This window comes from Humulus lupulus, chromosome 6 (genome assembly GCF_963169125.1).
Source record: "Humulus lupulus chromosome 6, drHumLupu1.1, whole genome shotgun sequence".
NCBI lineage: Eukaryota > Viridiplantae > Streptophyta > Magnoliopsida > Rosales > Cannabaceae > Humulus > Humulus lupulus.
The window spans coordinates 52,604,366-52,676,454 of NC_084798.1; the positions used below are offsets into that span (position 1 = coordinate 52,604,366).

At 40.0% G+C, this 72,089-nt stretch overlaps 2 protein-coding genes across 3 annotated transcripts; both read left to right on the forward strand.

Annotated features, from left to right (window-relative positions):
* Positions 1-14,496: 14,496 nt before the first annotated feature.
* LOC133782168 (pumilio homolog 6, chloroplastic-like) lies at positions 14,497-22,984 on the forward strand. 2 transcript variants are annotated; one of them, XM_062221378.1, is made up of 10 exons: positions 14,497-14,652; positions 15,704-16,408; positions 16,684-18,038; positions 18,129-18,270; positions 18,379-18,486; positions 20,736-20,948; positions 21,062-21,172; positions 21,752-21,946; positions 22,252-22,423; positions 22,609-22,984. In XM_062221378.1, the coding sequence occupies exons 2-10, from the start codon at positions 15,767-15,769 to the stop codon at positions 22,629-22,631; spliced, it is 2,961 nt and encodes a 986-aa protein (XP_062077362.1). In that variant the 5' UTR covers positions 14,497-14,652; positions 15,704-15,766; the 3' UTR covers positions 22,632-22,984. The 2 variants fall into 2 exon arrangements, with proteins under 2 accessions (XP_062077362.1, XP_062077363.1); XM_062221379.1 differs by lacking the exon at positions 14,497-14,652 and adding an exon at positions 14,659-14,840.
* Positions 22,985-30,481: 7,497 nt separating this feature from the next.
* On the forward strand, positions 30,482-30,823 carry LOC133785088 (uncharacterized). Its single transcript, XM_062224347.1, has one exon. It carries the CDS (start codon positions 30,482-30,484, stop codon positions 30,821-30,823), a length of 342 nt encoding a protein of 113 aa, XP_062080331.1.
* Positions 30,824-72,089: the final 41,266 nt, after the last annotated feature.

Below are 72,089 nucleotides of genomic sequence, written 5' to 3' on the forward strand. Positions count from 1 at the left end.
TCAGCACCGTGAACGAATTCCTAAATAGAGCCCAGGGATGGATAAACCTGGAGGAGGTGCGAGCATCGACCGTAGGAACCATCCAAGCCCCTGAACAGCCCGCTGGAGTGGGAACGGATGTCATGACAGCGACCCAAACCGTTACATAGAATAACCAGTTGGGTGGAGGCAAGAGAAAAGGAAGCGGCGAAAGCGGCCAGCACAGCCCGAAGAAGAACAAGTCTGTAGAAAAGTTTAAGCCAATCTACGCGACTTACACCGAGCTCACCAACACTAGGGAGAACATTTTCCTAGCAAACTCTGCTCGCCTCCCCTGGAAGAAGTCGGAGCCTTTGAAGCACCAGAAGGCTAAGCGGGACCCCTCCAAGTTTTGTCAATTCCACAACGACATTGGCCACAACACTGACGATTGTAGGCATCTGAAGGATGAGATTGAGACTCTCATCAGAGCCGGACCCTTGGCTCAGTATGCGCAGAATAGAGTTCTCATCGGTAAACCAGCTCCAGAAGCTCCGATAGGTCAGCCCGGGTCTCGGATAAGTCAGGACACCCCTCCTCCTGTGATAGGAGGAGAGATCTCCACGATCTCCGGAGGCCCCCATCTGGCCGACATGAGCAGAGGTGCCTAGAAGAGATATGTCAACGAATTGAAAGCTCATAATGGAGTGGAGTTCGTCCCAGAGCAGCATCTACCCAAACAACAACGATTGGAGAGGCAACCAATCATATTCACCGAGGAAGATGCCAGTCACGTCCAGTTCCCTCATAACGACCCTCTGGTCATAGCTGCCTAGCTCGCCAACCGAAGAGTTAGAAGGATACTGGTCGATAATGGGAGCTCGGTGAACTTGCTGTTCCGGTCTACGCTGGAAAAGATGGGTTTATCTGTCGCCGAGTTGAAAGCCACCTCCATGATGCTATATGGATTTTCTGGAGAAGGGTTGGCAACATTAAGAACAATCGAGCTAGTGATCACCTTGGGAGAGGACCCCTAGACTGTCTCAAAACTCCTCGAGTTTGTGGTCATTGATTGTCCCGCCGCGTACAATGCTATTTTGGGCCGACCTACGTTGATAGCATTTGAAGCCATAACCTCCATCCACCACCTCGTGCTAAAATTCCCCTCTTCCACAGGGATATGCACGGTCCGAGGTGATCAGCTCGCTGCCAGGGAATGCTATAGCATTTCTATGAAGCGAAAATCAAAACCCGGGTAGCAGACGATGACCATCCAGGGTGGGAGTGAGGAATCTCAGGAAATTGTGCCTAGTCCTGAGATTGAAAAACCTCATAATGCCAAAGGGAAGGATATCATCTCAAATAATGATATTGACCCCAGAATAGGTGATGATAGATCCAACTCCAGGCCATCGAAGAGCTCGAGGAGGTAAATATCGACCCATAAGACCCCTCGAAGGTGGTAAAGCTCGAGAAAAATTTATGTAGCAAGAGGAAGGTGGAGTTGATTAGGTTTCTGCAAGAAAATCTAGATGTGTTCGCCTGGTCCCATGGAGACATGATAGGGATCAACCCGAGCATCATCATGCACACCCTCCACTTGGATAAAAGCGTGCCTACAAAATCCCATAAACAAAGGCACCTAGGAACAACCCGAGCTGAGGCCCTAGAGGAAGAAGTAGCTCGACTCTTAAAGTGCGGCTTTATCCGCGAAGCAAAGTTCCCGATCTGGGTCGCCAATCCTGTCCTAGTCCCGAAGCCCAACGAGAAATGGCGGACCTGCATCGATTTTTCCGACCTGAACAAAGCCTGGCCAAAAGATTGCTTTCCCTTACCAAGGATCGACCAACTGGTAGATGCCACGACGGGGCACGAGCTCATGTCTTTTATGGATGCATACTCGGGCTATAACCAGATCACCATGAATCCAGCAGATCATGAACACACTAGCTTCATGACCCCAACTAACGTTTATTGTTACAAGGTCATGCCCTTCGGGCTGAAAAACACCGGGGCTACGTACCAGAGGTTGGTAAATAGGATGTTTACCAGTCAGATCGGGAAAAATATGGAAGTGTATGTTGACAACATGTTGGTCAAGTCGAAAATTGCCGATAACCATGTCTCCGATCTGGAGGAATGCTTTAAGATACTGAGAGAATACGGCATGAGGCTAAACCCCCAAAAGTGTACTTTCGGGGTCGCGTCAGGAAAATTCCTGGGTTTCATTGTCAATACCAGAGGAATAGAAGCGAACCCCGATAAGATCAGGTCGCTACTCGAGATGCCCTCACCCTGGTCGCAAAAAGACGTTCAGAGTCTGACAGGAAGGGTGGCAGCCCTTAATCAGTTTATTTCTAAATCTATCGACAAGTGTTTTCCATTCTACAACTTGCTCCGGGGAAATAAAAAATTCGAGTGGATCGAGGACTGCGAACGCGCCTTCCTCAACCTAAAAGCACATTTGGCCGAGCCGCCCGTATTATCCAAACCAATAGCAGGGGAGCCTCTTTTCCTTTACCTAGCTGTCACGGAAGATGCAGCTAGCGCCGTATTAGTCCGAGAAGAAGACCAAACTCAAAAGCCAGTCTATTACATCAGTAAGAGGCTTCTCGGAGCTGAATCCCGATATCCATTGATGGAAAAGATGGATTTCTGCCTTATTATGACCTCCCGAAAGCTCAGGCTGTATTTCCAGTCCCACTCAATACACGTCATAACCGATCAGCCTTTAAGGCAGGTTTTGCATAAACCTGAAGCATCGGGGCGTCTGTTGAAGTGGGCTATCGAGCTCAGCCAATTTGAGATATTGTACATACCGCGAACTGCAATAAAAAGCCAGGCCCTGGCTGATTTTGTGGCAGAGTGTACAGGGTTCCGAGAAGATCCTGTAGAAGAGTCGGCTCAGGCCTCATGGAAGGTCTTCGTAGATGGCTCGTCTAACGAGAATGGCTCCGGGGTTGGAATCATATTGATATCCCCAGAGGGACATCGATTCCACTCGGCATTATGATTCGGATTTAAAGCTTCCAACAACGAGGCTGAATACGAAGCTTTACTGGCTGGGCTAAGGGTGGCCCAGGAGCTGAAGGCCAGCTCCGTCTAGTGTTACAGCGATTCCCAGCTCGTGGTAAACCAAGTGTTAGGGGAATACCAAGCATGGGGAACCAAGATGGCTGCTTACCTGGCCAAGGTAAAGAAAGAGCTATCCGCATTTGAGCACGGCTCAATCGAGCAGATACCTTGGGAGCAGAATGCCAACGCGGACGCCCTGGCAAAGCTCGCTACCTCTGTGGAGGCGGAGACTTTGGGGCTGGTGCCGGTAGAGTTCTTGGAAAGACCGAGCATAGAGGAAGTCGGGGTGGAGGTTGAGATGATTGACGCCAGACCGACTTGGATGACTCCCATCCTCGAGTATCTCACAGCAGGAAAGTTCCCTGAGGAGCGAAATGACGCAAGGCGGGTACTTTACCAAGCTCCAAGGTATACAGTAATAGATGGGATATTATATCGGCGTGGGCACTCTTTACCTCTCCTACGGTGTGTTCTGCCGAGAGAAGCGAAGACCGTTTTGCAGGAGGTGCACGAGGGTTTTTGCAGAGATCACACTGGGGGCAAAGCCTGTCCCTAAAGATACTAAGGCAAGGGTATTATTGGCCCACTTTGTCAAAGGACTCGATCTCCTACGTCAAAAAGTGTGACAAGTGCCAGTGATTTGCCACAATTTCCCGGGCTCCCCCGGTCGAGCTGAAGATGATCTCGTCCCCATGGCCATTCGCGATCTGGGGAATTGACCTGGTTGGTGCCCTCCCTACTGGAAAGGGAGGAGTTTGCTACGCGGTGGTGGCTATCGACTACTTCACCAAGTGGGCAGAAGCTGAGCCCCTGGCGACGATCACTTCAAAGAGATTCCTCGACTTTGTGGTCAAGAGTATTATCTGCCGGTTCGGGCTGCCAAAGAAGATTGTGTCGGATAATGGAACGCAGTTCGATAGCAACCTCTTCACCGAATTCTGCGAGAGGAACGACATTGTTAAAAGCTTCTCCTCCGTGGCCTATCCCCAGGCCAATGGGCAGGTCGAGGCTATCAATAAGACGCTAAAGGCAAGCCTTAAGAAAAGACTGGATGAAGCCAAAGGAGTCTGGTCCGAACAGCTCCCCCAGGTACTGTGGGCATACCGGACCTCACATCGAACGTCGACAGGTCATACTCCTTTCTCCCTAGCTTTCAGGAGTGAGGCAGTCCTTCCTGTCGAAGTAAAGGTAGCCTCGCATAGAGTCCAGGCATTAGACCAAGACCAGAATGACGGATTGCTCTGCGCATCCCTCGACCTAATTGACGAAAAATGAGAAGATTCACAGCTGCAGCTCGCGCATTATCAACAAAAGGTCACTCGCTATTTCAATTCAAAGGTCCATAAACGCGTCTTTAGCGTTGGCGACCTGGTACTTAGAAGAGTCTTCCTAGCCAGTAAGGATCCCAAGGACGGAGTGTTGGGACCAAACTGGGAAGGGCCCTATCAAATAACCGAGGTCGTGAAAGAAGGAACCTACAAGCTAGCTCGGCTTAACGGAGAAGCAGTCCCGCGGACTTGGAGCGCTATACACTTAAAGAAATATTATCAATAATATCTTTGTAAGGCTTAGTTAGAAAAGCCATCTTTTGTTTATTAAGTAATAAGAGTTAATCTTTTTGCATTATTGTATATGTTTGTGGATGTAACGTCAAGTAACCACGAAAGACCTTTTCCTGATTACTTGGGGGGCATATATCCTGGATATAACCAGGTCCGAAAACTTAGAAGTTAGTTCAAATTGATTGATCGATGTTTTTCTTAAAAAGCACGAGATATCGATAAAGGATTAACACGAACTAAGTTTTTAAAATTAATGTCCTGGATACAACCAGGTCCGAAAACTTAGAAGTTAGTTCAAATTGATTGATCAATGTTTTTCTTAAAAATCATGAGATATCGATAAAGGATTAACACGAACTAAGTTTTTAAAATTAATGTCCTGGATACAACCAGGTCCTAAAACTTAGAGGTTAGTTCAAATTGATTGATCGATGTTTTTCTTAAAAAGCACGAGATATCGATAACGGATTAACGTGAACTAAGTTTATAAAATTAACGTCCTGGATACAACCAGGTCCTAAAACTTAGAGGTTGATTTAAATTGATTGATCGATGTTTTTCTTAAAAAGCACGAGATATCGATAAAGGATTAACACGAACTAAGTTTTTTAAATTAATGTCCTGGATACAACCAGGTCCTAAGACTTAGAAGTTGGTTCAAATTGATTAACAGATGTCTTTTCCTAAAAAGCATAAGATGTAAATCATAACACCAACAAAAACTAAGTTCTCACCAAATGCGTTAAAGAGAAGCAACAATAAAGTTAAACCACAAATATATATATAAATAGATTAAAATAAATCTAAGGAAATCAATTGTCTCGAGGATAAAAAACCTCATAATATAAAGTTACAAATAAAATAAAGAGGAAAAGGAGCAGAAAATCCTAAGCCCTGCCAGGCCGCTCCGATGAAGTCACCCCCTCGGCATCCTGCTCGGTTGTAGTGGAAGTCTCCCCAGTCTTAGAGGGCGCCTCTTGTTGAAGGCGAGCTTTGAACTTCTCCAAGAAGGACTCCCACACCTCTGGCCCTAGGAAGGAAAAGTCACCATCCTGGTTGAAGGCCCAGTAATGGTATAGCATGGACTCCATGGAGGAGCTGGATGATGCCCTCTCCGCCACAAGGGCGGCCTTGGCCTCTTTAAGTTCAACCTTTGCGGCGTCCAAGGCGACCTTAGTAGCCTCGGCCTCCAGCAGCTTGGCCCAAGATGCCTCCAGGTTGGCTTTCGCAGCAACCGAGGCAGCCTGCGCGACCTTCTCGCTTTCCCGGGCAGTCGCCAAGGCAGCTTTGGCATCCTGCTCTTGTTGTCGAGTGGACGCGAGGGCAGCCTGGTGCTCGCCCCAGATCTCTTCAATCCTGGCCTTGGACCGAGATATGCTCCGGTGGAGAGCCAAAGCCGCCTACAAGACAAAAAGATAATAAGGCAAGTGCCATAGACAAAAAAACACAACAGAAAGAACCAGTGCTAAAGCAAACTTACCATGAGGGTCATCCCCAGTGAAGACTCTGTCACATGCTCGAGGCTCCTCGTCTCGATCTCCCGCAAGTCCCTCGAGGTGGCGTTATAGCAGTGGTCCACCATGTAGGTCGCGGTTTCATAAACCGTCCCCCTAAAGACCTCGGGGATTTTCTCCAAGGCCTGAGGGTTGACCAGGACGCGCACGCCGGGAGCTGGGGCTGACAAGGTCCTGGTTGGTACCTCCTGTTCCCGAGTAGGGACAGGAGGTCACGGGGGAGGTGGAGCCACCTTCTCTATAGCAGGAGGGGGTGGAGGCACCTTCTCCGTGGCGGGAGGACCCTGACTTTTCCCCTTGGCAGGGGACTTAGAGCTAGTCCTGGGGGGAGGAGTTTTCTTGGTCACCCGGAGCCTCTTCACCAAGGGTCCAGACGACCCGGAGGAGGGATTTCCCCCCTAGAACATAGACCGCAGAACATTGTCCCCGGGCTGCAACATCTCCTCGTCTGAAACAAAGACAACGAATCATTAGTATGCATGTAAAAATACTTTGATAACAAAAATCTAAAGTATGTATAGAAAAAGGTCCCCCCGAGCTAGAGGAGGAATCTATTGTCAGGACCTCCGGCCCCGGAGCTTCTACGGGGGAGTCTAAGATAATGACTTCACGAGTGAGAGGAGGCTCTGGTTCCGGATCCGCCTAAGGACTGGACTCCTCTACATACTGCCTAAGACCCGGAGCTACTACACCCTCCAGAAGGGAGGGCCACGACCTAAGGCTGATCCCATACTCCTCAAAGAAGACCGACCTAAAGGCCAGGGTATTATCTACTACTACTACTACTACAGTACCCCTAGGGCGGCCCATGTCATAATGCAGCACTAGCTGGTCAACACACTGGAGTAGAGTGATGTTGCGATCTGGGTCGTTTTGGTGGCGGTGAACGAGTTGGCTGGGGTTAAACCTAGCAAGCCGTAGGTCTGCAGCGGCCCTGTCTAAATCCCTAAATAAGTAAGGGTTACCTTGGCCGGAGGGGCCGACTGCTGCCCCGGACTGGGTCCGTTCTGCATTGACCTCCTGGGCGACCTCAAGAGCCCGCTTCCGACGCATGAGAGGCACCTCATCCTCCTCGTCCTCGTCCTCATCTGCGGCCTCCTCCTCGGGGATGGGCGCCATCTCACGAACTGCGGGGATGATCTGTGACCTCCTCAAGGCTAGAGTCTGGCCCGGAGAAATTAACTTACACGCCAGCATCGTCTCATCAGACACGAGCTGGCGGTAGTCTTTTTCAGTTGGGGGGAGGCCCGCCAAGGTTTCGTACTGACCCCCAAGGATCACCGACTTAGCCGTCCTCGCAAAAATAGATGCACGATAGTTTTCAAGTCAATAACGAATGGAAAGAAACTAATCAGCGATGATCTTGTGAGCTAAAGTTAGAAGGAACTTACGAGGACTATTGAAGTAATGGTATTCGCAGTTGCGGAACCCTGTTGACATGAAGAATTGATCCTTGAAGTCATTGGGGTGGCTGGGCAGCTCGATGACCACGGGCGAGTTGGGAAAACGGGTCAGGTAGTAGAACCCGTCACCTCACCCCCGCTGGTTTGGGCTGGCTTTGAGGCAAAAAAAGTAGAGGATGTCCGCCGGTGTGGGGACCTCCCATTCCTGCTTGAGGAACAGGTACCTCAACCCCGCTAACAGACGGTAAGAGTTAGGGGAAGCTGAAAGGGGGCCAGCTTCATGAAATTCAAGAAGTCCGCGAAGTACTGGTCCAGGGGGAGAAAGGCCCCAGCCTTGAGTTGTTCGTCGCTCCAGGCCGCGAACTCCTCGTCGAACGGTGCGCAGCTCCGCTCGCCCTCAAGGGGAGGGTGGGTGACCAGGGCGCCCTTCCCTATCTCGATATTGTGGGAAAGCATAATCTTATTAACTTTCCCATGGGTTGTAACCTTCGAGGCAATCCTTTCGGCCTCAAAGAAGGCTTTAGGTCCCACCTCGACCTCCTTCTCCACGGTGGGACCGAAGTGGGGAATGGGGGAGTCTGTTGCCACCTCTTTCCCCTTACTGGCCTGCTGGGATGACGAGCTGGCAGCACTCTTCTTGGGCATATTCTTCTTAGGTCCCATCTGGTCGCCTAACGAACAAAGATGAAGAAAGTTTAGAAAAGGCGACCTAAGCATAAGAAAGAATCTAGCATGAAGAATGGTTTCCTTTACACGGGTTGAGGTAATCTCAACCCGTGGCGAGTGAGGCCACGCGGTTCTATGAACACGCGCCTATGCTCCCAACGAGTCCCCGATTGCTCGGGATCCGTGTGTCAAGAGGGTCAGGATAAAGTTTGCCCTAGAGGGAAAGTTTCGAAAGGCAAAACCGCCTGTGAAGCGTGTCCCCTAAGCTACCCGGTTTTTGCACCCCAGAAACTTGTTGCCTTCGCCTCTCCAAATAGGCATTTAAAAAGATAACCCAGAAAAATCACCCCAGAATTTTTTCCTATGAATCATGTTCCTAAGCATTCTCTTTCCTACGGTCGATACCCCTAGGATAAAAACCTACACACAAAATACCAGTAAAGAAAAACAACCTACAGTATGCGGCTAAGAAGGAAGTTTACCTGAAGCAAAGAAAAATGGAAACATTTAAAACATACAACAGATAGAGGACTTACAGAAGTTTTTTTTGTGCTGCATAAAGACTGAAAAGAGCGTAGGAGTCGGAATCCTGGTGGAATCTTTGGAAACGGAGTCACGAAAGAACCCTCGCGTCTGAAACTCAGGAACGTCTGGAACAGTGATCGAAAGGAAAAAGGGTTTTGAAACTGAGAAGAGAGAGGAAAGGAGATGAGAAAAAATTTCAGATAAAAAGGTGGCTCATGAAAAAGGTGGCCAACCTTATATATACGTAAAAGGCAAAAGAATGAGGGCCGTTCGATCATCTTGATGTGGGATACGAGGATCACAACTCGAAAGATGAAATGACGGCCGAAGATAGGCTAGGCCATTTAATGTGGTTCTCGGAAGACGGACCGTCACCAACCACGATGCTCCACGTATCCGATACCAGCGTAATGGGCGGGACATGAAGAGTCGACAAGGAAGCCTAAAAGCCCCCACTGTGGCCACAGGTGACGTCATATGCCACGAGCAGGGGCTTGGGGGGCAAATGTACGCCCTAAATATCCACAGGTTATTAGCGAGCTGGAGAAGGGCATAATCCTATCGGCCACGTGGAAGCCACCTACCCGGAGCTGCTGTTACAAGTCTCTACCCCTTTAGCTCGAGGTAACCAAAGGTTTAATAAGAATACTCAAAGGCATCGGGTCAGCAGTGTGGACACCACGAGCTGAGACTACATCAAGTTCGAGGTACGACCTGGAGGCTGACACCTCCAATCCTTTATAAAGTCAACCACGCAATGTAAATGTGCGCATATCAGACATCACGTGTCTACTCCATTCCTGAATTCTCAGACACGCAGCATAAACGCGCGTGTTCAGGCACCCCACGAATGGTTTGGGCCATGTGGCCCATTATCCCCCTTTACCTATTGATTAGACCACACTTCATTGTCAGGTTTTGGGAATTAATCATGAATGTCACAAAAGTGACATGATGGGTCAGAAGGTCACGGGATGACCCCCTTCGCCAACACCCAGGTGTCCTCTCCCTATAAATGGAGACCCTGGGTGTTGCAAAGGGTTGGCTTCTAAATTGTAAAGAAACACCCCCTGTAAGGAATACCAGAGAAATATCAATAATATTGACTGGTGGACTAGAGGGATTTTAACCTTCAAACCACCTAAAAAGAGTAAACGAGTTATAACCTTCCTTTGAGATTATTCACATATTACGGTTCATCATTTAGCACTAATCCATCTCTTTATTCATATAATTATCTGTTGCCGAAGAACCGCGTCAACAGTTTGGTGCTTTCGTTGAGAGGATTGTAGATTGGTGCTATTGCAAAAACCCAACCATGGTGGTTACTCGCTCAAGGCATGGTAACGAAGCGGATCAACGTGATGGGTAGGAGGCCCACCATGCCGCCATATCCGATGAGCAAAACCCTGAGGTTCAGCAACGACCAGGAAAGCAGCCAATGGGCCAAGACGACACTGGAAGTTCGGCTCCCCGGCCGCCTAATCCAAACCCGAATTTCTACATGGTGATAGAAATGGAAAATGCACAGTTGAGGAGTCCACTTTTATTATATTCTACGTTAAAGCTTCTGAGCGCAATTTCACAGAACTCCTTAGTACAAATTTGTGCGTAAATCTTAAATGACTATGATCCATGCTATTTATTGACCTAGTTTACAATACTCTTCCCCTAATTTTAGGGAAGTTACAACACATCTGATTTGAATTTGAAAATACAACCAAATATCTTATAATACAATTAAATGTATTAATTTAAACTAAAATTCCATAAAAATAGGGCTATTTACACTTGATTTTAACTACACCCACATATATGGGGATATTTATAACAACACACATGCTGTTGCTCCACGCGTTTCGAGCTTGCATGATGTTTCGAGCTTAGTCATAACAATAATGTCACCTCCTCATCTATTAGACTTTTGAGTCTGTCCTTCGGAGAGGACATTTGTAATGACCCAAAATTGCTAATAAGGCTTAAGGGCCTTGACTAGTGTGCCGGGAGGACATAATTGGTATTTATGTGAATAAATGATTAAATGCATGATTATATGGCATGCATGATTAGATGAGTACATGGATATGATTAGATGCATGTTTATGAGTATTAAATATGCATGTGGGCCCTATTTTATGCATAAGGGCAAGTTTGTAATTATTTCCCGTTGAGGGAATAAATGTAATTGTATGAGATAAATTGTTGAGACCACATTATTATGTGGATATATATATATATTTGCAGCATGTGGCTCGAGACGGTCTTGTGAGCGGTTTGGCGAAATAGTCACAACGAGGATTTATACCCGGCTCAGGGGAGCTTGGGGGTATTTCTGGGAATTTGGGTAATATATTGGAGATGTTTAGACATTGGGAGAAATAATTGGTGATTAATTGGATGACAAGATTTGAGTGGTAAACGTTAGGGACACTCGAGGAATTAGCGGGAATTTGGAGAAAATGACCAAAATGCCCTTAGAGTGATTAATAGGCTTGGAATTAATTGGGAGGGCAAAATGGTCTTTTTCTTATTAAGGGAATAACTAATATGTTATACTCATTTAGATTATAGTGGAAGTTGTAGGAAGGGGCTTGAAGCTGAGAAAGGAAAGAAGGAAAAATAGAACACTCAATTCACCTCTTTCTCTCTCCCTCACGATTTGCTCTCTCTCACTCTGTCTTGAGGAATTTGAAGCTGAGAATTCAAGAGGAAGCTTGGGCTAGGTTTGGGACTTTGATCCCTGGAGTAACTAGATAATTCAGCTGGGACTAGTTCTAAATTAAGGTAAGGTTTAAGGTTATATTTGAGTTTTTCTGTGTTTTGTTGTGTATGGTTTCTGACTTTGGTTTTGGGATGGGAGTTTAAGGATTTAAATTTGGGAATTGGAGGGATCAAAGCTGGGGGGAAACAGTGAAGGCAACCTAGGATCAGATTCAGTATTCAAAGGTAACAATTTCTGACTTTCATTGTCTGGGTTTTTGGTTTTCAGAAGATGTTCTTGAGCTTCTGAGCTCAATTGTGATTTCTTTGTTTGATGATGATTTTGGCTAAGTTTTTAATGTTGTTGGGTTGTTTGGTTGAGCTATAGTGAATGGTTGGTTCAATTTTGAGTTTAGTTAAGGTTTGGAGTGGGTTTGTGGAGCTTTGGCTTGGGAGAAATCAAAGGAAGAAAACCCAGAATTTTTCAAGTCAAGTGTTAGCATTGTAGCGCTACAGCGCTAGCCTGCGTTTCTGGGAGGCTTAGGTCTCTGTTTGTAGCGCTGTAGCGCCCCTCTGGTAGTGCTGTAGCGCTACCCTGCCTCCAGAACTGGGTTTTTAGGTACTTTTTAGGGTTTTTCTTGGGGGCTCGGGGGGATGGTTTTACCATTTTGTTTAGTGGAATTAGAGGTCCCAAGAGCGTGAGTTTGGTCCCTAAATTGTCCTTTAGAATTTAAACTCATCAAAATACTATTTATGGATTGTGACTAGGTTTATCGCCAAGGCACAAAGCTAAGGACCATGCTCGGAATCAGTTTATCTTCTCCGCTTGAAATCAAAGGTAAGAAACTGCACTCGGTTATGTGGTTACGTTGGGACTAAGGGTTTCCTATACTTGTATGTGGTGTCATAAGATGGTATTATGCCATGGGAACACGTGATAAACGGCCTAAGAGTACCGGAATCAATATTTGCGCACAAGACGCGGCTCGACCACTAGTAGCTGAGGTTAATTAAATAATCACTGAGCTTGGCCTAAGCGAGCCAAAGTCAGTGGGTTGAACACTGGGATCGACCTAAGTGAGCCGAAGAAAGTGACTCATTTAGAGGGTGTGGCCTAAGGGTGTTGACCCTAGTTATTGAATGATATGTGTACTTTTGTTAACTTGATGGATATGGTATGCTGAATATATGGATGTTAGATTGTGGATTTATTGATTGTTATCACTGATTATGCGAATGCTATGGACTGCTGAATATTTGATTGTGCTTAATGAATTATTTGATTGCTAATATTGATCATGCTGTGATGTTATGATTTTCTTGCTGGGCCTCGGCTCACAGGTGCTACGTGGTGCAGGTAAAAGCAAGAGTTAGATGGGTCAACCATGGGTTGAAGAGCTCTGGGGGTGAGGTGTACATCGTCAGCTGCTCGGCGGCCACGGTCGAGGGTTTGTGAAGGGACGGAAACCTAAAACGTATATTTTGCCATTAGAGTGGCCTTGGCCATTTATAGTGTTTGGACATTTTGTAAATATGTCCTTTAAACCCTGTTTTGGGATCCCATGTACTAAACGTTCATTTTAATGAAAATAACATGTTTATGACCAAATTATTTTAATCCTAATCGGTTTATGACTTTAGATTCACAATTTTATTTAAATGACTTGATTAGTAAGTCTTGCACTATTTTAAACACACAGTGTAACTGTCTTAGTTATCCAGGGCATTACAACATTTGCCTTCGAGCTCAGACTGCATGCTCGAGTGCCTGTGACGTGGCGTCTCAAAGTGATTAACTATCTGCGTAAATAATCATGTTGAACACCCTTTGCATATTTGATATTCGTACTTGCGAGCTTACATTTCGAGGTTGATAAATATATCTTGAAATTTGAGGTGCAACAATATATATATCTATTTTTTACGTTTTGGCAAAATACGAGGTCAAAAAGTTAATTTTTTAAAATAAAAGGTCCAAATTGGTGATCAGTTAAAATAGAAGGTTCAAAATGGTGTAAACCATAACACAAAATATATATTATATATAATTTACTTTTTATAAAGAATTTTTAACCTTTTGAATACATACATGGTCAAAAAAATAAAATGTAAAAACAAGTAATCAATTGAGATAGAATGTTCAAATAATCGATCTATCTATTCCTATTTTTAATATTTTGACAAAACAATAGTTTTAAAAGTTAATTTTTATAAATAAAGAATAATCAACCAAAATAATAATTACAAAAGACTGCACAAATCGTGGTTATGTTTTCTAGTTTAAAATATAATTAAAATCCTATATTTTTTTTTCACCTTCCTATTATTTTTCAAAATAATAAAAAAATAGGTTTAAAAGTGTAATATTTTAAAATAATTAAAAAATATTTTTCATAAAATATAAGTTTTTTAAAAAAAGTGAAGGAAAAATATAAGTTTTTAAATCTTAAATGATTTTTTTTATTATTTTGAGAAAGTATAAGGAAGTAAAAGTAATTTAAAATATAATTAAAATCTTATATATATATTTTACTTTTTATTATTTTTTAAAATAAAAAAAATACGTGTACAAGTATAATATTTTAAAAATATTAAATATATTTACAATAAAATAAATTTGAGTATAAAAATATAATATTTTAAAAATATTTAATATATTTACGTCAAAAGAATAAATGTTTTAACGGAAATTTACTCTTAAACATAAGATATTTTAACGGAAATTTACTCTAAAACAAAAGGATTTTGTAATGGAAGTTGTACACGTGTTGACATTGGAGAAGGTCAACTACTTAAGTGTAGTATAAGAAAGGCTCTATAATTAGCCCAAATAAAAGTATTACTCTTTTGTCTTCTACCCACTTCAAGAATTATTTGATATTTGTGCATTCTTTGCGGCCACTTTTAACCATAGATATAATATATGTTTTTTATTGAATTTTAATTTTAAAAAGAAGAAAAAAGCAGCATAATTCAACCAAAATCAACGACTCAAAAAAGAGAGAAAATAAATAAATAAATATACATATATATATAAAACTGAAAACTTAGCAAAATAAAAAAATAGGAAAGAAATAACCTTATCTGGAAATAGCATTTTTTCTCCTAATACTCAACACAGCTTTAAATTTCCACTTGTTCCAACTTCCAGCCAAAACTATCATTTTTAGAATTAGACCACTCTCTCTCTCTAAAAGAATCTAGGGTTTGTTTTGGAACAGTGAACCTTCGCTTTTAGCTATACTCCTGGTAAGAGAAACCTCAGACCATTTTCTCCAACTTTCTTGTGATATTGAAAGTCTACCTAGGGTTTCGCGGAAACTGAAGTTGCTGTCTTTATTATCATTCTCTTTCATTATTTTTTTGGACCAAATTTGTTTACATGGAGGATTGAGACTTGTGTACTTGACGATTGTTGCTTTTGAAAAAAATGGAAGGTTGTTATCTTCGTGTTATTTTGTTTGTATTAAATTCAGTTCTTTGAATATTTGCGTAATTATGGTGGTGGGTAGCTTAGTTGCTATTTTGGGATGATATTTGTGTATCAGTTTAACTGTAGTTGATCCTTATGTAGTCTTTGTCTTTTCCCTTATCTGTTATTTGAGCTCTTTCCCAAAATTGAGGTACCTGAATGGAAGTGGATGTTGTTCTGGGTTGACTTATACAAATTTTATTTGGTCTGGTTTTTGCGGTAATCATAATTTTTTTCTTTTATTGATGACTGGTACTGAAAAAGAAAATTGTTTTGCTTTATTAATACTATTATTTTTTATTTCCTTTCAAGTAACGCATTTATGGGTTCTTTTGTTTAAAATGGGTGCTTCATTTTGTCATAATTCTGTGTAACTACGAAATTGGTTTATTTGCATGTACGGTTAATGAAAAATGTATAGCCTACTGTCTAAAACAAAGTTTGCATTATTATTGTTCTAGTACCCAATTCATAAATGAGTTTTTTTTGGTTACCTTTGATTTCCTTAATTTTTAAAATGTTCCGTATAAAATAGTGAAGTTCACGAAACATTTCATTCTTTAAGGTCAACTTAAATGAACGCATTGTTTCTTACCATAGAGTTTCAGTTAATTTTGGAATTCCATTTGCTTTTCCACTTTTAATATTGGAATTATATTTTTGGCATTTACTTTTTTCTTATTGAGTTTATTCCCTTGATTATGCATCAAATATATAATTCTCTTCAGAGTAAGTCCTCTCTTTAGGATGTTTACTTAGTATGTTGATCCTCACCACATATTGAGTGATTGAGTAGAAATGTGTTATACTTTCTCGCTGTTTTACCAGGTTACTATGTGATTTTCTTATTTACTACAAGAAGAACAAGAGAAACATCGATCTTATAATATTATGGCCACTGAGAGTCCAATAAGAATGTCTGAAACTAGTGGAAAGTGGGCCTCCCATAGAAGGGCCTCAACCTTTGCTCAGTCGTCTGCTGGTATGGCAGCAGAGGAGTTAAAGTTACTGCTGAAAGGCCACAGGTTTACAGGCAGTGGAAAAGATGTAGCTCCTAGTCGAAGTGGAAGTGCACCTCCAAGTATAGAGGGTTCATTTTTATCTGTCCATAATATTTTTTCCCAGCAGAACTCTCAAACAAGTGAAAACATGGCAAGTGTAAATATTGATATCGGAAATTATGAGTCTGAGGAACATTTACGTGCTGATCCTGCTTATTTTTCTTATTACTGCTCCAATGTAAACCTGAACCCTAGACTTCCTCCCCCACTTATTTCTTGGGAGAATCAGCGGCTAGTACGTCACATTGGTACTATTGGAAAAAATTGGGGATTAACTTCTGTAGATGATAGTGGGAATGTTTCCTTTCACTTGTCTCAAGGATCTCTTCCTACACACAAAGAAGAGCCAGAAGATGATCATTCACCCCAACAGCCTTCTAATAGTGGGGTTAATAGAGTGGGTGAAATGTGGTCCGGACAGGGTACTACTTCATTGGCGGACCAGCACAAAATTGCAGCCAATTTATCGCAGGTAAAATTATGCTAATTAGTAGTTCATTGAACTACATTAGTTCATGTTTTAACTTGTTTTATGGTTATACCATTATTGAATATAATTTATTCTTTACTCTTCTTCCAAACATCTTTCAAGGTGATTATCCTTTTACTATAATAGAAATTACAAATCATTATCGTGTGGATAAAATCTGTAGTTGATTTTTATTCGAGCTATAGCTTTGATGCTTCTGGCTCCCTTTAATAAAATTACTTGGCAATAAGTGCATAAATCATTTTTGGAAATTACAGGATGATTTCCGCAGTTCTTCATCGCCTGAATATGTTTCAAGCCGTGGAATAACTGAGGAATCAGCTGTTTGTGATGCTGGTTCTAGTTCCTTGTATGACTCTCCCATTAGAACACCCAATGTCAATGCGTCTAATCTGGGAACAGATGATGCGACTGATACTGACCGCTCCCTCGCTCCTGTTCCAAGTTCATCATCAGTTGACTCTACCAGAAGTGTAGGTGGTGATGAATCAGGTATTAACATCATCGGTTCTGAGATGAAGGCTCTTTCCATTTCTAATTTTCCCACTTCCAGTAATCAAGTAAACCGAGAACAGTGGCAGCAAAGCTGCCAGAATAATTTATGGCAACAGAAGATAAAACTGCAAAATAATTTATGTCTGCCCCAAAGTGCTAAATCTCAAATAACGACTCAAGGATTTAATTGCACCCATAATGGTGTGGATCAAAATCTCCGCAGTCCCAAGTTCTCAGCAGAGGTACAGCCTGTACTGCAGTCATCTGGGTTCACACCACCACTTTATGCATCTGCAGCTGCCTACATGGCTTCAACAAACCCATTTTACTCAAATCTGCAGGCATCTGGATTTTTCAATGCTCAATTTGTTGGTGGATATGCTGTGAACCCCAATGCTTTTCATTCATATGTTTCTGGATACCCTCCTGGGCATGTTCCGTTGGTTGTTGATGGAACTGCAGGTCCAAGCTTTAATACTAGGACAACTGGGGTTCCAACTGTTGGTGCCATTCCACCTGGTGCAGATGTTCCAAACTTAAATAAGTTTTATGGGCAGATTGGATTCCCAATGCAAACTTCTTTTGTTGATCCCATGTATATGCAATATCATCAACAGCCTTTTGGAGAACCATATGGTATTCCCGGTCCATTCGATCCGTTGGCAGCAAGATCTGGTGTTGTTGGAGGTCTGGTAAACACGCCTGATATGAAGAATGGGTTAGATAATGCTGTTTATATGGATGAGCACAAAATCCAACATCAGAGAGGTGCATCTCATGCTAATTTAAATCCACGAAGAGGAGGGCCAACGAGTCCACATTATTTTGGAAATACATCCAATGTTGGTGTTTTGATGCATTACCCAACCTCACCCCTTGCAAGTCCAGTTTTGCCTGGATCACCAGGAGGTGGAGCTGGTCTCCCTCGGGGGAGAGCAGAAATGAGATTTCCGCCAGGTATTGGTAGAAATGCAGGCATGTATTCTGGATGGCCTGGGCAAAGAGGCTTTGAGATTTTTGATGACCCCAAGATGTATAATTTCCTTGAAGAATTGAAATCTGGCAAGGGCCGCAGATTTGAGCTATCTGATATTACAGGACATATTGTTGAGTTCAGGTAGGTTCTGGTCTGCACTTGTTTGATTACTTTCTTTACATTAATATCTGTTTGAGAGGCGAGTAAATAATCATAAATCTCCAATTCCAGTTCTGATCAACATGGTAGCCGATTTATTCAGCAGAAGTTGGAGAATTGTAGTGTTGAAGAGAAGGCATCTGTGTTTAAAGAAGTTCTACCACATGCATCCAAGTTAATGACTGATGTTTTTGGCAATTATGTTATTCAGAAGGTATACTGTCAATTGTTTCCTTTCCTTTAGTTTTTTTTGTATGTTTGTAAATTTTCTATGGTGCACTGGTTTGTTTATTTATAATTTCCCTCAATTTCTATTCTGTAGTTTTTTGAGTATGGAAGTCATGATCAGAGGAAAGAACTTGCAAATCAACTCACAGGGCAGATACTGCCTTTAAGTCTGCAAATGTATGGATGTCGGGTAATTCAAAAGGTATGTTCGACTCCTTTGGTCCATTTGTCTTCCTCTTGAAGTATGTTTCTATGTTACTCTACAACATATCTTTTGAGTTGTACAAAGATGTTTCAACTTTTATGCTGTGTTATTTTGGTTTTAGCACCAAAAAATTAACATCTTGTATGTGTATTCCTTTATTTTATAGATGTTGACATTAAAATATATATATTTATATATATAAACATTGTGCAATGCACGTTTGCTTATTATATTTATTAAATTTGTAACATTGTCATATAAATTTCAAATAAATAAACAATATTATATATAAAACAATAATATAAACATATCAAATGAAAAATTAAACCAAAATACCGTTTATGATTTTTTAAAATATATATGTATATAATATGATAATTTTTTTTTAAACATAAATGATAGTTTTTTCAATAAAAATTAAGATTATGGTACTATATATTATTATTATAATGATATTTTATAATATTAAGTATCTAGTCTTGTATTAAATATTATTATAATAATAATATTTTATAATATTTGAATTCATATTAATATAATTAGTACAAAAGTAAGATTATATATTATTATCATAATAATATTTTATAATATTTAACTTTATATTGAAAGTTATTAAATATCTAGTCTTGTATTATATATTATTATAATAATGATATTTTATAACATTTAAATTTGAATTTATATTAATATAATTATTATATATATGTAATTTTATATTGAATATTATTATAATAATGATATTTTATAATATCTGAATTTATATTAATATAATTGATATATATCTATTTTTAAGTTAGTTTTAAAGGGATATTCTGTTAAATATTTAGAATATTCCGTTAAAGTTAACAAATCAAGTAGTTAAAACCAAGAATGCCCGTTATTTACACACTTTTTATATAGAAGAGATATTTATACACTTTATAATTTGTTCATTGAAGAAGTGATTCTTTTATAGATGCATCTGCCTTAAAATGGGATTTGGACTGGAACTTGGAAGTAAAAGATGTTTCATGTTATGTTTTTAATGGTTTTAGCATGATGATTCAGGATCTTGTATGTACTTTTATTTCCTAGTTTACTTCTTTTTTTTTTTTTTTACTTAAATTCAAAAACAAATATATCATGTATAATTTGTTTTCTATGACATGATTATTTCTTAAGATGTGTGGAGCGCATCCACTCTAAAATGGGGTTTACAGTGCCCAATATGTATTCATTGCAGTATGGTACACTACATGGACCACAGGATTTTGACACAAAATGTTGATTCAAGTTTATTTAGAAGGATACCATATGGACCCTTGTTCTCCAACATAGATCGTTCCAGTTCTCATAAAAATTAAGCTTCTCAAATTTTCTTCCCCCTTTCCTTTTCCTTTTGAAATATGAGAAGAAGTTTGGAATTTATCTGTTATAACATACAAAGTGGGCCCTAAGTTCAGGTGTCCATGATATTCTTTTATGTATATGTCCGAGCTGAAAGATGGATCGCTATAGTAGCATAGGAGTAAAAACATGTTTATTTAAATCCTATAACTTGACAAATTCAAGAACTCTAATAAGAGTTGAGGATCTCTAAGTGTTTAATCAACTCAATTTTGGTTCAAGAATACCTTTCATGAGGTACATGCTCTTTTGGACGTGCTTCTGCAATTGTACTTTTGTCTACACTGTGGAAACAGAGGATTTGATGTGTTCATTATTTACATGGATCATATGTGACCTGGCTTAGAAAACTAAACATGTTGAAGAATCGATATGCGAATTATATGGTCTTCATGGATCATATGGGCTATGAGATATGCAAATAAAAACAAAATAGAAAACTAAACATGAATAGGAAACTGACACTTGAGAATTTAGTGTGTACGAAAAGTCTTATGAAAAATAAAAGAACTTTAATCATAATCTTAAATATCCAACTGAATCACAATATTAAAAAAAAATACTAATAGTTAATTCTTGTTCTGCATCAACTTCTATTGTCCCTTTGTATTTGTGTGTGTTGTTTTGTGGGGGTGTGGTGAGGTTCTTCTCTTGGACACTGAAATGTCTTTTTTCTATTTTGGGTGTGAATTACTCAACCGCAAGCTAATGTAATTATTTTGCTAAAATCATCCAGCTGCAATTCTTATGATTAATGCTAGACCCAGTTCGACTTGGCTATAATTACATAATGTAGCCATGATTAAGTGCCATGTGCATCAGTCATTTGACTTCGGTTTTTTTTTCTTTGGCTGGTGCAGGCACTGGAAGTCATTGAGCTTGAACAGAAAGCCCAGCTTGTTCGTGAGCTTGATGGACATGTAATGAGATGTGTTCGAGATCAAAACGGGAACCATGTGATACAAAAATGCATTGAGAGCATTCCAACAGAAAAAATTGGGTTTATAATCTCTGCATTCCGTGGACAAGTTGCAACACTTTCCATGCATCCTTATGGCTGCCGTGTGATACAGGTAACACTACCCTTTGACTGGTGTTCTGTGTCTCCTCTTTCTCCCTTATTTCCTAATTATATGGTGCTTCATGTTATGGGAGCTGATTGCTTGAAGATTTTTGTTTCTTGCAGAGAGTTCTGGAGCATTGCACAGATGAGTTGCAATGTCAGTTCATTGTCGATGAAATTTTGGAATCTGTATGTGCTCTGGCTCAGGATCAATACGGAAATTATGTGACTCAGGTTTGCAGTTTCTTGTGACTCACTCTTCCTAGCTCTTGCATACACAACAATTACAGGCTTATTTGGATTTTCTTAAAAAAAATTATTAAATAAATTCAAAAATGAAAGTGAAATGTTGATTTTCAATATTCTAAAAGTAGAAAATATGATTGGCAAAATTAATCAGATTGATTCTCATTGTAACAACATGTTTTGTGGGCACATCAGATTGATTCTCATAATTAACTACTTTGTGTGTTTTCGATCTATCATGTGGGATTAATTAACCCATTTTGTCTTATTTCCAAGTCATCATAATCCACCTCACGGAACAATGTTAAATTGCAATATGCAATTATATTAAGAATCAAATTATTCTTTAATCATATCATTCAAGGGAATATAAAATTTTGGACTTGCTCCTAGTTGAGTTCAATGCTGATTTTATGTATTTATTTAGTTTTGTATCCATGAATTTCTAATTCACCTGGCCTGGTACTTTAGGATTAAGATACTCTTATTGTCTTTAGCATATTATGATGTCTCCCTTTCCTACTGTGGTTATTGGAAATTGACGTGATTCTTATGATATCTTCACAGCATGTTTTGGAGAAGGGAAAAGCTCACGAAAGAAGTCTAATTATTGGCAAGTTGTCAGGACATGTTGTTCATCTTAGTCAGCATAAATTTGCATCAAATGTTATTGAAAAATGCTTGGAGCATGGTGGTCCTGCAGATCGGGATCTCTTAATCAACGAGGTTGTCGGGCATAACGAGGGAAATGATAATTTGTTGGTAAGAATAATCTAGTATGGTTATGGCTTGTTATCCATTGAATCTTTTGATTGCCAACATGACTTAAGTATCCCAAAATAATTTGTTGGAGAAGAAATTTTACACTTGAATGATGCACTGCTGTTTTGCTTGTCACTGATGTTTGGCAACTTTTGGTCCAACATCTTGAGATTGCCATAGTTGAGAATCATGAGATATGATGTAATGGCATGGTTTAATCAAATTTGATTTTAGTTTGTTATTATGATCTATTGGAGCTTTCCTTTTCATGTACTTAAAACTGCCATCTTGTTTGTTCCTAGTAGACAATGATGAAGGATCAGTATGCAAATTACGTGGTCCAGAAGACTCTTGAAATCTGTACAGATAGCCAACGAATTGTATTGCTGAATGGCATAAGATCTCATGCACATGCATTGAAGAAGTACACCTATGGAAAACACATTGTTGCTCGTTTCGAACAGGTTTTCGGAGAAGGTAATCCTACTTTATTCCCCTACCATAACACTGTTGAAAATATCTTATTTCTCTTTGAGAAACCATTGTCCCCATTTGCCAGTAGTTTACATATGTTTTGTCTTCTGACTACGTGCACCCTCCTTTTAATCCAAGATAAATTTTCCACTATTCTGATTTTCTGGCCTTAATTTTTATTCTAGCAGAAACTCAAACTTCAGCAACATAAAAGATGATGCCAAGCCAACTAGGGATTCATCCAAGGCAGCCTGAAATTTGCACCTGTGACATGGGGAAGGATAACTGAAGATTTACTTCTGGTAAATGGTAATTGAATTTATTGTGAGACCTGTCCCATGGAGGTTGCCGGTGTAAGCAGCCTGGCAGAAAAAGTTTACCTTGTTCATCAGACGAACTCCTCCAAGTGTTTGAAGTTCAATCACTGGAGGAATTAGTAAATAACTTGCATTCTCTTTAGGATTATTGGTTTGAAATAATGAACTTGGGAATATATTTGGAAGGAAACCCTTCCCTGGTCTTGTAAATTAAATTTGATTCCATTCCACAAAATTTTTTAATGCTTGCTGGTGTCTTACAATTTGGAAACGGAAAATTCATTTTGTAATTAATCATCATTGTATTGTGTGCCTCGTAAAATCGCTCAAAAAATCAACTAAACTTGTCAAAATTGCTTAGGGAAACCGGAAAATTACCTACAGTCGACAAACCTTGCACCCATCCTTAAAATAAGGTGCAAAATATGACTTTCAAAATCGAACCTTTCTTTTCCTAGAAGTGTATCTGTGTCTGCTGGTACTGCACTACCTCCTCTTCTATTCCTTCTTCAGTATTCATTATCTTCCCATGTTTTTTTTCGTTATTCTCTGCTGTTTCATCGTTCTGTGCCTGCATTTTATTGTTTATCAAAATGCTATATGCCATCTCGAGGTCCTTCACCTGATTGCTAGATAACCTTGATTTTGCCAGCATGTCATCAACTAGTTGTCAACAAAAGTTTTATTAACTAGTTTTTGATATGATATTTGACTTATTTGTGTGGCAGTAACTCAATTATATATAGTTTGGCAAGTTGAAATCCGAATTTTCTTTTTGGCAAACTGGTCCCCAATTTTAAATTTTTGGTAGCTTTAGTCTTCTACTGGTAGTTACTAATGGTGGGGATAAGTTGAAAATTAGCCAATTTAATGAGTTCTTAACTAAAAATATTCTTGACCATATGGTACTCTTTTAAAAATAGTATCCACCAATTATATGGGTATAATAGGTATATTGATTGAAATAGTGGGTATTATACTAAAACTTAAAAATTTTAGATAAAAAAGAAAATGCTTACCTAAAAGTGGCTACTGGATCTAATTTTTACCTAATGGTGGAAGATTATTGCTGCCAAGAAAATAAAAGTTAGGAGACCAATTTTCCAAACAAAAAAAAAAAAGTTCGGGATTAACTTGCCAAAAGAAATTCTTTCGACTTATTTGTTGAGATATTTAATATTTGGGGCTAAAATAAGATTATACTATTTTGGACCATTTGTTTTGTAAAAATACCAATTTGGATTTTACGTTTTGATAAATTCTATTTTGGACCTTGTGTATTGTAAATGTACCAATTTGGACCCTTTGTTTTGGAAAATGTTACAATTAGGATCCTAAACTTGAAATATTTTTTAATATGACAAAAATACCCTTACTTATTGTTGTACCCTAAAAATTAACATGTGTTTAATCACTTAGCTAGGGGTATAGTTGGCAGATGGATATAGTGAAAAAACAGATGAGTAGAACATCTAGCTAATGATGATGTGAGTAGCTCGAGTTAGGACTTGGCAGCACCGTATTCAGGTGATTGGCAGGTCGCCTCTTAGGTTGACGGTCTAGTTCGAGACATGTAGTGGTCGGATCCCCTTTAGGGCGCTTTGAATATGTTCAGCTTGTGGAAACCTGGTCATGAGGCATACTGAAGGATCCTGAGAGATTCGGAGGCGCTCTATACGCTCATTAATGTCCAGGCTGTATTGCATATTTATTATCCAAGATAACATGAGTATATTTTGTTATACAATCGTATCCCTATGTAAATGAGAATTATCTTTATTAAATGCTTACCATATTTATGCACACAGTTACCCAAACCTGTCCAGGAAATTCCACTTTAAATATTAGGGATAATGGACAGGAAAAGGGACAACCTTTTAGTAATACTGAAACTCTGCAGAAGTTGTGAGAGAACAATAATATTGTCTCGTGGACTAGGTGGATTTTAATCACTGAACCACGTAAAATTGTGTGTTCATATAAATTCTTACGATTTGTAAACAACCACTAATACTCTTATTAGATTTCTAAATCTACTATTGGCGAAAAAATGCGTCAACAGTTTAGTACTTTCGTTGAGAGAAAATTAGTACTTAATCATTCATAAGTTTCATTCGACGTTCATCATGGTGGTTACTCGATTGATGCATGACAACAAAATGGAACAACCTAGTGGCAAGAGGCACATCATACAGCCGTTTCCACTGAAAAAAGGGCCCAGATGTTCAGCAACATCCTGGGAAGCAACTAGTGGGCTAAGACGACACTGGGAGTTCTGTGTCACACCCACCAAATGCTAATCCAGGATATCTAACAACCATCAAGATGGAGAATGCCTAATTAAGGAGCCATCTCGCTATGGAAAACAGACAGATCGAGGAGGTCCTGGCTCGGTTACCCCATCTTGCAACAGATGCTAATGTCGGAAAGAGGCAAAGTGAGTCCCATAAGTTCCAAAAGAATAATCGGTCCAAACCCAGTCGTTCTGTCAGGACCGCCACTTCGAGCTTTGTACCTTCAGAGCGAAATCACCGAAGTGCTCAACCCTCTAATCATCACAGGAACCATCATCCACATGTTAGTCGGTCGGTCAAAATTGCGACTCCTAGCTCCATGCCTTCTCCATAGATTCCCATAAATGCCTATAACAACCCACCAGAGCGATCTGGGACAAATTCACGGAGACAAAACACCCCAGCGAATCCTTTTGCGCTGCAATTAGAACCTCAGGCACAGAGAACACGGGACATCAGGGTAGAACCGAGACGAGTTAATTTAGTTCGTCCTGATTGAACGAGGATAGCCTCATCGATAAGACATTCGCATTCGCCGGTTAGACATCCTACACCACCACGCCCACAAAGAGATGCTCCAGCTCGTGAAAATAGTAGGAGAAATCCTCCCCTGTCAGTAGATGCTTACGTCCCACGAGCACGTGCTGATAATCCAGGTCCTTGATCTCAGACGTGGGCTGTAAGTTTCACAAATGGAAGTTACTGGACGGGGAGCCAGTGTGGAGGCAGGTCTGAAAGTGACTTGAGGAATCACCTTAGTTCAACATAAAGTCCTTGTTTCGATCCACATCCCGACCTATGTGATCATCTCAATTCATAAAGGAGGTATCCAGCTCGAAATAATGATATGAGTTATACTCAACACGAGGGAGGCCTGTCTATCATACACGACAATGGGAATGTCCCACCTAACCAAGCTCGAACTTGGAAGGAAAACAACCCATCAAACGTGTACAATAGGATGGGAGCTGGTGAACAACTCCCAGCTAACCTAGGGACTAAAGACCCAACCCTCGAGCGATTGGTCTTGATGGAGGAACAAATGAAGAAGCTCTTATCTGGAAAAGAGATTGATGATTGTGACTCTGATGAGGAGCTCAAACCTTTCGCCCCGAACATTGTAGCAGCTGCGTATCCTATTGGCTTCAGGATGCCGAACATGCCAACATTTGATGGAAACACAGATCCATCCTGTCCACCTTGGAATGTTCAATACGTTGATGATGACCCGCAATATCGGGTTCGACCTAAGATGTATTATATTCCCCACGACTCTGATCGGACCTGCCAGACAGTGGTTCAAGAAGTATAGAAAACATTCGATAAGTTCTTAGAAGAAGTTGTCTTTTGAGTTCAAGAGAGCGTTCCGAGCTTCAAAGGCAACCCGCGTAGAGGTTGACTCATTGGCCAACATAAAACAGCAACCTGGTGAGTCCTTGAAAGCATATCTGAGCATATTCGCCAATGTTGCAACATGAGCTAGGGACGCTGATGATAGCTCCAAGCTCTTGGCGATGAGAACAAGAATCCTAGTGGGAGGCAATTTATGGTAGGAGCTCTAGCGAAAAGGGGTTAAAAGAGTAGATGAGTTCTTGGCCCGAGCTCAGGACTGGATAAACTTGGAAGAGGCGCGATCTGCTGTCGCAGGAACTAGCCATGCCCCTATTCAGCCTGCTGGAGCGGTGATAGACGGTGCAACTACGACTCAACAGGATTTCACCCTCCAACGTTCAGTCCAGTTATGCTTAGCCAATACTGTAGTTTTCCATACAGTATACTTGGATTACTTATGGCACTCATAATTCATTATTATTATTTTGGGTAGTTTGGTCATTTTCAAAATCATTTGTAAGGATTAAAGATCCTTATTTGGTTTTAAACCCATTTAAGAAATTCATACAAAAATATTTGAGACTAAACCCTAAGTCTCTAGGAGACCTATCCTATGGTCTCGATACCTAGGCTCGGGTATCACAATAGTATTTTCCCACAATCCGCTAAAAATCTTATTCTTTAAAGGTATCGCTATTAACCCGTACTTTCAACAAGTCAGTTAAATATATAGAAGATTTTAACCGGTATTATATCCCGAAAATACTAATTAAAATCCTTAATTAATTTTCAAGAAAATAAACTCTTAATTTTCCTTTTATTTTTCTTAAGGTTTTAAACTTTAAAAACCGTTTTAAGAAAATAGCCTAATTTTATCTTAATTAGGAAAACCGTTAAAAATTTCTCATCTTGGCTAGTTAATTTTTATAAAGTCAATTAATCAATTTTACTTACTAGAAAAATAATTCACTTAATTATTTTCTCAAAATATAGTGTTTTAAACCATCTTTTAATTTATTAACTTATTAATAAATCAATTCTTTTATTTTTTGAAAGAATAAAAATTCTTTAATAAAAATAATTCTCACTAAACTCAAAGTGGTATTTTAGGTCAAAATATGTTTTCAAGACTTACCAAATTTTTATCTTGCAATAAGCAAAATTTTACTTTTTACCTTAAGTTCCAAAATCTCATTTTTACACTAAGTGTGAAAACCCTATTTTTCACATTTTTAACTACATACTTTGTTAGATCATAACTTGAAATTTACTTACCCAATTGTTACCAAAATTTCCCAATTCTATTTTTGGTATGTCATTTAGGTCTTTGTAAAATCTTAGGTCAAAAGAAGCATTTTTTATTGGTGAAATTATTTTCCAACAATTTGGTAAAAATGACCTTATTTCCAAGTCCTTAATTTTTCCAAACTTTAGCACTTAATAACTTTCAAACCGTTCAGTATTTTGTTACCAAATTTTACAGTGGAATACCAGGTTATGCCAAGATTATGCCCACCAAATTTATAAAAAACTGGGTTCATTTGCCCTATACAGTGGCTGTCCAAACTTGGTTCCGAAATTAAGAATATGAAAAAATAGTTTTTTACCAAAACTTTGAAATAGCATAACTCACTAATTTTTAAACATTTTTGAGTGTTTCAAAAGCTCAATTTTATGTACTCAATCTAAAAAACATCACAGTGCAATTGAATTTTACAAAATCAATATACAGTGGATGCTTGACCCCTTGAAAGTCACAGCTCAAAATTTGTATTTTGTTTTAGGGTTCTCACCAAAACCCTTGGGGATTTTGGTCCCTATTTTAAAAAATCAACACACAAGCATCATAAAAATTATAGAGCAACTACCATAGCCTTATTTAATCACCAATAAGAAAATCTAAGTGTTAAATGTACAAAATAATTCTTAAAAATAAAAACCATACAATAACAACCATAAAAAGTAAACTTTTTACCTCTTGTTGTTTTTGCTCTAGGTTTTGATGTTCCTACTAGCTTTCAATACCTTAACCAACTCCCCCCAACAACATAGATAGTTAGCTATTGAAAGAACTATGGTTAAAAACTTTACAAAGTCAAGTTTTTTGAAACTTTACCTTAGGGAAACCCTTCCTAGACGAAAGCTTAATGCTTCTAAGCCTTCTTAGTGTTCTTGAGGTTGAAGATAGAGAGAAAACTTGAGAGAGAGTTTTCAAAAAAAAGATGAGAGAGAGTGGTCATTTTTTTTGGGGGGGGGGGGGGGGGGGGTTAGAAGGGTTTATACAACTCTGAAAATATCCTATAAACACTTGAGTGTTTTACTACCCACTTGCCTATTTACCCTAATACTTAAATAAATGGGATTAAAGTTAATTAAAATTTTGTCAACCCAATTAGTCATTCACATGGCCGGCCACCACTTAGTTTATATATGTGTTTATATATATATATATATATTTTCTTTTTATATAAAGCTTAGAAAAATCCAATTTGACTTCCTATAACCTTTTTCACTCTTGTTAAGTTTTAAAAACAAAACTTAACACATCATAATTAAATTAAATGTCTCTCACATTTAATTTAATTAATCACACAATAAATTTTAACCTAAGGTCCATTCATGGAATAAAATTCCCCCATTCGGTAAAATTAAGCATTTAACACAAAATGCCTTAAAATTTCCATTTTCCTTTAGGTTTAGTATTTTTGACCAAACTTAAAATTTTTTGAATGTATTTTTATGCCCAAAATATATTTGCCATAGTTTTTCATTTTATTTTACGATATTTTTACCTGATCAGGGTTTTTGTGTCGGTCCAAGACTGAAAATCTTATCTTGACTTTTAAACACAAAATTCATAATTTGCCCAGCAATAACTCATGGAAATAAATTACAAACAAATATAATGTTTTAAAATATTATTCTTAACTCAGGGAAAAAAAATTCCGACTCAAGCCATTTCAAGGTACCCAAAACGCAGGACGTTACAATACCCCCTCTTGCAACCGATGCTAATGTCGGAAAGACACAAAGTGGGTTCCACAAGTCCCACAGGAATAACCGATCCAAACCTAGTCATTCTGTTAGGACCGCAACTTCGAGCTCTGTACCGTCACCGAAGTGCTCAACCCACTAATTATCACAGGAACCATCATCAGCATGTCAGTCGGTCGGTCAGAACTGCGACCCCCATCTCCATGCCTTCCGCACTTATTCCCAAGAATGCCCATAACAACCCATCAGGGCGAGCTGAGACAAATTCACAGAGACAAAACACCTCAGTGAATCCTCCTGCACCTCAGAGAACTCGGGACATCGGGGTAGAACCGAGATGAGTTAATTTAGTTCTTCCTGATGGAACGAGGATAGCCTCGCTGATAAGACATCTGCCATCGTCGGCTAGACATCCTACACCAACGCACCCACAAAGAGACGCTCCCGCTCGTGGAAATAGTAGGAAAAATCCTCCCCTGTCAGTAGACACTTACGTCCCACGGGCACGTGCTGATAATCCATGTCCTCGATCTCAGCCATGGGCTGTAAGTTTCACAAATGGTAGTTACTGGATAGGGAGCCAATGTGGAGACAGGTCTGAAAGCAACCTGAGGAATCATCTTAGCTCAGCACAAAGTCCTCGTTTCGATCGACATCTCGATCTGCATGATCATTTGAATTCACAAAGGAGGTATTTAGCTCGCAATGATGATATGAGTTATACTCGACATGAGGGAGGTCCGTATATTGTACGCGACAATGGGAATGTCCCACCTAACCAAGCTCGAACTTGGAGGGATAACAACCCATCAAACACGTATAATAAGATGGGAGCTGGTGAATAACTCCCAGCTAACCTAGAGACCAAAGACCCAACCCTCGAGCGATTAGCTCTGATGGAGGAGCAAATGAAGAAGCTCTTATCTGTAAAAGGGATTGATGATTGTGACTCCGATGAGGAGCTCAAACCTTTCGCCCCGAATATTGCAGTAGTTGTAAATCCTATTGACTTCAGGATATCGAACATGCCAACATTTGATGGAAACACAGATTCGTCCAACCACCTCGGGATGTTCAGTACATTGATGATGGACCACAATGTCATGTTCAACCTAAGATGAATCATGTTCCCCACGACTTTGATCGAACCTGCCAGACAGTGGTTCAAAAAGTACAAAAAGCATTCAATAAGTTCTTGGAAGAAGTTGTCTTCTGAGTTCAAGAGGGCGTTTCGAGATTCAAAGGCAACTTGTGTAGAGGCCTACTCATTGGCCAACATAAAACAGCAACCTGGTGAGTTCTTGAAAGCATATATGAGCAAATTCTACAACGTTGCAGCACGGGCTAGAAACGCTAATGATAGCTCCAAGCTCATGGAAATGAGAACTGGAATCCTTGTGGGAGGTGATTTATGGCAGGAGCTCCAACGAAAAGGGGTTAAAAGTGTAGATGAGTTTATGACCTGAGCTCAAGAGTGGATAAACTTGGAAGAGGCGCGATTTGCTGTCGCATGAACCGGAAAAGCCCTTATTCAGCCTGCTGGAGCGGTGACAGGAGGTGCAGCTACGACTCAACCTATTACCCAGAATAACCAAGCGGGAAACAATAAGAGGAAAGGGAATGGTGAGGGCAACCAGAACAACACAAAGAAAAAGAAGTTCGGGGAAAAATTCAAGCCCATTTATGCCACCTACACTGGCCTAACGGATACACGAGAACACATTTTCCTAGTAAGTAACCAGAGCCATTAAGGCATCAGAGGGTGAAGAGAGATCCCTAAAAGTTTTGTCGATACCACAATGACATTGGTCATAATACCGATGATTGCTAACAACTGAAGGATGAGATTGAAACTCTTATATGGGCAGGACCGTTAGCCCAGTACGCCCGAAACTGAGTTGCTCCCAATCAATCTACAGGTCAGAATTCTCGTCCAACTACAAAAAATCTGACAGGTCAGTCGAGGACTCAGATGGATCAGATGAATCAGAACCAAGCCAACCCTCCCCCAATAGTAGGAGGAGATATAACTACTATTGTCGGAGGACCTCATTTGGTGGAGATATAACTACTATTGCTAGAGGACCTCAGCTCTTGTCCACGAATAGGTGAAGATAGATCTGAGCTCAAAGCTGTGGAGGAGCTCGAGGAAATCAGTATCGACCCAGAAACACCTTTAAGGGTTGTAAAAGTTGGGAAAAATCTTGGAGCTAAAAGGAAGGAGATGGTCGAATTCTTGAGGAAGAACCTGGATGTCTTCACCTGGTCGCATGAAGATATGGTGGGAATCAGTCAGAGTATAATAATGCATACTTTGAACTTGGACAAGAATGTGCTTGAAAAGTCCCAAAAAAAGAAGGCTTTTGGGGAAAGTATGGTCGAAAGCATTAGAAGAAGTAGCTCGCCTACTTAAATGCAGATTTATTAGGGAAGCAAAATACCCGATCTGAGTTGCTAACCCCGTTCTGGTCCTGAAGCCAAATGGGAAGTGGAGAAATTGCATTGATTTCTCCGATCTCAACAAGGCCTATCCTAAGGAATGTTTCTCATTACCTAGAATTGATCAGTTGGTAGACACTACTGCCGGTCATGAGCTCATGTCTTTCATGGATGTGTATTTTGGATATAACCAGATCGTGATGAACCCTGCAGACATGACTAAGCATAACGTATACTGCTACAAAGTTATGCCATTCGGGTTGAAGAATGCTGGTGCTACGTCCCAACGATTAGTCAAAAAAAAAATGTTTGCTAACCAGATCGGGAGAAACATGAAGGTGTATGTTGATGATATGCTTGTTAAATCAAAGACTGCAAGTAACTATGTACCCGACTTGGAAGAATGTTTTGGCATACTAAGGAGGTATGACATGAAGTTAAATCCCCAGAAGTGCACTTGCGGAGTTTCGTCGGGAAAGTTTATGGGGTTTATAGTCAACACAAACGGGATAGAGGCAAATCCAAACAAAATCAGATCGTTGTTCGAAATGCCTTCGCCTAGGTCGCACAAGGAAGTACAAAATTTAACAAGAAAATTGGCAGCCCTAAACCGCTTTGTTTCAAAAGCCACTGACAAGTGTCTCATATTTTACAACTTGCTCAGAGGAAACAAGAAGTTCGAGTGGACCAAATAATGCGAATAGGCATTTCATGACCTGAAAGCTAATTGGATGACCCCCCGTACTATCAAAACCGACGTTTGGGGAATGTTTGTTTCTGTATCTGGTTGTGGCAGAAAATGCGGTTAGTGTTGTGTTAGTTCGAGAGGAAAATTGGGCACAAAAGCCTGTGTATTATATAAGTAAAAGACTTCTCGGAACTGAATCCTGGTATCCATTTATAGAAAAGCTCACGTTCTGTCTTATTTTGGCTTCAAGGAAGCTCAAACCATATTTTCAGTCCCACACTATCCATGTCTTAACCGACCAACCTTTAAGGCAGGTTCTGCAAAAACCTGAAACGTTGGGATGTTTACTAAAATGGGCCATCAAACTCAAGCAGTTCTAAATATTATATATGCTACGCACAACAATCAAGAGTCAAGCCCTCGCTGACATTGTGGCTGAGTGCACAAGTTTTCAGGACGAGCCGATAAGAGAACCGGTGTAGGAATTGTGGAAAATCTTCGTTGATGGATCCTCTAATGAAAACGGATCGGGAGCTGGGATAATTTTAATCTCACCCGAAGGGCATCGATTCCATATAACTCTCAGGTTCGGATTCAAAGCATCCAACATCGAAGCCGAATATCAGGCCTTATTTGCAGGGCTAAGGGTGGCGAATGAGCTAAATGAAAAGGCGATCCAATGTTATAGTGATTCCTAGCTCGTAGTCAATCAGATATTGGGAGAATACCAAGCTCGCGGTATCAAGATGGCGGCCTACTTAGCCAAGGTTAAAGGTGAGTTGTTTGAATTCAAGTTTAGCTTCATTGAAGAAGTACCCCGCGAGCAGAATTCCAATGCTGATGCTTTGGCTTGACTTGCTACCACCAAAGAGGCGGATACACTAAATGTGGTTCCGGGGGAGTTCTTGGAAAGCCTGAGCATAATAGCAGAAATGGTTAAGGTCAGAATGATTGACATAAAACTGACCTGGATGACTCCCATAGTGGAGTATCTCACAACCGGAAAGTTACCTGCCGATCAAAAGGGTGCAAGAAAGCTGCTATATCAAGCTTTGCGATATGTTATGGTTGAAGGGATCTATATAGACGAGGGCATTTGCTACCTCTCCTACGGTGTGTTCTGCTCGAGGAAGCGCAAACTATTTTGTAAGAAATACACGAAGGCTTCTGCGGAGACCATGATGTGGGGAAAAACCTTGCTCTGAAGGTACTGAGACAGAGCTATTTTTGGCCCACGCTGACAAAGGACTCGATCTCGTATGTGCCGAAATGTGACAAATGCCAACGCTTCGCCATAGTTGCTCGAGTAGCTCCCATTGAGATAACCCTGATCTCATCCCCTTGGCCGTTTGCAGTATGGGGAATTGACTTGATTGGTTCTTTGCCAACAAGAAAAGGAGGAGTTCGTTATGCTATTGTCGCCGTCGATTACTTCATGAAGTGGTTGGAGGCCGAACCTTTGGAAACCATTACCTCGAAGAGAGTCTTGGATTTTTTCGTAAAAAATATCATATGTCGATTTAGGCTCTAAAAAAAGATAGTGTCTGACAACGGGACTCAGTTCGATAGTGATCTCTTCACAAACTTTTGTGACAAATATTGCATAACCAAGAGTTTTTCATTGGTAGCATACCCACAGGCTAATGGGTAGGTCGAGGCAGTCAAAAAGACCCTAGAGGCGAGCTTAAAGAAGCGATTAGATGAGGCCAAGGGACTATGGCCCGAGCAGCTCCCACAAGTACTCTGGGCCTATAGAACCTCACATTGAACCTATACGGGACATACCCCTTTTTCTCTAACCTTTGGAAGCGAGGCTATGCTCCCAATTGACGCGCTGGTGATGACCCACAGATAGAAGACCTTTGATCGAGATCAGAACCACGAGCTACTCAGTGCATCCCTTGATCTAATCGAGGAAAAACGAGAAGCGTCACAATTACAACTCACCCATTATCACCAGAAAACCATTCATTACTTCAACTCAAAGGTAGAAGGTCGCAGACTCGGACTAGGTGATTTGGTTCTCCGGAGGGTGTAGTTTTGGCAAGTAAAGGTCCCAAGGACGGTGTGTTAGGGCTGAACTGGGAAGGACCATACCAGATTAAGGAGATCCTGCACAAAAGGACCTTTAAGCTAGCTCGATTAAGTGGAGAAATAGTTCCACGGACTTGGAATGCCCCCCACCTCACAAAATACTCTCAATAATTTTGTTGTCTTTATTGTTTTTGTAATTATTGTTTATGTAAGGCTTATATATAAAATCCATTTATTTTTAATAACAATTGGATTATTACGTAATCAATTTTGTTGTTTTATTATCGCGGGCTCACTTTGTAAAAGCAACCTAAAACATTTATAAGTTTTGGTTGCTTGAGGGGCACAAAACCGAAGAGATCTTTTAAAAGAGTTCGGCGTATTCAGATTAAATCTGAAACTTCGAGTTTGGAAAAATTGATTATTCAACAAATTTTTAATGCTGGGATTTTCAAATTCCGAACACGAACTAAGATTGAGAAATTTCTAAAACAAATCCCCTGGAAATAACCAGGTCTGAGGCCTGATTCCCAACAGGTACAATGCTATTAAGCAGACTAAAACCTCTAGATAAGATCAGGTCCTAGGTCTGATTCCTTACAGGGGCAATCAGACTGGAAAAATCTTAGATACAACGAAGATATCGACTAAAATTTGTTAGTCGATCCATCCAAAATCTATCCCGATCTAAAATCAACCCCTAAGATTTCGAGTGTATAAGAATCCAATAATTCACAAACATGAGAAAAAAATAGACCAAGGGGAACACGAATAGATCACAAATTAAATATGTATTCAAAAGCATATAGTTATCTCGAGGAGGGAAAAAACCTCAATCTGAGCCCAAAGGCGATTGTTTTAATCCCTAGAGGACTTAGTTACAAAATACAAAATAAAGAAAAGGAATCATTGACCTCCGTCGACTTGCTTGGAGGATGTCACTTCCTCACCATCCCCATCAGCAACATCGGAAGCCTTGACGGTCTCAGAGGGTTCCTGTGAGAATCGAATCTTGAATTTCGCAAGAAAAGGTTCCCAAAACCTTGGCTCCATGAAAGAGAAATTCCCTTTCTGGTTGAAAGCCCAGCACTGTTAAAGCATATCCTCCATTGAGTTCGACGACTCGGCAAGCTCCAACCTCGCCTTCTCGATCTTCTCCTTGGCTTTGGCCTCTACCTCGCCAAGCTTCTTTTTGAGGCCATCATTCTTAGCCTGCATTTGTTCCAATCGACAACTCACTTCCATGACCTAATTCTTAGCAATCTGCTCGCCTTCCTGGGAAGCAGTCAGGGCAGCCTTTGCAGACCATTCGTTCTCTTGGGCAGCGATCAGAGTGGCTTTGAGCTCATCACTCCTAGCTCAAATCTGAGCAATTCCACGGAGTTGAGCTAGGACAGTATGCAACAGGAAAAGGCAAGTCAAGGTTAGTACAAAAAAAGAGAGAAGGAAAGAAAAAGAAATGGTAGAAGAATGAGAGGGGCTCACAATGAGGTTCATGCCCATGGCGGACTCAAGGACATCTTCGGGAGTACACTCCTCCATGGCCCTTAGATCCTTAACATTGGATTTATACGCATGGCCCACCATATGGCTTGCCATCTCGTATACAGTCCCCAGAAACACTTCGAGGATGCTTGCCAGCTCGAGTGTCTTTACCGGGATCTGAACAAAGGGAGCTTCGCCTTGGATTACTTGAGGAACTGAAGGAAGTAAAGGTCGAGGGAGAGGAGAAGGAGCCTCGAGAACTGTGACTGTTGTCACTAGGGCTGGGGGTTGAGTTTGTTGTTGCTGCTTTTGGGTGGAGCTGGCACCTTTGTCTTTGACCAGAGACTCGGTGGAAGTTCCAGTCTTGGAGGCATGTTTCTTTGGCAATCTAGGCTTTTTTACCACGGGTCCAACTTTGACCTCGCCAGCCTTGAAGGCACTCCTTAGACTCGAGGCTATCTCTTCACCTGAAAAGGAACAAGCAGAAGATTTAGATACAAGGGATAGTTAGTCAAAGTAATGCAAAGACACGAACAAGAGCAAGAACCCTACCCTCCAAGCTAGGGGAGGAATCTACTACGATCAGCTCAGGGTTATGAGCCAGACTAGGTATAACCTCTAACTCCTGGACCACCGGAGGTGTGGGGGGGGGGGGGGGGGGGGAGAGTCTAGAATTATTACATCCTGGGTCCTAAGGGGTTTAGGCTCTTCTTCCAAGCTAGACTCATCTACAGGCTGCCTAAAGCCGGGGGCGAATACACCCCAACGTAAGGAAGGCCATGTCCTACAATTTGTCCCATATTCCTAAAAAATGGAGGACCTAAAGTGGAGGGTGTTGTCAACCACAATGGTGCATCTGGGGTAATTATTGTTATAGCGTATCACAAAATGATCCACACACTAGAGGAGTGTTGTGTTCAGGTCTGGGTCAGCAGGATGTCGACTAACGAGCTGATGGGGGTTGAAGCGATTAGCCTAAAACTCGCAGCAACCCGATCTAGTTCTCTATATGGGTTACCTTGGCCGGAAGTGTTGGCTGCTGCCCCAGACACAACTCGCTCTGGATTAGGGCCCTAATCATCATCAGGAGCTCTTTTCTTGCGTACCAGTGGTGCCGCATCCTCTTCCTCCTCGATTTCTTCAATGGTGGGGAAGACTTCTTGAGGATGAGGAAGCTTGGGGAGAACGGGAGATGGACCTCGGGTCCTGATAGCTAGCGTCAGGCCTTTGCGAATCAGGTTGCAAGCCACCATGGTAGCATCATTCACTACCTGTCGGAAGTTCTTCTCCTTCAAAGGAAGGCGGGACAACATCTCGTATTGACCCCCAAGGATCTCAGACCAATCTGTCCTCTTGAATATAGTTGCACAAGGAACAAACTCAGTTAGAGGGATTAAACTAATAAAAATGAAAACGATAAGAGAGTTCGTGTACAAAATTCATAAAGTTTGGAGACTTACGAGGGCAGTTGAAGTATCGGTGATCGCAATTCTTGAACCCATTTGACATAAAAAATTGGTCTTTATAGTCAGTTGGGTGGCTGTGGAGGTCAATAACGGAAGCCGAGTTGGGGAAGCGAGTGAGGTAGTAAAAGCCATCACCTTGCCCCTTCTGATCAGGACTGGCCTTGAGGTAGAAGAAGTACATAATATCAGCCAGGGTGGTGACCTCCCACTCGTGCCTCAAAAATAGATATTTTAACCCTGCCAAAAGTCGATACGAGTTTGGGGGGAGATGGAACAGAGCTAGTTCGATGTAGTTCAAAAAATCCATGAAGTACTGGTCTAATGGGAGGAAAGCACCTGCCTTCAGGTGCTCATCACTCCAAGCCCCAAAGTCATCTTGAAGGGGGTCACAGCTTCGCTCTCCTTCCAGCGGAGGTCAGGGGAGGAGGCCATCAATTCCCATCTCGATCCCATGGCTCAGCAGTATTTTGTTCAGTTTCCCCTGCGACGTTATTTGGGACACGATGTACTCGGCTTCAAAAAAAGCATTCGAGTCGACAACAAGTTCCCTCTCCACCACTGGGCCGAAGCAAGGAATTGGAGATTCAGACGTGATCAGCTTGTCTTTATTGTTGTTCTGAGTAGAGGAGCTTGCGGCATTTTTCTTTGGTGGGGCCATGATCTAGCTCGCCTAACGGCAAAGCGGCTTATTAGTGGCAACCTAAGACAATTACTAGCTACGATGTTAAGAGTACGGTGACACAAGGGTTTGAGTGGTTTAATTTTGGCGATTCAAAATTTACACAAGCTAAGAAATGTCCTAACATCAACGCGTGGTTCCACGCGTAGTCCTAGGCCACACGCTATGAATTCGGGAAATTCCCTGACACTTCGGGATTCGTGTGTCAGATTCGCCAGACCCACTACTTTTCTTTTTGAAAGCGGTTTATGCAAAACCACTTAAGAAATCGTGACCCTTAAGCTACCCAGAGCCAAACCTGAAAACCTCTCAACTTCTACATCCAAACAGGTATCCTAATCGATTCATTAGTGACATTTTCCTTGCAAAACCCAAAAAATTTGCCCAGTTTTCAAATACCTTATTTCTAAAAAAAATGTGCCCAGTTTTCAAATACTTTATTTCTTAACAAGTCTAGCATCGTTCTTTTAGCCTAAACCAAATCCTATTTAAACTCAGACATGGCCAGAACACGAAACGATACTGAACAAAAAATATTTTTTGAAGTAAAAACCTCATTGGAAAATAAAGAAGTGAAAGATTCAAGACTAGATGAGGAAATACTTACAGTTTATACGTTTGTTCGATGAGAATGTCGATGCGTCCACAAGCAGGCGCTTGAGAGCTTCTGAGAATCTGAAGGGCGATGAAGGTTTTTGGAAAGAGTTTGAGAGAAAAAGGGATTGTTGTTTTTGAAAGGAAAGTTTTTGAATGTAAAGGTGGTAAGGTTCAGGTCTGATCTTCCTATTTATACGTAAGCTTTGGGAATTAATTTGGGCTATCAAATTGGGTCAGCTAGAGATCCAAAGGCCAAGATTAAATGACCCGTGTGGCAGCAAAAAGTTGACAAGACAGTTGTCACAGTCCTCAAAACCTGAACAGACGCCAAATACAGACGACCACGTGTTCAACACTCGAGTCGTAGGCAGGCGCGATTTTACATGACAGAAGCCTAAAAGCCCATACTGTGCGTGTGAGAAAGTGATGACGTCAAGCACGAGGAGGAGCTTGGGGGGAAAATGTTGTACCCTAAAAATTAGCACGTGTTTAATCACATAGCTAGGGGAACAGTTGGCAGATGAATATATGGAAAAAGCAGATGAGTAGAACATCTAGCTAATGATGATGTGAGCAACTCGAGTTAGGACTTGGCAATACAGTATTTAGGTGATTGGCAGTTCGTCTCTTAGGATGACGGTCCAGTTCGAGACATGTAGTGGCCGGAGCCCCTTTAGGGCGCTCTGAATATGTTCAGCTTGTGGAAACTTGGTCATGACGCATACTGAAGGATCGCAAGAGATTCGGAGGCATTCTATACGCTCATTAATGTCCAGATTGTATTGGACATTTATTATCCGAGATAACATGAGTATATTCTATTATGCAATCGTATCCCTATATAATTAGGAATTATCTTGATTAAATGTTTACCATATTTATGCACACGGTTACCTAAACGTGTCCAGGAAATTTCACTATAAATATTAGGGATAATGGACATGAAAATGGACAACTTTTTTGTAATACTGAAACTCTGCAAAAATTGTGAGAGAACAATAATATTGTCTCGTGGACTAGGTGAATTTTAACCACTGAATCACGTAAGATTGTGTGTGTTCATATAAGTTCATTACGGTTTGCAAATAAGCACTAATACTCTTATTAGATTTCTAAATCTACTATTGGCAAAAAATCGCATCTAAAGTTATAATAAAAGTTTACACCATTTTGGATCCTATGTTTTGTAAAATGTTAAAATTAGGACCTTAAAACTTATTTTAGTCAAAATAAATTTTAATATGACCAAAACACCCTTGCATTTATGAATAAATGAATTAATTAAAACAAAAATATAATATTAATTAAAACATACATTTAAATTAATAAAAAATATTGTAAATTATTATTCTTTTTTATTTTTATTTTATTTTCTTTTCAAGATTCTTCATCAAGACTAGGTATCTTGAGATGAACACCTAATTATGAAAAAATATAGAAAAAATTATGAACTTACACCACATAAAATTATATATACGTCATACTTCATAAATTAAAAACAAATACATTTATTTATAATTACACTCCATATATTTCCTATATGTTTTCTAATTTTTATTAATTTAAAGGTATGTTTTAATTAAATTTTTTATTTAAAAAAATATTTTTAATAATTTTTATTTTTAATTTAATTTTATTGAGTATTAAATTGTTTTTTGTTTTTAATTAATCAATTAATTAAAAAATGCAAGGGTAATTTGGTCACATAAAAATATTTCAAGTTTAGGGTTCTAATTGTAACCTTTTACAAACACAGGGTCCAAATTTGTACTTTTACAAAACATAGGGTCCAAAATAGAATTTCTAAAAACGTAGGGCCCATACTAGTATTTTTACAAAACATAGGGTCCAAAATGATATAATTCCACCAAAAATATAGTGGTGAAAAATATATTTTAATAATAATATAAAAAATAATTTTACTTTTATTTTTTTTATATATTTGTTGACGACGTTTTTCGTCAACTAAAACGAAGAACAATTAAGCAAATTACTAATTAAGAAAGAAAAAAAGAACATAGATTTTTTTACGTAGTTCAATAGTTAAATCTACCTAGTCCGTGAGTCATTTTTATTAATGTGTCTGCGTTAAAACTTTGAGAGCAATTCCACTAAGCTTTCATACAAAATTTGTGCATGAAAATAAATGACTACAATCCAAGGTATTTATAGACCTAGTTTCAGATACTCTCCTCCATGATTTTAGGAGGGAGTTATAAAAATATCTTATTTAAATTTGAATTACAAAAGACTCAGTCAACAATACAATATCTAAACTAATTCTCGAAAAATAGGGACAATTTACTTGAATACTATTTTATGATTCTTTTCAGCGTAATATTGAGTTGATATCGATATTTTTTGAGCTGACATACGTCATTTATTCTTTTGAGCTAACTTTCTTGCGTTCGAGCTCAAATAATACATTACTCCGTAATCACGAAAATATTATTGATGGTAACAATATTTAATTATGAGCTTATTTGTGATATCTCTGAGCTCACTCTCCGAGCATAATTATCCCGTTCTCGGAAACAGGGTATAACATTTGCCCCCTCAAAAGTGTTTGCTCGGATCCCAGTAGAAGAGACTTTTGAATTTCCCTCGTCGAAAAATGTGTCAACCTACTTCACTCGAGTGCGTATACATGGAATACCTGGATTGGTCAATGTGTTGTACTCGATTTACTAACGGTTAGTATTCTCATGCATCTTTGCCGCCGTTTTCCTCAAAATCCCATTTGTTGGATTTCAATCTCACAATCAAGATTTTTCTTGCTTTTTTCTTTATATATACCATCTTCCTCTTTGAACGCATCATTTCATCATCTTCTCAAACACTCAAAACTTTTTCCTCTTAAAAACCAGAGAACCCGACACACCCAATCTCTCCAAAACACCCTTATTCTTCAAGATTTTTGGATTTGTGCTCTTCGATTGCTCTCCGCGCACGCATTCAACCAACTTTTCAATTAAGTTTTTCAACTTCGCTTAATGTATAAAATTTTCATGTGTGCGTTCTTCTGTATCAATCCTCTATTCTTGATGTTCTTGAGATTTTTTAGGAAAAAGTGTGAGTTTGATCTGGTTTGGAGTATAAAAACACATAATAAAGTTGTTTTCAGGTGTAAAAATTCTGGGAATAGGAATTGCTTTAGTAGCGTATTGAGGAAGCTTCAGACTAGGTTTTTTTTTAGAGAAGTTCAATAGTCCGCAATTTGGGTAATCCTGCCCAGATTTTTAGGGATCCGTAGTGTGCTCAGATTTTTAGGGATCCGAAGCTTTAACTGTCACAACATTCTAGTCGTAGTCCGAGCTTTAGGCTAATCTAAGCTCGTAACTCGAGCTTTTTATCCTTCTCATACATATTCTCTTTCGAGCTATATTCCAACCCAAGAGGACCCTCACCTTTACTCTCTCTTGGTAGATGTCACGTCCTGATTTTGAGAAGGAAGGGTGAGGGTTCTCAGCTCGGGCAATCCCGAACTAGAAACCTAGTCCCTGACCTGAATCTCACTTTTCTCGAAACCAAAGGTTAATCTGAGAATACCACGAGAAATTCGAGAGGGAAGATATCTAATTAGGGAGATCCAAGAAGGCAAAAGAAAAAGACTTCTCCTTGCTGCCCAACCCAAGCCTTCCTCTGCTAACAAAATCCCTTTAGCTTGTCCTCTGGATCCAACTCTAACTGCTTCTATTGTCTTTCTCCCAGGTGAGCTTGAATTTGATATCATGGCTACCGAGTCTTCAACCTCAGTAGGAAAATCCAAGCAACCCTAAGAGGAGTCACCCATCCCTGAGTTTGGACCCTCAATCAGCACAAAAGTCGTCATCCCCAAAGCCACTTACTTCGAGGTTGAGCACTACGAGTCCTCGATTAAATCCATCAGACAAGTGTCTAACATCCTAGCGAGCCATGAACTTAAGATTTCTGTCTCACTCATCTACCGAACTCCCCACGAAGGTGAACAAAGCTGTTTTGCACCCAGAGAGAACAATCCAGATGCTATTGTTAGGCTCAGAGCCTGGAGCGATTACCACATGAAGGTCAAAGCTCTCCATCCTGTGAATCAATACTTCAAGAGCTTCACTGAATGGATTAAGATAACCTATTTCTAGCTCCAGAACAACTCTTACCGCATCCTTGCATCCCTCAAATGGCTCTACCACGAGCTGAAATGGGAAGAACCTTCTCTGCTGGAGATCATTTTCCTGTACTGCGTAAATAGTAACCCTCCTCGGAAGAAATGAGGTGACGGGATCTACTATCTGTTGAGCTACCCAAATGACAGGAAGCTGCTCAAAGATATTCCCAACTACCCTCCTAATTTTAAAACCAAATTCTTTTGGAATAATGGCCTCCAGACCTCCAAATACTACTCCTTTCAGGGCATTCGTAAGTTTTGACATATATTCTTTTTTTTTACAAGGTTTTCTTCCTTCCAATTAGATCATCTAATTCATTCTTCCATTTCTTGTAGCCGTCTACGACCGAACTGATGCATCTCTAATGATGCAACGATGTCGAGAGGAGTTAAGAAAGCTCCCGTATGGGAAGAGGTCCCTTAGTTACCTCCTAAATGAAACTAAGCTCTGAGAATGTGATTTTCTCAGTGTTGGCGAGACCATGGTTGACCACATGTACCCAAAGTACGAGTCATAGACAAACGTCCCCGTCCCAGCTCCCAAATCCAAAAAGAGGTCCTCATACCGACCTAGCTCCTCCTCCAAAAAATAAAAGAATAACTCGGATAAGGATGACACTCCCCAAGACGAGTCCCTAGCCGAGCACACAGATGAAACCCCTTCGACCTCGGGTGAAGGTAATCTCTGAAGCTGAGCAGGATGGTCTCCTAACCTACTCGAACATTCCCCTAACCTTTTAGTATCCTTTCAAGATTTTAAATATAACTTTCTCATATGGTCGGCGGTAGATCGAATTGTCCATAGGTACGATAGCGGGTTTGTAGAGAAACAAGTTAAGTTCACCTCAGAGGATATTTGGGAATGGCCTAGCTACCAATTTGGGTTAGATGACTGGAGGGATTTTTCCTAGCTTTCTCCTATTTGAATAGAAGAACTTAGTGGCCCTAGTATTCCTCCATTAGTTCGAAAACCAAAACCAAATTTAACCTCTAACGTTGTTCCGAGCTAAAGTGACTAGGGTAGGTTTTTGAACAATCAATGAGTGTTTTTGCTAACAATACATAAATGACTTGTTGATTTTTTCCTTTATAACTTGATCATTTTTTTTTCTATGTTTTTATGTTCGAAGGAGTCGAGATGCAACCAATGCCCTTCACAATGGCTAACCTCCTCAAGAACCCTCCACAGGTTAAAAGTGGGAAGAGAGGTCGAAGCAAAAAAGACACCAGCAAGATGCTTGCAATCCCCTCCCCCCCAAAGTTGTATGTATCTCCATCTCAGAGGATGGTCCTAGATAAAAAAAAAGGTAAAACCCTTGAAGCCACCTTAGCCTAAGTCCTCAAGGGTAGCAACACCCCTATTCCTGAAAGGGTTGTTGCGGCTCCTCATGAGGGGGAATTCATTCTCCCACTCAACATGTAAGTTTGGAGTTAGGTTAGGATCTGAATTTCTTTCTCAAATCGGTCAGACCTTGAGTGGCATGTCTAGCTAGGACTGGAACTTCCTTGAGCATGAAGCCTCCTCCGCGTCCAAGACAAAGCTCTAGACTTCATTTCTTTGGTAATGTCTTTGTGTATTCCTATCTCTTATGTTATTTTCTGTATAGTTATGCCTTACAATCGTGTTACTAACATAGCATTTTCCTTGTACATGGTCTGGTCAGCGTCCTCTGTCCTTGGAGCAAGCCAATGGCCTTGTTGCTGCGAGCCAAAAAAGTATGACTGAGGCTAAGAAGGCCCATGTCAAGTCCGAGCTGGAGGTGGATTCATTGAAGAAGTCCTTGGAGGATGCTAAGGGCCAAAATTCCTCACTAACCCAGAGGATAACCCAGCTTGAGGAGGAGAAGAACACCTCTTTCGAGCTCATGGAACAAGAAAGGGTTTAGTTCTAGGAAGAGCTCAAAGCCAAGGAGGCTGAGTATTTAGAGCTAGATTGCTACCAGGTCTGGACCTTCAATCCTGATGCCGACTTCTCCTTCTTAGGCGATGATCGGGATGCATTCATCGAGAACTTTAAGGTTATGCTTGCTGCGGAAGAGGCCACCCAGACCATGACTATCGAGGGGAACCCTAATGAGGAGCTCGGGGATGAAGTCACTTCGGAGGCTGGAGGAACTGTTGGGGTTTTCTGGCCTAATTAGAACCCAATTTCTTTGTAATCTCATTTTATTATCAATAAAAGAATAGAAATCATTATTTTTGACTTGGTCAATCACTTTGCTCGCATTTTTATTTTCATGATTATTTGTTTAATATAAACTTCCATTAAATCCTGAGCATATAGCTAATCTTATTTATAGTGACGTAATCACAGTGGAATATAAATATGATTATATGTTCAAAATATGTTAGTCCTAAGATTAGTCAGTGCACATGATTTACATTGACTTGCCAATCTACGATATGATCTACTTACACATTAGAGTGTTATGTTCTTTCCAGAACATTAGCAAAGTAGATAAGATCGGATGTATTTGCTACATCGAACAAGACCGATATTGACAATTGATAAGATAAGTAAACATACTATTATTATCTATTCTAGTCATATCATTTAGTTGACCATAGGTCAATTCAATCTCAATTTTGAGTGGTTAGTATTCTAACTGATTGTATTATTTGAGTTCTTTGACTTGTTCGTTACCAGCTTACCCTACGGACTAGCCTATACTTACATCTTGGGAACTCGATAGTATAATTGAGTGGGAGTGTTAATCATGGATATGAACATCTATAGATTCTGATGAAGAAGTGAAGCGATGGTTTCCTTTTAGTTTGGTTCAAGGTGTTAAATGATAGAGATCTCATTTCAGTAATTAATATTAGTTTACTGAAATATCATTTACCAGGAACTAACTGTTTTAAGGATAAAATACAATGATGGGTAAAACAATATTTTATTCCCATCTCATTGTAGACCGTCTATAGAGGATTGATGGACAATTATGGTTGTAACAATGGATAATTAATAACGTATCTATATTTGTTATAGAGCGTTCTATGAATTCAAGAGTGCAATTCCGAGTCTTTAGTGGAGTCACGAGGAATTAATAAGTTAATAAATTTATTTGTTAGATTTATGATAACTTATTGGAGCTTGATTTCATAGGTCCATGGTCCCCATTGTACCTTGGATAAAATCATCTAGATAGTCTCAATTAATTGATTTAACTATCAATTAGAATTATCAAAGTTGACCATGTCAATTTTGAATAGTTTCACAGAGTTGTGTAATTTAGAAAAGAAAAGAGAAATTATGACAGATTTATTAATTAAGATAAATTGGTATCTAAATTAATAAATAAGTTTAAATTAAGTTTCAAATTATAAATAATTAATTTGATAAAAATTTAAATAATTAAATCAACAGAAAATAATACAGGCCTTGATTTCAACTGTAATGGGCTTATAATCAAATGAGAAATTTCACGGGCCTAAAGCCCATGATAATTTCGACCTAGGGCTGTTAATTGGCTATTATTTTATTTATTTTTAAATTAAATTAAATGGCCTAATTGAGTTTATAAAAGGAGTGCTTAGAGAGAAGTCACGATAGATGAAAGACGACAAATAAGTCACAAGTTAGAAGTCACAAGTCAGATTTTCTGATAGTGTTTTTAGATTCTCTCTAAACACAAATCCTTTTCTAAGCCTCTTTGTTATTCTCTCTTCTTCTCTCTATATCTATCTCATGTGTTGAGAATTGCCCACTCTAGTCTAGGTCATTCTAAGGATACTTTGGATGATTGTGAAGATAATAGAAGATCGGTCCAGTTTCTTGATAGTACTCTGTGACAGAAACGATACAAAGGTTAGAGAAACTGAAGGAATGACTCATTCATTCCGGTGCGTATGCTGTAAGTATTCTTACCATTGTTTCTCTTTGAATTCAATTTTAGAAACATATTCTAGGTTATCTCATATTAATTTGTTTAATATTAGATCTACATGAAAATAAATAAAGATCATGTATAAGTTTTTCCCAACAGGAACATCAAAGGGAGGAGCTACTTAAGGACTTCTTCGACCTACTTATGTAAAAAAAACATTGTCTATGTCCATCGGGCCATTTTTGTAATTAAGGCCCTTGGGGCTGAGACAATATAATGCTCGAATGTTCACAAGCATTCATTTTTTATTGGAAGGGTCTAAAGCCCTCAAAGACAATTATATGCTCTTATTTTGTTAAGCATTTACTTATCTTTTTTCTTATATCACTACTTTCAATAGTTTACACAAGTATTGTCGAGATTCTATCACTTGTGGTAGCATTTTACACTTTTTTACTTTACACAAGTATTGTTGAGTTTTTATACACGTTTCTTCACTTGTTATACATGTAGTTTGTGTGTATAATTATGCTCGAAATTTATATGATCGTTAAAACAATCATACTTAGCTTGAACTATGACTACTTAAGTTTATGTTTGAAATTTTTTTTGTAGTACACATGGGATTAACTCAGTTTACACACATTTATTATGAGTTAGTAAACTTTTTTTAAAACCTTATACTCAGTTAACTTTTTTATAAGCTTTATGCTTGGTTAGCACCTAAAGTTTTTTGAGCTAGTGCCCTTAAAGTTCTTTGAACTCGATTTTGTGTTTTTCCAGTTCGCAAATTTAATTTTGTTTTATTTTTCGAGCCCATGGTATGGTTATATCTGGGTACCATATATGCCCCCCTTAAATTCCTAAGATTGTGATCTTAGGTTATTTTTCAATGAGATGCGAGCAAAAAATTATAAAACATATAAAGAATGGTGAAAATGATGATTTTATTATTAATAATAACATATTATAGCACTAAAAATAAATATCAATCTCTAATTTATTGATACTAGGGTCGTAGATGTTCACTATTCCATGCTTGTGGGACTAAGTCTCCATTTAGTCGCGCCACTTTGTATACTCCTAGTCGGATTATTTCATCAATGAGATATGGTCCTTCCCAGTTTGGTTCGAGCACTCTTGCTGATGGGTCCCTTGTTGCCAAAAATACTCGTCTTAATACTAGATTGCCAACATTAAATTGCCTATCCGAACTCTCTTGTTGAATTACCTTGTAGCTCGTTGCTGGTATGCAACATTCCTTATTTGAGAGTCTTGTTGCTTCTCCTCAATTAAATCCAAGGCTTCTTCAAGTTGTTTGTGATTTGAGTTTTGGTCGTAGGCTTCTGGTCGTAATAACCCTGCCGGCCTCTGATGCTCAACCTTGACCTGTTGACATGTCAAGCACTTGGCCACATACTCCACTACATCCTTCTTCATCCCAGGCCACCAATACAGTGATCTCACATCCTGGTACATCTTTGTGGTTCCCAGATGCAAAGAATAAGGTATAGTATGAGATTCATCCAGAATCTCTTGCCTCAAAGCAATGTCTAACGGAACACATATCCGACCCTTGTACCTCAACAAGCCCAAATTAGACACTGTATAATCTCTGGATACTCCAGCCATAACATCCTCTCTAATCTTGATCGGCTTTGGATCATCCAACTCACCCTCCTTGATTCTTTCCAATAGTGTAGACTGTAGCGTAATATTGGCCAACTGGCCCACTAGTAACTCTATACCAGCTTTGGTCATATCATCTGCTAACTCTCTGGCTATCAGCCTCGCACTATAAATCTATCCCGGACTCTTCCGGCTTAAAGCATCAGCTACCACGTTGGCCTTTCCTGGATGATACAAAATCTCACAGTCATAATGTTTTACTAACTACAGGAAACGCCTTTGTCTCATATTCAAGTCTTTCTGCGTGAAGAAGTATTTCAGGCTCTTGTGGCCAGTGTAGATCTCACACTTCTCCCCGTAAAGGTAATGCCTCCATACCTTTAAAGCAAAGACCACAGCCGCCAACTCTAAATCATGAGTGAGATATCTCTGTTCATACTCCTTCAGCTGACGTGAGGCATAAGCGATCACTTTCCCTGCCTGCATCAAAACACAACCCAAACCTTGATGTGAGGCATCACAGTATATCACAAACTTCTCCTGATCTGTTAGAAGACTCAGAACTGGAGCTGAAATCAGCCTTTGTTTTAGTTCCTGGAAGCTGTTCTCACACCTGTCTGACCACACAAACTTCTGATTCTTGCATGTCAGCTCAGTCAATGAAGTAGCAATCTTAGAGAACCCTTCCATGAAACGTTTGTAATAACCTGCCAATCCAAGGAAACTTCTAACCCCAGAAGCATTCTTTTGCCTTGGCCAATCTCTGACTGCCTCGATCTTGGCTGGATCTACTTTAATCCTTTCCTTAATGATAATGTGCCTAAGAAAAGATACCCGAGATAACCAGAACTCACATTTCTTGAACTTTGCAAACAATCTGTGTTCCCTTAGTCTCTGTAGAACCAATATCAAGTGTTGCTCATGTTCTGACTCTGACTGAGAATAAACCAGGATATCATCGATGAAGACAATCACAAACTGGTCCAGATAATCCTTGAATACTTTGTTCATCAGATCCGTGAAAGCAGCTGGGGCATTAGTCAATCCAAAATACATGACTAAGAACTCATAATGCCCATATCTAGTGCAAAAAGCAGTCTTTGGTATATCTCCCTCCTTGACCCTCAACTGATGATAACCAGGACGGAGGTTTATCTTTGAGAATACTCTTTTACCTTGCAACTGATCAAATAGATCATCTATACTTGGCAGAGGATACTTGTTCTTAATTGTTAACTTATTCAGTTCTCCGTAATCAATGCACATCCTCAGACAACCATCCTTCTTCTTCACAAACAAAATTGGCGCACCCCAAGGTGAGAAACTAGGTCTGATAAAACCCAAATCAAACAGTTCTTGCAACTGTAATTTTAATTCTTTCAACTCAGCTGGGGCCATTCTGTAAGGTGCTCTAGACACTGGCTCCATCCCTGGTGCCAGTTTTATGATGAACTCAATCTCTCTGTGTGGTGGCAACCCTGGTAAATCTTATGGAAATACATCCATGAACTCACAGGCTAATCTGGTCTCACTGGCATGACCTGAGTGGTGTCAACCACACTGGCTAAGAATCCTATGCAACCTCCTTGCAATATATCTCTAGCCCTCAAAATAGAAATCATAGGTATGCGGGGTCCATGCACAGTGCCAACAAACACAAAAGGATCCCCACCTTCAGGCTCAAAGGTGACCATCTTCCTTCTGCAATCAATGGTTGCCCCATACTTCACCAGCCAATCCATACCAAGAATCATGTCAAAGTCAGTCATAACTAACTCTATCAAATCCACTGACAACTCTTTGCCCTCCACTATCACTGGCAAAGATCTGACCCATCTCCTGGATACCACCAACTCCCCAGTAGGTAATAAAGTTCCAAACTCCACAACATAATAATCACATGGTCTACACAATCTATCAATAATTCTACTAGCAACAAAAGAATATGTAGCACCATAATCAATTAAAACATTATAAGGGGTTCTAGCACTAAGAAGCTAACCTGTAACTACTGAGGGTGAGGCCTCAGCTTCTGCTTGAGTCAACGCGAACACTTGAGCTGAGACCGAGCTGTCCGCTTTTCTAGGTTCTTCCTTCCTTGCTTTAGGGCAATCTTTCTTAAAATGACCCACTGCTCCACACAAAAAGTAGGCCTTTGCCCTACACTCTCCCAAATGATGCCTCTTGCACCTAGGGCATTCGGGACTAGTCTTCTAGGCCTCACTACCACCATGATGACCCATTGATATACCACGGGGTCGCCTATCAGGACCTGGAGCTAGGAAGGTGTCAGGAACCTTCCTCGTCTGATCACTAGGGCCTCCACCCCTACCAGAACCCACAAATGGAGAACTTGTCCTTCTAAACTCCTTTCTGGATGCATTGTCTTGCCAGATCTTGTTCTCTGCACTCTCAGCTGTGAGTGCCTTCTTAACCACCTGTGCATAGGTAGTAACCCCAGCCACAGTGGTGATCCGAACATCCCAGGCTAATCTAGGCTGTAGCCCCTGGAGAAACCTCTCCTTTCTGGTCCTGTCAGTGGGCACTAGCTCCATGGCAAACTTTGCCAACCGATTATGAGTCGAGCTTGTCTTCAGTGGTGAGTGTACATGCCCAGCCAGTCTACAGGAACCCTAAACCTTGGCACGCTTTAATACCAAGTTGTAACGCCCTGGTTACTCCAAGGCCGTTACTGTGAGCTTTGAACCGTGCTTAACTCACTAATCGAGTTCTTTGGTTATAAACGTGCATCTAGGTGTTATTAACAGGCTAAGGTGGAAAAACCGATCAAAAGGAAATGATATATTTTATTTAAAACATAAAACTGTTCATGGGCCCATAAAAACGTTTACAAGTTATTTACAATACAAAATGATCATTACAACGTAAAAATTACAACTCGTCGACCTAAGCGGCAAAAATAGGGTTAACCCCTAGTTCCTCTGAGAAACTCCTTGGCCGTGGTGGTCAAGCGGCCGCATATGTACACATCGCCACCTAAGCTCTCCACTCAAGGCTGGGTTAGCTTTTCTTTCCCTTTACCTGCACCACATAACACCCGTGAGCCAAGGCTCAGCAAGAAAACTCATTACTGCATGTATATAATACCAAATGATGATCATGATAATATACAGAGCTTATAGCCTTGAATAGATTAAAGACTTAACACTTGAGGTTTTGTTAACCATGATGGGGCTTATAGCCCTAATCAGATGAGTGACTGATGAACAAGTCACTAACTTAAACCAAATGGGTGACTGATGAGTACGTCACTAGCTTAAACAGATGAGTGACTGATGAGTAAGTCACTAGCTTAAATAGATGAGTGACTAATGAGTGAGTCACTAACGTGGGCTTAACACCCATAGCCATGTGACGATGCATTCACCTGGACCTCTGGCCCTGGCTCTAAGTGACTAGCCATAGGCTAGAAAAGCGCTTTTAGTTTTTATCGAACTTGAGGTTGGTCCGGCATTAATGCAAATGATGAGTCATTCAATGCTGGTGTCGATTATATCTAATCTTTTCGGCTTGCGTTAAACATGCTAAGACAGTTATTGACTTATGAGTCAATACCATATGACCAGTGCTCAGTACTATTGCTGAACTTGACTAATGAGTCACAACTTCATAGTTAATACCAACACCATTGCCAATTATGACTAATGAGTCAGGGCCATTCACAAGTAAGCAAGATTTGCTAAGCATTTGATATGTAATCAATGTCCACATTTAAACACTCAACATGCCTCAATAATAACCATGCATGTCACATATGGGGTGCAATTTTCTTACCTCTAGTTCGAGCGAGAAATAGTAAAAGAATGACCCTTGAGAATGATCGACCTTTTGATTCCTTAGCGGTTACCTAGTCATAACCAATTATAACTTCCACTAATGAAAATCAACAATAAAAGGGTTTTGACCTAAACCTCACTCCCGGGACCCCGAATTGCACCCAAACGGTGAGTAGATTTGTTCCCGAGCCTTAGGAATTGAATCCCCGAGATAAAAACCCTCAAAAGTTCCCAAAACAGGAATCTAGAAAAGTAGGGTAGCGCTGTAGTGCTGCCCCCTAGCGCCCCAACGCCCTTGGCAGAGAGGAAGAGCGCCTGGCTAGCGCTGTAGCACCTAATGATGGGCGCTGTAGCGCTACAACCAGGGTTTTCAACCCTTGTTTTCCCATCCTTCGACACCTCCATTTCCAACCTTAAAAACTAGCTTCCAATCCTCATTTAAAGCCCCAATTGAACCCAAAAACCATCTACACATGCCCTAGGCATCATAACCCAAGTAACCTTAGCCAAAAACTCCCATCAATTCTCAATATCCAACCTAGAAATCCAATAGAAAAACAGAGCAAACCAGAGTTTTAATGGCTAGAAACTTACCTCAAGCTCAGTTTAGAACCGTCTTCAATGGTGGAATACAATCCTAAGCCCTTAATGTCCACTTCTCTAGCTTGAATCCTCAAAAGAAGCTAAAAAATCCAAAGGAAAAAGGAAGAGAAATGGTGTACGGGAAAGAAGAGAATGGTGCTCTATTTCTTGCAAGTTCTATAGCCTTCAATGGCTAAATATATTCTTAGGGTGAAAAGACCTTATTGCCCCCAAGCCTAATTAAAACTCTAAACAACCTCCAAGGGAAAAGTCATCCTTTCCTGCCTATTTCGTTAATCTTAATTAACACTCTCCAATTCCTGTTATTTCGAAAATTCTCAAATACCAATAAATCATATTCCATCACCCTTTAATTCCCGGTAACGTTCTAATCACCAAATTATCCCGAGACTCACCCTGAGTCTCGAACCTAATCCCGTTATGACCAAACCGCTAACTTGTACTCAAAGGTCGTCTCATGTCGAATGGCTCGAATAAATCCACATTATGATGTGGCCTCATCAATGATTCACCAACATGCATACAAATACACAATTACACCCTCAACGAGCCAAATTACCAAAATGCCCCTATCAAGAAATGTGGACCCACATGCATGCATTTAACATCATATAATAATATAATTCACATAAACATGCACATAATCAATTAATGGCATAATAAATCAATTATGACCCTCCCGGCCTACCAATCTGACCATTAAACCTCATTAGGGATTTCGGGGCATTACATTTGGGCCCATTAGCAATGTAAAATTTAATTTCCTCTCTTGTGGGTGATTCCACTTGTGAAGGCCCATTTGCTTTGCATGACTATAGTTGGCCTAATCAATTAATAACAATTAATAAAATGAAGGTTTAAATTCCTGTCTTTTGGACCTTGTATGGAAGATTGCGAGCCTTTGTAGTGGGAACGACATACTGGACCCAACCCTCCTCCATTCAAGCCCAATTGTTGAGGCCATTTACCTGAGTTGGACTTAATTGTATAGGTTCATTATATTAGTTAAACCTAAATATTGATTAGCAACAAATTAATTCTAAATTAATTGCATTTGTTTCAATGTGACACTTTAGAATTAATAGGAAATTATAAGACTTTGATTTTAAAAATTCTAATCTTATAAATTTTTGGAGAACCAGTCATTAATTTTCAAAAAATAAATAATAAAAATCTATTTTTAATTTTATAATGAACTTATTTTAAGATTTACATTTGATCTCCACCGTTGGTTTAACATCGTCAATAGCTTAATGGGGCCTCGATGCGCTTTGATTCGTCCCCCTACGGAAGGTGTTCATTAGCTATTTTGACAAGGTTAGACTTCGAAAGATAGATAATTATAGGTCAAATTCTACTAGACTTACCCCTATGGTGACTACTAGGACAAAATCTATGATTTTCGAAACCATGGGTCTAGCTCATAAAATAATTTTTTTTTGTTTTCTTATTTTGATCGAATAGTAGGTTGTTAATAGTGGTGTCCATTATTAAATGAGTTTACAACTCTATTTAACTAGTGGTATTTTTGACTCTCGCCAACCAGGACAAGGATATCATAGATTAGTTAAAAACTTAAGGAAATAGAGATATGATTGTTTTTGTTATTTTTTCTCATATCTTACATAATTTTGGTATATGTTGTGCTATTTCTTGAAATTTGTGTGAATAGAAGTTTTATTGAGCAAATGTGATTGATTTCTATTTTATTGATAATTTTTAGTTTTAAGTTATGTAGTGTCTATGTCTACTCCCATCCTTTCTCAACTTTCGATGGAGAAACTCACTGAAGAAAACTTCCTTAATTGGAAGTAGAATATCAACATAGAGTTGATTGGTGACAACTCCGAGTTCGTCATGATTGAGGAATCCCCAGAACAAGCATTGTGTCCGCACGTTCGTGATGACACCGTCAATGCTCGTGATGGCACCGTAAATGCTTAGATAGCACTGCTCCGCACATACATGATGACACCGTAAATCCTAGAATGGCATCGTGTCTACACGTTTGTGATCAACTCAACTATGGTCTAACACAGCTCATGAACGAGCTTCAGATTTTTGAGCCTATCATGGGTGGACCTAGTAAAGGAGGAGAAAATAAGACTATTGCTGTTGGTGCTGATCTAGCTAAGGCTGAAGCTGACCAAGCTTCGTCTTCGAAAGTTGGAAACAAGAGGAAAGGTGGACAAAACAACAACCCCAAGCCTGCAAAGGTTGCAAAGACGAGTGTACAACCAAGTGCACAGACGTCTAAGGGGAAGAACAAGAAAAACAAGAAAGGTAAAGGAAAGTGTTTTCACTGCAAAGAGAAGGGGCATTGGAAACAGTATTGCCCCAAGTTTCTAGCAGCGAAAAACAAAGGTAATGATTATAGTTCATTTATCTTAGAAACATGTGTTTTAGAGAATGATAAATCCATTTGGATTATTGATTCTGGATCTACCAACCATGTTTGCAACTCTTTACAACTTCTTGATTTGTGGTAGGAAGTGAACGAAGGAAGCTTAAAGCTTAGAGTTGGGAACGAAGCGCTCGTTAAGGTCCAAGCTAGAGGAATAAATCGTCTGAAGTTCAGAAATAAATACTTAATTTTAAAAGATGTATTTTTTATTCCTGATTTTAGTAGAAATTTAATTTCAGTTTCCATGTTGCAATTAGAACAATTTGTTATGACTTTCACAAGTTCTAATATGTCTATTTCCTTCAATGGATCACAATTGTGTATTTCATGTTTGGAAAATAGGCTTTATATTCCGCGACCTAACGAACCCGTCACTCTAAACAATGATTTATTCAAAGTAGCTACACCTAAGACCAATAAACATCAAAAGACCGATACCGATAATATGATGTATTTATGGCACTTAAGACTAGGTCACATTGGCTATGATACGATTCAAAGACTTACAAAGGATGAGCCTTTGAGGGAACTCGCCTATTTGTGAATCTTGTCTAGAAGGCAAACTAACCAAGCGTACATTCTCTGCAAAGGGTGATAGGGCCAAAGAACCACTTGGACTTGTTCATTCAGATGTTTGTGGACCTTTGAATGTACAAGCCAGGGGTGGTTTTGAGTATTTTGTCACTTTCATTGACGATTACTCTAGATACTCATATCTTTACCTAATGCATAGGAAATCAGAAACATTTTCAACGTTTCAAGAATTCCTAACAATGGCTCAGAACCAATTAGGTAAAACGTTAAGGATCTTGCGATCTGATAGGGGTGGAGAATATTTGGATATGCAGTTCCAAGATCATTTAACTGAACTTGGGATTTTATCACAACTTCCTACCCCAGGTACTTCACAACAAAATGATGTAGCGGAATGTCGGAATAGAACTTTATTGGAAATGGTTAGACGCATGCTTAGTTACTCAACTCTACCAACTTCGTTATGGGGAAATGCATGAAATTGAAACCGCGAATGACATTCTCAATGTCATGCCATCTAAATCAATCCCCAAAACACCTTTAGAACGCTAGAATGGTCATGAACCTAGTTTACGCCATTATAGAATCTGGGGTGTCCCGCTCACGTCCTGAGGAAAAAGGAAGGAAAGCTAGAACTGCGAACTGAAGTTTGCATGTTTGTTGGCTATCCTAAAGGTACTCGGGGTGGACTTTTTTATAGTCATTCAGGAAAGAAAGTGTTTACTTCTACAAATACTACTTTTCTGGAAAATGACTCTCCAGAACTTTAAACCTCGCAGCAAAGTAGTTTTAGAGGAGATGGTTAAAGAATTGACTCCAACCAATGTTCCATCGTCATCAACGCAAGTCAATGATGAAATTCCCACTCTTCATGTACAACCGACGCAAGTCGGTTTAAATGAAGAAAGTACCACTGTTCCTGAGGAAACAATCATAGAGCCTCGTCGTAGTGGGAGGGTTTCTAGGAACCCAGTTCGCTATGGTTTGGATGGTGAAACCAATATGGTTGTTGGTGACACTAGTGATGATAATCCATTGTCTTTCAAACAGGAAATGGCTAGCCCTGAAAAGGAACTATGAATCGAAGCCATGAAACAACAAATGGAGTCCATGTACTCAAATTCCGTCTGGGATCTTGAGGAAGCACCTAGTGACTTTAGGGCCATTGGGTGAAAGTGGATCTACAAGAAGAAACGAGTTGTTGATGGAAATATCGAGACTTATAAAGATCGATTAGTGGCAAAGGGCTATACCCAAAGAGAAGGTGTGGACTATGAGGAAACTTTTAGTCTGGTAGCCATGCTCAAGTCCATTCACATCCTCCTATCCATAGCAGCTGCTCTCGACTATGAGATCTGGAAAATGGACGTCAAGACAACTTTTCTTAATGGAAAGCTTGGCGAAGTCATTTATATGGATCACCCAGAAGGATTTAAAGTAGCTGGACAAGAAGGAAAAGTTTGCAAGCTGAATATGTCCATTTATGGACTTAAGCAAGCTTCTCGTTCTTGGAATCTTAGGTTTGATGAAATAATCAAAACCTATGGCTTTGAACAAAATATTGATGAGCCCTGTGTTTACCAACTGAAGGAAAATCAAATAGTGGTATTCCTAGTTCTTTATGTAGATGATATCTTAATCATTGGAAACAATGTTAAGAAATTATTAGATGTGAAGAATTGGCTGAGCACTCAATTCCAGATGAAGGATTTGGGTTAAGCAAGTTATGTTCTAGGTATCCAGATCATCAGGGATAGAAAGAACAAACTTTTAGCTCTATCTCAAGTAGCTTTCATAGATAAAGTGCTTGAACGTTTCTCGATGACAAATTCCAAGAAAGGGCGTTTACTGTCCTGCAATGGAATTCATATTTCAAAGAAGCAGTCTCCCCAGAATCCTGAAGAGGAAGATGCAATGAGAAAAGTTCCTTATGCATTTGTAGTTGGAAGTCTGATGTATGCCATGTTGTGTACTAGACGAGATATCTGCTATGCAGTGGGAGTAGTGAGCATGTATCAGTCAAACCTAGGACCGGAACATTGGATAACAGTTAAGCATATCCTGAAGTATTTAAGGCGGACTAGGGATTATATGTTAGTCTACAAGGGCGGTGTTCTGAACCCTGTAGGCTACACTGATTCAGATTTTTCAGACTGATGTCGATGATAGGAAGTCTACTTTTGGAATGGTGTTTACTCTTGGGGGTGGAGCTGTGATATGGAGAAGGGTAAAGAAGTCTGCAATCTTAGATTCCACCATGGAGGTTGAGTACATAGTCGCGCCAGAAGTAGCTAAGGAAATAGTCTGGCTAAAGAAGTTCTATTCGGATCTTGGTGTTATTCCAGAAATGGATAAACCACTTGTGTTGTTTTGTGACAATACAGAAGCGATAGCCAACTCGAAAGAACCTCGTAGTCATAAGAGGGGTAAGCATATAGATAGGAAGTATCACATTATTCGAGAATATGCGGCTAGGGGAGATGTGAAGGTTATGAAGATTGCAACTGAAGACAATCTTACAGATCCGTTTACAAAGACACTACCAGAAGCTACATTTGGTAAGCATATCAAGGAAATGGGATTAGTAGAATTAAGGCATTAGTTTCAATTACTGCAAGTGGGAGTTTGTTGGGGTTTTCTGGCCTAATTAAAACACAGTTTCTTTGTAATCTCATTTTATTATCAATAAAAGAATAGAAATCATTTTTTGACTTGGTCAATCACTTTGCTCACATGTTTTATTTTCATGATTATTTGTTTAATATAAACTTCTATTAAATCCCAAGCATATAGCTAATCTTATTTATAGTGACGTAATCACAGTGGATTATAAATATAATTATATGTTCAAAATAAGTTAGTCCTAAGATTAGTCAGTGCACAAGATTTACACTGACTTGCCAATCTACATTCTGATCTACTTACACATTACAATGTTATGTTCTTTCCAGAACATTAGCAAAGTAGATAAGATCGAATGTATTTGTTACATCGAACATGACCGATATTGACAGTTGGTAAGATAAGTAAACATACAGTTATTATCTATTCTAGTCATATCATATTGTTGACCATAGGTCAATTCAATCTCAATTCTGAGTGGTTAGTATTCTAACTGATTGTATTATTTGAGTTCTTTGACTTGTTCGTTACCAGCTTACCCTACGGACTAGCCTATACTTACATCTTGGGAACTCGATAGTATAATTGAGTGGGAGTGTTAATCATGGATATGAACATCTATAGATTCTGATGAAGAAGTGAAGCGATGGTTTCCTTTTAGTTTGGTTCAAGGTGTTAAATGATAGAGATCTCATTTCAGTAATTAATATTAGTTTACTAAAATATCATTTACCAGGAACTAACTGTTTTAAGGATAAAATACAATGATGGGTACAACAATATTTTAGTCCCATCTCATTGTAGACCGTCTATAGAGGATTGAGTGACAATTATGGTTGTAACAATGGATAATTAATAACGTATCTATATTTTTTATAGAGCGTTCTATGAATTCAAGAGTGCAATTCCGAGTCTTTAGTGGAGTCACGAGGAATTAATAAGTTAGTAAATTTATTTGTTAGATTTATGATAACTTATTGGAGCTTGATTTCATAGGCCCATGGACCCCATTGTACCTTGGATAAAATCATCTAGATAGTCTCAATTAATTGATTTAATTATCAATTAGAATTATCAAAGTTGATCAGGTCAATTTTGGATAGTTTCACAGAGTTGTGTAATTTAGAGAAGAAAAGAGAAATTAGGGCAGATTTATCAATTAAGATAAATTGGTATCTAAATTAATAAAGAAGTTTAAATCAAGGTTCAAATTATAAATAATTAATTTGATAAAGGATTTAAATAATTATTTAATTAATTAAATCAATAGAAAATAATACAGGCCTTGATTTCAAGTCCAATGGGCTTACAATCAAATGAGAAATTTCACGGGCCTAAAGCCCATGACAATTTCGACCTAGGGCTGTTAATTGGATATTATTTTATTGATTTTTTAATTAAATTAAATGGCCTAATTGAGTCTATAAAAGGAGTGCTTAGAGAGAAGTCATGACAGACGAAAGACGACAAATAAGTCACAAGTCAGATTTTCTGATAGTATTCTTAGATTCTCTCTAAACACAAGTCCTTTTCTAAGCCTCTTTGTTATTCTTTATCCTTCTCTCTGTATCTATCTCATGTATTGAGAATTTCTCACTCTAGTCTAGGTGATTCTAAGGATACTTTGGAAGGCTATGAAGATAATAGAAGATCGGTCCAGTTTCTTGATACTACTCTGCGACAGAAAGGATACAAGGGTTAGAGAAACTGAAGGAATGACTCATTCATTCTGGTGCGTATACTGTAAGTATTCTTATCATTGTTTCTCTTTGAATTCAATTTTAGAAACATGTTCTAGGTTGTCTCATATTAATTTTTTTAATATTAGTTCCACATGAAAATAAATAAAGATCCTGTATAAGTTTTTCCCAACATGAACATCAAAGGGAGGAGCTACTTAAGGACTTCTTCGACCTACTTATGTAAAAAAACATTGTCTATGTCCATCAGGTCATTTTTGTAATTAAGGCCCTTGGGGCTGAGACAATATAATGCTTGAATGTTCACGAGCATTCATTTTTTATTGGAAGGGTCTAAAGCCCTCAAAGACAATCATATGCTCTTATTTTGTTAAGCATTTACTTATCTTTTTTTCTTATATCACTACTTTGAATAGTTTACACAAGTATTGTCAAGCTTCCATCACTTATGACAGCTTTTTACACTTGTTTAATTTACACAAGTATTGTTGAGTTTTTATACACGTTTCTACACTTGTTATCCATGTAGTTTGTGTGTATAATTATGCTCGAAATTTATATGCTCGTTAAAACAACCATACTTAGCTTGAACTATGACTACTTAAGTTTATGTTTGAAAAAAAAATTTGTAGTACACATGTGATTTACTCGGTTTACACATATTTATTATGAGTCAGTAAACTTTTTTTTAAACCTTATAATCTATTTAAACTTTTTATAACTTTATGCTTGGTTAGCACCTAAAGTTTTTTGAGCTAGTGCCCTTAAAGTTCTTTGAACTCGATTTTGTGTTTTTCGAGCTCGCAAATTTAATTTTGTTTTATTTTTCGAGCCCATGGTATGGTTATATCTGGGTACCATATATGCCCCCCTTAAATTCCTAAGATTGTGATTGTTGACTGTGTTTTTAGCCAACGACGTGAGAACGTCAAAAACGATAAACCTTCAAGAGAATTTAAACGACACAGACATTTTTATCAAGAAAAGTAAATAACACACAAGATTTTTATAGTGGTTCAGCCCCGATCAGTCGGTAATAGCCTAATCCACTTAGAGTTGTGATTATAGATCTGTACTCAAGATTAGATGGACTGAGCCAACTGAGTTTCTTCAGTACAGATTGCAAAAATACAAGAATCCTTTCAAGTACCAGCACTTTCTCTCTCTAGAATACTCAGACCCAAATTTTCCCAAAAGTCTAGAAAGAAGAAGTAGAAGCCCCTCTCTAATCCCATAAGCCCTCTATTTATAGGCTTAGGGTCATACATCTGATATCCCCTAGAATCGAGATATTTTATTATATTTATTACATTTAAATTACAAAAAACATTCAAAATGTAACAAAACCCCCCATTTGTGGGAAGAATGAGAGATTCCCGCGTATCTTGTTGAAGTTGTTTCTGGGAATCTTGACTTAGTCCTCCTCTAGCTAGTTGATCCACCTCACCTCCACTCTGGTCGATCATACACATGCTGGTCGGACATACACTTGCTAGTAGGACATGCAAGTGCTGGACATGCACTTTTCTCCTCTAACATGAAACTCTCCTCTAGCATGCCATTTCTTTATTTGGACAACCATGCACTGGTTGGACATATGCGTAAAGACCAAATTCTTGGTCTCTCCTCGGACCACATCCTTGGGGTCTCCTAGGACCACTCTCTTGGGGTCTCCTAGGACCACTCTCTTGGTTCTCCTCGGACCAAAGTCCCTTGGGCTCTCCTCAGACCACATCCTTGGGATCTCCTAGGATGCACTCTCCTTAGTTCTCCTAGGATGCACTCTCCTTAGCTTTCTTCGGACCACACCCTTGGGATCTCCTAGGATGCACTCTCCTTAGCTCTCCTAGGACCACCCCCTCGGGGTCTCCTCAGACCACACCCTTGGGATCTCCTAGGATGCACTTAGCTTGGTTATGACATCTTTCAAGCAGTCCAAACTCTTCACCAGTCTACCGGGTCACTTTATCACAACTCTGAGGAGTCAATGTATTTATTGACTATTAATCTGTCTTTTACTGACCATGCACTGCCACTCGTCACCTTTATTGCCACGTCATTGATCTCCAATTTTTGGGGATAACAGTGATCGTAGGTTATTTTTCAATGAGGCGCGAGCAAAAAATTATAAAACATATAAAGAATGGTGAAAACAATGATTTTATTAATAATAATCACATTTTATATCACTAAAAATAAACATCAATCCCTAAATTATTGATATTAGGGTCGTAGATGTTCACTATTCCATGCTTGTGGGACTAAGTCTCCATTTAGTCACGCCACTTTATATACTCCTGGTCAGATTATTTCATCAATGAGATATGGTCCTTCCCAGTTTGGTTCAAGCACTCTTTCTGATGGGTCCCTTGTTGCCAAAAATACTTGTCTTAACACCAGATTGCCAACATTGAATTGCCTATCCGAACTCTCTTGTTGAAATACCTTGTAGCTCATTGCTGTTATGCATCATTCCTTATTTGAGAGTCTTCTCGCTTCTCCTCAATTAAATCCAAGGCTTCTTCAAGTTGTTTGTGATTTGAGTTTTGGTCGTAGGCTTCTGGTCGTAAAGTTGATACTTCCACCTCGATTGGTAGCATTGCCTCACATCCATAGGCGAGTGAGAATGGAGTGTGTCTTGTTGAATTTCGAGTGGTTGTCTTGTACTGCTACAAGACTTGTGACAACTCTCGGGCTATCTTCCTTTAGCTTCTTTGAGTCTCTTCTTAATAGAACTTTTTAAGGTCTTATTAACAACTTAGATTTTCCCATTTGCTTGTGGGTGGGCCACTGATGAGAAACTTTTATTATTCCATTCCTTTCGTAGAATCATGTGAAAAACTCACTATCAAATTGAGTTTCATTGTCAGAGACTATCTTTCTTGGGATGTCGTATTTAAATATGATGTTTTTTTACCACAAAGTCCAATAGCTTTTTTGAGGCAATAGCAGCTAGTGGCTCTGCTTCGGTCCACTTTGTGAAGTAAGCAACTGCAGCCACTGCATATCTGACTCCTTCTCGTCCTATTGGTAGTGAGCTTATTGGGTCTATTCCTCACACCGCAAATGGCCAAGGGGTAGACATCATTGTTAACTCGGTTGGGGGGGCTTGTGGTATTGATGTGAATCTCTGAAATTTATCACAGTGTTTTACGTAGGTGAAGGCATCAACTTTGAGTGTTGGCCAGAAATATCCTTGCCTAATAATCTTCTTCGAGAGGCTATGCCCCCTGCATGGTCTCTAAAAAATCCCTTATGGATCTCTTTTAGGATTTTTCTTGATTCTGGTGGTGTGACACATCGTATTAATGACATAGAATAACTTCTCTTATACAATTTCCCATCGAGAATAGTATAACTTGGGATTTTGTATAGTAACTTTCGAGCCTCATTCCGGTCCTCTGGTAATGCCCCGAGGTACTCGAGTATTGGAGTCATCTAGGTTTGTTCCGCATTAATCACCTCAGTATCTTATGTTTCCCGCTCGGTAATATTGGGCTGTGGTAGGAATTCCACTAGAACTATGTTAAGTGTGTCAGCTTCCCTAGTTGTCGCAAGTCGGGCTAGTTTGAGTTTTGTTCTCTTGGGACCTATTCAATCATGTAATACTCAAATTGCTCGAACGCTGATTTGAATTTTTCTAGGTATATTGCCATTTTAGTTCCTCGGGCTTGGTACTCACCTCGTACTTGGTTAACTACGAGTTGAGAATCATTATAGCAATGCATAGCTTTAGCTTTCGATTCTCGAGCTACTTGTAGTCCTGCGAATAGAGCTTCATGATATGCTTCTTTATTAGAAGCATCAAACCCAAATCTCAATGCGTAGTGAAACCTATGTCGCTCAGGGGTTATAAGTATAATCCTTGCCTCCGAGCCATTCTCATTTGATGACCCATCGACGTAAAGTTTCCACAACTCTCGAGCTGAGGTTATCACCTGTTCATTAGATATACCAGTGCATTTAGCTATAAAGTATGCTAGTGCCTATCCATTAATTTTTGTCCTCAGATGATACGTTATCTCGAACTGTCCGAGCTCCACCGCCCATTTAGCAGCCGACCCGATGCTTCTAGTTTTTTCAGCACTTCTCTTAATGGTTGGTCAATAAGGACATGTATGGGATGAGCTTGGAAATATGTCCAAAGCTTCCTTGATGCATGCACTAAGCACAATGCGAGCTTCTCCATCATCAGGTATCAGGACACAGTTCTGAGCAATCTTTTGCTTATGTAATACACTGGTCGTTGTATCTTTTTATCTTCCCGAACTAATATAGCACTAATTGCATGCTTGGTTATTGCAAGATATAGATACAACACCTATGAATGGTTTAGACATAATGAGAAGTTCTATGAGGTGTTTCTTTATAGCTTGAAAAACTTGCTCGCATTTTTCTGTCCATTCAAACTTCTTGCCCCCCTCTCAAAAGGTTGAAAAATGGCAAATACTTGTCAGTTGATTTCGAGATGAATCTGTTCAAGGCTGCCATTTTTCCAGTTAAACTCTGGACATCCTTGCATTTTCGAGGTGGAAGCATGTCAATTAGGGTCTTTATTTTGTTTGGGTTGCCTTGATTCCCCGAGCATTCACTATAAACCCAAGGAACTTTCCCGAAGATACTCCGAAGGAGCAATTTTGTGGGTTTAACCTCATAATATACTGTCACAATATTGTGAAATATTCTGTTAGGTCAGCAACATTGTTAATGATGTGTTTGGATTTGACTAACATGTCATCCACTTACACCTCCATATTCCTCACTATTTGCTCGGCAAACATACCGTTTACTAATCTTTGGTATGTTTCTCTAGCGTTTTTTAATCCAAAGGGAATTATATTGTAACAGTATGATCCTTTATCTGTCATGAAGCTCATGTGTTCCTGGTCGGGAGCATGCATGGCTATCTAGTTATGTGTAGAATATGCATCCATGAAAGACATAACGTCATGACCCAAGGTAGCATCTACAAGCTGGTCAATTTGAGGCAGTGGGAAGAAATCCTTTGGACACACTTTATTTAGATATGAAAAGTCAATACAGATCTCCCGTTTTGTTTCGGAACTAACATTGGATTGGCTATTCAATCTGGATAAAAAGCCTCACTTATAAATCATTTGGCTTTTAACCTGTCGACCTCTTCCTTTCATCATCTAGAAATCTCCTTGTTTGTTGTTCTGGAGGAAAGGTCTTGTCTATGTTTAATGCATGACTAATTATATTGGAACTGATTCCGATCATGTACGAGTGGGACCAGGAAAACACATCCCATTTTTCTTGTAAAAACTATGTTAATTTCTATTTCGCATCCTAAGCAAGGGCAATCTTTACCACCTTAGTCAAGTTCTTACTGCCGACCTGTACATCTTGAAGCTCTTCTATTGTTCCGAGTTCAACTCTGTCTTCTACTATGCAAGGGTCATTCTCGTCTTCAATCTCAAAATCTTTTCTTTTATCTCTTCATGTATAACAAACGCTTATGTGATGGGTTTCCCTTTCCTCTCATGGAAATGCTGTAACATTCTTGACCTACCAACTGACAACCCTTCAACGTCCAAATTCACCTAGGTGTTGGAAATTTCACAGCCAAATGTCGTATTGATGTTGTTGCCCCCAGCCCGATCAGAGCTGGTCTCCTAAGCAGTTCATTGTAGGCCGATGGCACATCTACGATTATGAACTCGAACATTTTGGTTACTCCCCTAATGTTATGGGAAGCTCAATGGCCTCAGTACTTGTAATCCCTTCTCCTGAAAACCCGTAGAGGGTTGTTGCGCATGCTTTAAGGTCTCGAATTGATAACCCCATTTTTCCAGTGTAGTTTTATACAAGATATTCACTAAGCTCCCATTATCAACTAGTACTTGGTGAACCCTCTTATTGGCGAGCTGGATGGTGATCACCAAAGGATCATTATGTGTTAACAGTACGTGAGAAGCATCTTCTTCAGTGAAAGTTATTGGCTGAGGTTTGACCTGTTGTTGTTTTGGAGCTCGGTCTCTGGAACGTAAGGGGGCCATCTTCAGTCTTTAGTTCTTGCACATATATATTCTGGGCATTCCTGCTCGTTCTGGCTATGTGGGGCCCTTCAGATATGGTTGTTACATCTTGTCTATCAATCATAGATAGCTAATTATCTTCTCAAGCTGGGGGTGCCGCGAGTTAAGGTGGTGTGTGGTGCCACCCTTTGATTTTGTGGGGCCGGTCCTTGGTTATTACCCCTACTACGGACATACTGCCTGAGGTAACCTCTCGAGATCAGTCCTTCGATCTCATCCTTGATTTTCTAGCATTCATTTTTCATATGGCCAATGTCCATATGGAACCGACAATATTTATTTTGATCTCATTTAGCACGTTGATTGTGCATAGGTTCAGGTTGTCAGAACAAGACTTGATTCTCATCCGCTATATAAATATTCTTTCGAGTCTCCGCCAGCTCGGTATAAACAGTGTAAATAGAGATGTACTTATCTCCTTTTTTCTTCTTACTCACTTCTCTCTTAGGAGTATTTCCCTAATTCTTCTTCCTTTTGGAAGAGTTATCATTAGAGGGTTACATAGCAGTTGGCATTGCTGAGCTTGCAATGAGGTTCATATTCATAGCTGTAGTTACTGGGGCAAGAGGTGCCAGCTGTAATGCTGACCTAACTTCTTCTACATTGAAGAATCTCTGTGCTCGCATCATAAACTCCTTTATGGTTGGAACTTGTTTTCACTGCATGTCGTCCCAAAGGGCGCTTCCTGGTAGGATTCTAGCTCGGATAGCCATCAAGTGGCTGCTGTTGTCAACATCCCGAGCTCGGATAGCCTCGATATTGAATCTTCTAATATACTTTTTGAGAGATTCACCTGGCTGTTGCTTAATATTTGCCATGGATGAAGCCTTAGGCTTTATACTTTTTGCAGCTTGAAACTGCTTCTTGAAGTCTTTGGAAAACTACTACCATGATGAGATGGAATGTCTATGAAATTTATCGAACCAACTTTTGTTGCTCTTGTTAAAGTTGTTGGGAACAGCGTACATCTGAGCTCGAGTCCCACATTAATGGCCCTCATCACCGTGTTAAAGGTGCTTAGATGGCTCCTTGGGTTGGTACTTATATCATATGGTGCCACATGGGGTATCTTAAAACCACTTGTAAAAGGTGTGCTGGAAATATGAGAAGCAAGAGGTTCAAGCTCCTCGTCTGAGTCATAAGCTTTTTCCTTGCTTTTACCCTCTCGAATGAGCCTGAACTGTTCTTTGAGCACGTGAATCCTTTCCTGAGCCAAATCTACTAGGGGTGGAACCTGTACTCTAAGGAGCTTGTTATTGTTCAAAGGAACTCCAACTCCTTGTTGGTGTAATGGGTTATAATTATTCCCATATACCGGCTGTAGAGGCTCTCCTCGCTTGGCATCTAGATGAGCCCTCAAATCTGGGTTTTGTTAATTGTACTGCTCTTGATTCTAGTTTAAATGGTCTCAGAGATCAGGACCATTATTTGGATAATTTTCATAATATCGTGGCTCAGTGTTATAAACACTCACCGACCTACTAATGTCCTAACTATCAGTACGGTAACTTCCTTTGACAAAGCTAACAGTTCTCTGCTGTTGCTGTGGGGCATAGTTTCGGGTGGGTTGTCCACATGGACCCTGATCCTAGTAGCTTGGGACCTAGACAAGTGGCTCCCCAACTGCTGGGGTTGCCTTGCTCCCTGACCTATCCTTGTAGGGACCTCCTAATTATTCCTATACCTAGGATTCCTATCCATACTAGCGCTTCTCGCGCTCCAAGCTGGCCTTTGCGGAGCATGCTGCAATATATCCCGGACGGGTGACGGGTGCTTGATAGGCGAATAAGGATGCCATATTGGCGATGGTGGAGGACTCTCATTATTTTGGCCCGGTCTTGCAGGTTCTGGGTTGTTGGTCCGAGCTTCCTATGGAGCATCTAGGTTATTCCCAGTGCTTGCAGGGGCATCTCTTGTGTGGTTAGAGTTAGCTTGCAAGGGATTTTGAGACAAAACCCTCAGTTTGCAAACTCCATGGTTCTCTGCAGTTTCTAATACCCGGGCTTGTCAAGCCCTCTGCTTGGCCATTTGAGCAGAAATACTTCCTTGAGGTCGCCCCCTGATCCTTCTTGGAGGCACCTAGGACTCAACAACCCTTCTTGTCATTTCCTCATTTAGTCGAGTGGCTTCGGCCAGCCTTTCTCACAATGTTTGATTCTTGAGTTTCACCATTGGGATGTACCTCTCATGATTATAATAGTCCTTATGAGGTGGTCTTGAACTTTGGCCAAGATCACTTTGGCCGCGCCCTGTACGCAAATATTGTATACGACACCCTTAGGCTGTTTATCACATGTCCCATGGCATAATACCATCAACATCAAAACAAAAACCAAAGAAAACCTCAAAGTCTTACCTCAACTGGATGGATTGCTCTACCAATTCCTCAAGCTAGTATAGGGAGCCTAGCCTCTAGCTCTTACCCAAACTCCTCCTGAGTTTTTGCTCCAAAGGAACCCAAGAAATGGTGAAGAAATCCCAAACCGACCTTGGAAATGCCCTGTTTTTCTTTCCCTTCTTTTTCTTTCCCTTCTTTCCTTCAGCATTCCAGCCCCTTATACAAATTCCACTAAGTATAAAGCCTGATAATACTTACCCCTTATAAGCCAAATGACCATAATACCCTCCCCTTTAATTCTAAATCTTTTAATCCACCTAGGGGCATTTTGGTCATTTCACCCAATTCCCGCTAATTCCTCGAGTGTCTCTATTATTTTCCTCTTACTTCCCGATACCTAATTATTCACAAATTATATTCCTCAATGTCAAAATTGACCACAATATATTCTCTAAATTCCCATTTATACCCCCAGGCTCACCCCGAGTCGGGTATAAATTCCCGACGTGACTTTTTCGCTAACCCGATCATTAGGATCGTCTTGAATCACAGATCACAGATATATCCACATAATAATGTGGTCTCGACAATTTATCACATATATATACAGTTATTCCAAAATTATGATTATGCCCTTCTAACCTAATCAGGGCCTACATGCATACTAACACACATAGTCATGCATCTAAGATATTCAAATAGTCATATAGCATACTTTTAACCATTAAATCACATATATTTCAATTATGCCCTCCCGGCACACTAATCAAGGCCCTTAAGCCTTATTAGTAAATTTGGGTCGTTACAACTATCGCCTCCTAATGAGAATTTTGTCCTCAAAATTTACCTGAATAACTCGGGATATTGATCCCGCATCGCTGTCTCAAGCTCCCAGGTCGCCTCCTCGACCTTACTATTCCTCCCCAACACTTTAACAAGAGGAATCGTCGTATTCTGCAATACTTTATCTTTCCGATCCAAGATTTAAACCGGTTGCTCTTCATAAGCCAAATCTGTCTGTAACTCCAAATCTTCATACCTCAATACATGGGTCACATATGAAACATACTTTCGGAGCATAGAAACATGGAATACATCATGAACTCCAGAAAATGATGGTGGCAAAACTAATCTATAAGCCACCTGACCAATCCTTTTCAGGATCTCAAAAGGTCCAATGAATCTAGGGCTTAGTTTGCCCTTCTTTCCAAACCTCCTCACCCCTCGCAAAGGTGAGACTCGAAGAAACACGTGGTCCCCAACCTGGAACTCCACGTCCCTACGCTTAGGATTAGCGTAGCTTTTCTGTCTGCTCTGAGAAGCGAGCATTCTAGCTCAGATCTTCTCTATAGCTTCACTTGTCCTCTGTACCGTATCTGGCCCCAAATACTTCCTCTCACCCATCTCATCCCAATGAATGGATGATCTACACTTCCTACCATACAACAACTCATGGGGAGCCACTCCAATTATTGATTGGTAACTATTGTTATACGAAAATTCAATCAGCGGAAGATATTTACTCCATGAACCCTCAATCACACACGCTCTGAGCATATCCTCCAACACCTGAGTCATCCTCTCAGATTGTCCGTTAGTCTGAGGATGAAAGGCTGTACTAAACTTTAACTGAGTCCCCAAAGCCTTCTGCAAACCACTCCAAAACTTGGAAGTAAAGATAGGATCCCAGTCTGACACTATAGACTTAGGAACCCCATGGAGACGCACGATCTCCCTCACATACAACTCAGCACACTAATCCACAATATATGTCAATCTTACTGGAAGAAAATGGGCTGACTTGGTGTATCTGTCCACTATCACCCACACCGAGTCATGAAGCCCCACTGTTCTGGGTAAACCTCCCACAAAATCCATAGTAATGTCCTCCCATTTCCACTCGGGAATACCCATAGGCTGAAGCAACCCTGCTGGTCGCTGATGCTCAACTTTCACCTGCTGACAGGTTAAACATTTGGCTACGTACTCCACTACATCCTTCATCCTGGGCCACCAATACAACGTCCGTAGATCTTGGTACATCTTCGTGGTACCCAGATGAAGTGAGTACGACGTCGTATGAGACTCATCCAGTATCTCTCATCTGATCCCCTCATCAGCTGGAACACAAATCCGTCCCTGATACCGAAGCAAACCAACCTCAGAAATAGAATAGTCCTTAGCTACTTCCACTAGGGCATTCTATCTAAACCCCCGTAACTGAGCGTCTGCCAGCCGTCCTTCTCTGATCCGCTCTAGCAGGGTTGATTGCAAAGTAATATTGGCCAACCAGCCTGCCACCAATTCTATCCCTGCTCTAACCATCTCATCAGCTAACTCTCTTGAGATCTGGGTGGAACTATATAACTGACCTGGGCCTCTCTGGCTCAATGCATCTACTTCCACATTGGCTTTCCCTGGATGGTAAAGAATATCACAATCATAGTCCTTTACCAACTCCAGCCAACGCCTCTGTCTCATGTTCAGGTCTTTTTGTGTAAAGAAATACTTCAGACTCTTATGGTCAGTGTACACCTCGCACTTCTCCCCATACAAGTAATGTCGCCAAATCTTCAATGCGAATACCACCGCTGCTAGCTCCAAATCATGGGTAGGATACCGCTGTTCATACTCCTTCAGCTGTCGTAATGCATAAGCTATATCCTTCTCATTCTACATCAACACACAGCCTAAACCCAATCTCGATGCATCGCAATAGACCACAAACTTCCCTTCCCCCGAAGGAAGACTCAACACAGGCGCAGAAACAAGTCGTCGCTTCAGCTCTTGGAAACTGTCTTCACATTTGTCTGACCAGATCAACTTCAAATTTTTCCGTGTCAATTTTGTCATCAGTGCCTCTATCTTCGAGAAGCCCTCTAAAAACCCTCTGTAATAACCCGCCAAACCAAGAAAACTCCGCACCTCCGTGGCGTTCCTTGGCCTCGGCTAATCCCTAACTGCCTCTACCTTTGATGGATCCACCTTAATCCCACCTGTACCGACGATATGTCCAAGGAATGTCACTTCTGGTAACCAAAATTCACATTTCTTAAACTTGGCATACAACTGATGCTCCCTCGACCTCTGAAGAACCTGGCGAAGATGAAGCTCGTGCTCTGCCTCTGAACTGGAATACACTAAGATGTCGTCGATGAAGACAATAACGAACTGATCCAGAAAATCCTTGAACACCCTGTTCATTAGGTCCATAAAGGCTGCTGGGGCATTGGTTAAACCAAATGACATGACCAGAAACTCATAGTACCCATACCTCGTTCGGAAGGCCGTCTTCGGTATATCCTCATCCTTGATCCTCAACTGGTGATAACTAGATTGAAGATCAATCTTTGAGAACACCGCCTTACCCTGCAGCTGATCGAACAAGTCATCAATCCTTGGTAGGGGATACTTATTCTTGATGGTCAACTTGTTCAATTCTCTGTAGTCTATGCACATTCTCAAGGTCCCGTCCTTCTTCTTCACGAATAAAACTGGAGCACCCTATGGCGAGTAACTAGGCCTGATGAATCCTAAATCTAGAAGCTGCTACAACTGTATCTTCAATTCTTTTAGTTATGCCAGTGCCATCCTATATGGTGCTCTCGACATTGGCTCTATCCCCGGCGCCAACTCGATGACAAACTGAATCTCCCTACGTGGCGGAAATCCAGGAAAATCCTC

Bases quoted from the DNA above. Each gene is read 5' to 3' on its own strand.
- LOC133785088 (XM_062224347.1), top strand. From the start codon at position 30,482: ATGTTCCCCACGACTTTGATCGAACCTGCCAGACAGTGGTTCAAAAAG.
- LOC133782168 (XM_062221378.1), top strand. From the start codon at position 15,767: ATGGCCACTGAGAGTCCAATAAGAATGTCTGAAACTAGTGGAAAGTGG. The intron at 18,271-18,378 runs GTATACTGTCAA...TCTATTCTGTAG, and splicing joins GCAATTATGTTATTCAGAAG to TTTTTTGAGTATGGAAGTCA. The intron at 20,949-21,061 runs GTAACACTACCC...TGTTTCTTGCAG, and splicing joins ATGGCTGCCGTGTGATACAG to AGAGTTCTGGAGCATTGCAC.